The 72,089-nt window shown below is 42.2% G+C and overlaps 2 protein-coding genes and 1 long non-coding RNA gene across 8 annotated transcripts in view; 2 read left to right on the top strand and 1 right to left on the bottom strand.

Moving 5' to 3' along the window:
- Positions 1–14,763: 14,763 nt before the first annotated feature.
- LOC112235927 (peroxiredoxin-like 2A) lies at positions 14,764–29,107 on the top strand. Of its 5 annotated transcripts, none has more exons than XM_024404478.2 (7): positions 14,767–14,916; positions 22,497–22,715; positions 23,025–23,204; positions 23,692–23,783; positions 23,977–24,117; positions 26,982–27,146; positions 27,981–29,107. In XM_024404478.2, exons 2-7 carry the CDS (start codon positions 22,502–22,504, stop codon positions 28,074–28,076), a joined length of 888 nt encoding a protein of 295 aa, XP_024260246.1. In that variant the 5' UTR covers positions 14,767–14,916; positions 22,497–22,501; the 3' UTR covers positions 28,077–29,107. The 5 variants fall into 5 exon arrangements, with proteins under 5 accessions (XP_024260249.1, XP_024260246.1, XP_024260247.1 ...); XM_024404479.2 differs by lacking the exon at positions 27,981–29,107 and adding an exon at positions 27,654–27,974 and having other exon boundaries at positions 14,775–14,916; positions 22,442–22,715; XM_024404480.2 differs by lacking the exon at positions 27,981–29,107 and adding an exon at positions 27,657–27,974 and having other exon boundaries at positions 14,776–14,916; positions 22,442–22,715.
- Positions 29,108–29,362: 255 nt separating this feature from the next.
- Positions 29,363–41,768, bottom strand: LOC112235926 (sideroflexin-1). 2 transcript variants are annotated; one of them, XM_024404475.2, is made up of 11 exons: positions 41,618–41,768; positions 37,997–38,183; positions 37,401–37,571; positions 36,007–36,105; positions 34,783–34,858; positions 34,490–34,575; positions 34,152–34,279; positions 33,804–33,853; positions 33,363–33,412; positions 33,094–33,141; positions 29,363–32,961 (listed from the first exon to the last, which is right to left on the bottom strand). In XM_024404475.2, exons 2-11 carry the CDS (start codon positions 38,158–38,160, stop codon positions 32,865–32,867), a joined length of 969 nt encoding a protein of 322 aa, XP_024260243.1. In that variant the 5' UTR covers positions 38,161–38,183; positions 41,618–41,768; the 3' UTR covers positions 29,363–32,864. The 2 variants fall into 2 exon arrangements, with proteins under 2 accessions (XP_024260243.1, XP_024260244.1); XM_024404476.2 differs by lacking the exons at positions 37,997–38,183; positions 41,618–41,768 and adding an exon at positions 37,887–37,969.
- A 28,097-nt stretch (positions 41,769–69,865) lies between these two features.
- LOC112235929 overlaps positions 69,866–72,089 on the top strand; it is an 18,849-nt gene continuing 16,625 nt past the window's right edge. Inside the window, exons 1-2 of the long non-coding RNA XR_006079052.1 lie at positions 69,866–71,452; positions 71,801–71,894. This is a non-coding gene — a long non-coding RNA (uncharacterized LOC112235929). The remainder of the gene's footprint in view (positions 71,453–71,800; positions 71,895–72,089) is intronic.

Below are 72,089 nucleotides of genomic sequence, written 5' to 3'. Positions count from 1 at the left end.
TACACTGCTGTTTTATTACATAAGCTATAAATGTTATTTGACTGTTTTAAGGCTGATGTGTGTATGTGGGACTTTTGTTTACAACTGAGCTCTGTTGGTGTATAAAGGAAAGCCTTCAATGTTAACTGTAGGTTAACTCTAAATTTGGATTCATTTAACAAATACTGTACATTATCTGTGAACAGGGTCTATTTGAGCCATTTAAACCAGCCTGAGCAGCACTTGTGGTGTTCACAACTTGGCAATTGTCCCACTTACATTCTCCCTCTTCACACCAGGTCCTCTGATTAGCTAGATTTTCCAGAGAGGAGTGTGGAATGTGGACCAATGGCTGCTCAGGACCAGAGGTAACAGTAGGTGGGGTACGGTTCTAAACCTGTGATTGGTCAGAGGTCCCAAAAATGTCCCTAAAGTCACATTGGCTTACAATAGTGGTTCAGGGGTGGAGAGGGTTGTGTGTGTACAGTACGTCAGCATGTGTTTGTGTCTGTTGGTGTGTGCGTGTATGTGTGTGTGCGTGCATGTGTCTCATACTAAGGTGGTGGTCCTCTGTAGCTCAGTTGGTAGAGCATAGTGTTAGTAAAGCCAGGATAGTGGGCTCAATTCCCAGGACCACACTTACCTTAAAAAATATATATATATTTGTCACATACACATAGTTAGCAGATGTTAATGCGAGTGTAGCGAAATGCTTGTGCTTCTAGTTCCGACCATGCAGTAATATCTAACAAGTAATCTAACCTAACAATTTCACAACAACTACCTTATACACACAAGTGTAAAGGAATGAATAAGAATATGTACATAAAAATATATGAATGAGTGATGGCCGAACAGCATAGGCAAGATGCAGTAGATGGTATAGAGTACAGTATATACATATGAGATGAGTAATGTAGGGTATGTAAACATTATATAAAGTGGCATTGTTTAAAGTGGCTAGTGATACATTTATTACATACATTTTTACATTATTAAACTGGCTAGAGTTGAGTCAGTATGTTGGCAGCAGCCACTCAATGTTAGTGATGGCTGTCAAACAGTCTGATGGCCTTGAGATAGAAGCTGTTTTTCAGTCTCTCGGTCCCAGCTTTGATGCACCTGTACTGACCTCACCTTCTGGATGATAGCGGGATGAACAGGCAGTGGCTCGGGTGGTTGCTGTCCTTGATAATCTTTTAGGCCTTCCTGTGACATCGGGTGGTGTAGGTGTCCTGGAGGGCAGGTAGTTTGCCCTCGGTGATGCGTTGTGCAGACCTCACTACCCTCTGGAGAGCCTTACGGTTGTGGGCGGAGCAGTTGCTGTACTAGGCGGTGATACAGCCCGACAGGATGCTCTCGATTGTGCATCTGTAAAAGTTTGTGAGTGTTTTTATGCACACGAGGCTGTAAATCGCTTAGCCTACTGATACTGCCCTAACAGAAAACACATGTTTTCACATGTGGAAAATCATGTTAAAACGTGTTTTTGTTATCACATGTTGCTTTACATATTGCCACATTTTATCACATTAACTTCACATAAGATCACATGATCACACGAAAACATGTTTTTGGAACAATTCACGTGATTGCGTGAAATTCGTGTGGTTTTTCCATAAGGGTGTATATACTGCATTACATGGTGACAATGCTGATAATAAGGCCATTATCAATGCAATTTATTTTACTACTGATATCATTACATTACTGCAAAACATTTATATAGGAACACACACATTGATGAAATGCTGCTTCCAGCTATAAACTAGGTGCAAGGGAAGTGTTGCATATTTTTCTCAAAACTTCAAGGGTGAGAAGATGCACATGACACAGTGAGAGAGAGAGAAAGCACTTGAGTGAGAGAGAGAATGCAAGACAGAGAGTGCGAGAGAGAGAGTGCGATAGAGAGACAGAGGGCATAGACAGCCATTAGGAATGCAGCAGCTGTCTAGTGGGATGGGTGTAGCTGTGACACTCAGCACATTCCTCTAGTCTATGAGCCCACCACTGATGAACAAACGTAACCACACCACAGCGCTGCATTTCAATAGTTTGAAGCTGTCTCCTTGCCCTGTTTCCTCTCCTTCATCGCACTGATCTGAAAGCACAGGATAGGGCAAAGGAACACAGCAAATGCATAGAGTTGTTGTTGCCTGCCCTGTCTTTTCGGACAAGTGAAGGAAAGGAGTTAAGGAGACAGGAGAGGAAGCCACATTAGACTATTGAGATGCAGCCCAGAGTCTCTTCTTTCATTACCCAGTTCCCCTCAGACCCTGAAAATAACCCACTACCACCCCTTGTGTTTATCAATGCATACTGTTACACAACTGATGGCACTGTTGAGTGTGTAGTGCTACAATGGCTTAATTTGCAGCCATTTTTATTTCAATATCATATCCTTTCTGGGTAACAATTACGTACCTTACTGCGATTGTTAATTTTTGACCATTTTAATTGAAAACAAAGTCAGCTTTTTAGCTAAGAGCAATTTCTCAAGCAATAATTTTTATAGGACTGTCTAGGAGTTCGTGGGGGAAATGGGAAACTAGCTACTATTGGTAGAAAGCTTTGGAACTTTCTTTCTTATTCGTCTATTAACTTATTTACCACCTTGGGGTGTCATCAGGCAGACCAAAACTCCATCCCACCAACACAGGCTGTCTTTTCAAACAGCTCTTGCACTAAAAGGGCATTATAATAATTCTCTCAATTTCACAGGATCCTATCCATTGTCCTGGGTGGTGGACCAAACAGAGGATCTGCTTCGGGAAAGTCGTATTCCTGGTTGTAATGTTGGTGAGTTGACGTTGCTGTTATATCCAATATTTCCTCCCGTCTGTATGTAATAAAACTTAAGATTTCCTGGGGTAACGATGTAAGAAATAATACATAAAAAAATGAAATACCGCATAGTTTCCTAAGAAAGCGAAGCGAGGCGGCCATCTCTGTCGGCGCCGGAAGAGGCCCCAGCCGGCGACCCAAAACAATGGCGCCGCAGAAGGGGCAGATGGAGCGGTCTTCTGGTCAGGCTCCTCCGTAGACGGGCAAATCGCTTCCTGCTCCCGAGTATACTACTCGCCAATGTCCAGTCTCTTGACAACAAGGTAGACGAAATCCGAGCAAGTGTTGCCTTCCAGAGAGACATCAGAGATTGTAACGTTCTTTGTTTCACGGAAACATGGCTCACTCGGGATAAGTCATCAGAGTCGGTACAGCCACCTGGTTTCTTCACGCATCGCGCTGAAAGAAACAAACATCTCTCTGGTGAGAAGAAGAGCGGGGGTGTATGCCTTATGATTAATGAGACTTGGTGTGATCAAAACAACATACAGGATCTCAAGTCCTTTTGTTCACCTGACCTAGAATTCCTTACAATCAAATGCCGACCGCATTATCTACCAAGAGACTTCTCTTCTATCATAATCACAGTCGTGTACATCCCCCCAAGCAGGCACATCGACGGCCCTGAAAGAACTGCATTGGACTCTATGTAAACTGGAAACCAAGTCCATTCTGAAAACAAGGCTCCCTAAATTTTATCAGCATATCGAATGCGCGACCAGGCTGGCAAAACCCTGGATCATTGTTATTCTAACTTCCGCGATGCATACAAAGCCCTCCTCCTCCCTCCTTTCGGAAAATCTGACCACAACTCCATTTTGTTGCTCCCAGCCTATAGACAGAAACTAAAACAGAAAACGCCCGTGCTCAGGTCTGTTCAACACTGGTCTGACCAATCGGTTCCACGCTTCAAGATTGCTTCGATCACGTCGACTGTGATATGTTCCGCATAGCGTCGGACAATAACATTGATGACTACGCTGATTCGGTGAGCGAGTTTATTAGCAAGTGCATCTGTGATGTTGTACCCACGGCAACTATTAAAACCAGAAACCGTGGATTGATGGCAGCATTCGCGCAAAACTGAAATGGCGAACCACTGCTTTTAATCAGGGCAAGGCGACCGGAAACATGACCGAATACAAACAGAGTAGCTATTCTCTCCGCAAGGCAATCAAACAAGCTAAGCGTCAGTATAGAGACAAAGTAGAATCGCAATTCAACGGCTCAGACACAAGAGGTATGTGGCAGGGTCTACAGTCAATCACAGACTACAAAAGGACAACCAGCCCCGTCGCGGACCACGATGTCTTGCTCCCAGACAAATTAAACAAATTCTTTGCTCGCTTTGAAAACAATACAGTGCTACCGACACGGCCCTATACCTAAACCTGTAGGCTCTCCTTCACTGCAGCCAACCTGAATAAAAGTTTTAAACGTGTTAACCCTCGCAAGGCTGCCGGCCCAGATGGAATCCCCAGCCGCGTCCTCAGAGCATGCGCAGTGTGTTGGTGTGTTTACGGACATATTCAATCAACCCTTATCCCAGTCTGCTGTTCCCACATGTTTTAAGAAGGCCACCATTGTTCTTGTTCCCAAGAAAGCTAAGGTAACTGAGCTAAATGACTATCGCCCCATAGCACTCACTTCCGTCATCATGAAGTGCTTTGAGAGACTAGTCAAGGACCATATCATCTCCACCATACCTGACACCCTAGACTCACTCCAATTTCCTTACCGCCCCAATAGGTCCACAGACGACGCAATCGCAATCACACTGCACACTGCCCTAACCCATCTGGACAAGAGGAATACCTATGTAAGAATGCTGTCCTTCGACTACAGCTCAGCATTTAACACCGTAGGATCCTCCAAACTCGTAATTACATGGGTCCTGGACTTCCTGACGGGCCGCCCCCAGGTGGTGTGGGTAGCAAACAACATCTCCACCCCGCTGATCCTCAATACTGGGGCCCCACAAGGGTGCGTTCTCAACCCTCTCCTGTACTCTCAGTTCACCCATGACTGTGTTGCCATGCACACCTCCAACTCAATCATCAAGTTTGCAGACGACACTACAGTAGTAGGCTTGATTACCAACAACGACGAGACAGCCTACAGGGAGGAGGTGAGGGCCCTCGGAGTGTGGTGTCAGGAAAATAACTTAACACTCAATGTCAACAAGACAATGGAGATGATCGTGGACTTCAGGAAACACCAGAGGAAGCAGCCTCCTATTTACATCGACGGGACAGTCGTGGAGAAGGTGGAAAGGTTTAAGTTCCTCAGCGTACACATCAAGGACATACTGAAATGGTCCACCCACACACAGCGTGATGAAGAAGGCGCAGCAACGCCTCTTCAACCTCAGGAGCCAGAAGAAATGCGGCAAAATTTACAGATACACAATAGAGAGCGTCCCGTCGGGCTGTATCACTGCCTGGTACGGTAACTGCTCCGTCCACAACAGTAAGGCTCTCCAGAGGGTAGTGAGGTCTGCACCTGTGTTTCATGTCCAGGACACCTACACCACCCGATGTCACAGGAAGGCCAAAAAGATCATCAAGGACAACAACCACCCGAGCCACTGCCTGTTAACCTTGCTATCACCCAGAAGGCGAGGTCAGTACAGGTGCATCAAAGCTGGGACCAAGACACTGAAAAACAGCTTATATCTCAAGGCCATCAGACTGTTAAACAGCCATTACTAACATTGAGTGGCTACTGCCAACATACTGACCTATCTCAAGCCACTTTAATAATTAAAAATTGGATGTAATAAATGTATCACTAGCCACTAAACAATGCCACTTTATATAGTGTTTACATACCCTACATTACTCATCTCATATGTACAGTTGAAGTCAGAAGTTTACAAACACCTTAGCCAAATACATTTCAACTCAGTTTTTCACAATTCCTGACATTTATTCCAAGTCAATATTCCCTGTCTTAGGTCAGTTTGGATCACCACTTTATTTTAAGAATGTGAAATGTCAGAATAATAGTAAAGAGAATGATTTATTTCAGCTTTTATTTATTTCATCACATTCCCAGTGGGTTAGAAGTTTACATACACTCAATTAGTATTTGTTAGCATTGCCTTTAAATTGTATAACTTGGGTCAAACGTTTCAGGTAGCCTTCCACAAGATTCCCACAATAAGTTGGGGGAATTTTGGCCCATTTCTCCTGACAGAGCTGGTGTAATTGAATCAGGTTTGAAGGCCTCCTTGCTCGCACACGCTTTTTCAGTTTTCTATAGGATTGGGGTCAGGGCTTTGTGATGGCCACTCCAATACCTTGACTTTGTTGTCCTTAAGCCATTTTGCCACAACTTTGGAAGTATGCTTGGGGTCATTGTCCATTTGGAAGACCCATTTGCGACCATGCGTCAACTTCCTGACTGATGTCTTGAGATGTTGCTTCAATATAGCCACATAATTTTCTATCCTCATGATGCCATCTATTTTGTGAAGTGCACCAGTCACTCCTGCAGCAAAGCACCCTCACAACATGATACTGCCAACCCTGTGCTTCACGGTTGGGATGGTGTTCTTCAGCTTGCAAGCCTCCCCCTTTTTCCTCCAGACATAACGACGGTCATTATGGCCAAACAGTTCAATTTTTTTTTTCATCAGACCAGAGGACAATTCTCCAAAAAGTACGATCTTTGTCCCCATGTGCAGTTTCAAACCGTAGTCTGGTTTTTCATGGCGGTTTTGGAGCAGTGACTTCTTCCTTGCTGAGCAGCCTTTCAGGTTTTGTCGATATAGGACTCGTTTTACTGTGGATATTGTTACTTTTGTACCGGTTTCCTTCAGCATCTTCACAAGGTCCTTTGCTGTTGTTCTGGGATTGATTTGCACTTTTTGCACCAAAGTACATTCATCTCTAGGAGACAGAACGGATATCCTTTCTGTGCGGTATGACGGCTGTGTGGTCCCATGGTGTTTATACTTGCGTACTATTTTTTGTACAGATGAACGTGGTACCTTCAGGCGTTTGGAAATTGCTCCCAAGGATGAACCAGACTTGTCTACAATTTTTTTCTTGCGGTCTTGGCTGATTTCTTTTGATTTTCCCATGATGTCAGGCAAAGAGGCACTGAGTTTGAAGGTAGGCCTTGAAATACATCCACAGGTACACCTCCAATTGACTGAAATGATGTCAATTAGCCTATCAGAAGCTTGTAAAGCCATGACATCATTTTCTGGAATTTTCCAAGCTATTTAAAGGCACAGTCAACTTCGTGTATGCAAACTTCTGACCCACTGGAATTGTGATACAGTGAATGATAAGTGTAATAATCTGTCTGTAAACAATTGTTGGAAAATTACTTGTGTCACGCACAAAGTAGATGTCCTAACCGACTTGCCAAAACTATAGTTTGTTGTCATCAAGGCAAAGGGTGGCTACTTTGAAGAATCTAAATTCTAAAATATATTTTGATTTGTTGAACACTTTTTTGGTTACTACTTGATTCCATATGTGCTATTTCATCGTTTTGATGTCTTCGCTATTATTCTACAATGTCGAAAATAGTAAAAATAAAGAAAAACCCTTGAATGAGTAGGTGTGTCCAAAATTGACAGGTACTGCATATAAAACACAACAAAATTACATTTTTGACTGCACTGGGCCTTTAATAAATTAATTGGTTGTGTTTTCACTTCATCCTTTTGATGAGAGTTATGTCTAATTCTATGGGCCATGATCTAGTTCTCCAGAGGGTATATATACAAAAACACTGCTTGAAAACCAAAGGGCACTGGGCAGACAAAACACCTTAGAATCAACATGGGTAGTAGAAAAGTTAGTCTACACCAGAACCATAGACACACAATGTTCTAGAGAGGGACAATATTCCACTTGTTGCAACAAATTCATATCGACTGAAGCTGATAGGAAAAGGCCTACCACAGCCGAGAGAGTGTTTGTTTTTAAACCAGCACTAGAGCCAGAACGGTCTAGTTTGGTCATTGGGTTCAATGTTCACCTGAGGCGATGGGCTGTGTGGTGAGGAAGGTTAGTAGGCTAAATTCTAGAAATGTCGAATTATCAAGCTTTCTACCAATAACAGATTTTTTTTTTTTACATGTATTTTAAAACTATAGTGGACATTATGTTCCATGTCTCAAATATAATAAAAACGTACTATTTATTCACTGGCCACGTTTTAGGGCTTAGGATAATGGTGTAACATTGTTTCTATGGAGATGGATGACGAGGCCACATTCAGTCATTTTTGACAAATTATTTTGTAAACTCCATGCATGGATTCAGATTTTTTTTTTAAGTCCGTGAGAGGGAATGCTGTCGGTCGAGCAACCTGTTAACCTCACCGATTACTTAGCCCAACGGAGAAATTAACTCACGAGAAAAGTAGCACATTTTTTGCTAGCTAGATAAGTTAATAACGTCGTTAGCTGTTGTTGGAACGTTATTGACATGGGCTGTTGATATGGTTAGCAACACATTTTGTGATAGCTTGCCTATCAGTATAAGCAATTTTTCTCGTTTTACACAGTAATTATACGTTTGTAAAAGCTATGGCAGTGTATTTGTCTAACTAGGGAGATTCCCAGATACAGACTAAGGAGAACGCTTTTTCATTCCTCTGGAGTCTTGAAGGCTGGAGAGAGTTGAAAACGTCTTTAAACTGCACAATGGTCGATTGCCTCTAGGAGTCCGTGTCTTCTTGCCAATAAATAGGGCTTTATGACTAATCAGTGGCCAAGCAAGCAGACCCCCTCAAGACATTGAGCGGATTGAGGATTTTTGAATTTGCTGTATATTCTCTATAAATGGGATATGCTGCAATTAGTTTAGCTACATTAGCTACATCCTCTCAGGAGGAGTCAAAGGTGAGGTTAGAGTTGTGTGTGTACAGTTAGAGTAACAACTATCACCATATTTAGGGGGGTGCCCATGTCAAAACACAACATACAGCACATACAGGGGTGACCCAAATCTCTATAGGAATGCCCAGCTCCCTCTGAGAACTCCTGTGACTTGACCCCTGACCTCTGTCCTATTCGAAAAGCCTGCCGAGCCAGTCACAGCAGTTAAGACCCTGACATAAATGTTATTAATTTGCTTTTCAGGAAGAATATTTCTGAATATTCCAAATAAAGGCAGTTCAATTGACAATCTCTACACCCATGCAACACCACTATAATGTCAGTGTCTATCCAAAGGCAATAGAAAACAGCACATCCTAATGTAATGTCATTGAATAGAAGATAATTTCAGATCCTCACATAAAAACAGAGAGGAATTAGCCTGGGCCCTGATCTGTTGTCTTGGTGTGACAATGGCCATAGGAGTTGGCAAGACAGCACAAACTGGGACCAGGCTAGCGAGGAATGGGATGAGTCAACAACAATGGCGGCATCCTGATTGGCATTTAGGCAACTGTGGGCGTTAAAGCATGTAAGTGTCCAATATTTTAGTCTCTGGGTCGTACTCAGTTGTCATCAAACTGAAGAAACGGATTGAAATACCTGTAGGGTGGTACTATCTGAACTTGTCCTATAAGAAATGCTCAATTTCATTTTCCGTAGCACAACATTTTGAAAAAGGTTGCTACAGTGTACCCTAATGAATACAACCCTGTAGTACCCCATAACAAGGGGTCAAATCAAATCACATGTTATGTGTCACATGCGCCGAAACAACAGGTGTCGTTAACCTTATCGTGAAATGCCTACTTACAAGCCCTTAACCAACAATGCAGTTAAGAAAAATAAGAGTTAAGAAAATATTTACTAAATGAAGTAAAGTTTTTTTTTTTAAGTAACACAATAAAATAACAATAACTAGGCTATATTCAGGGGGTACCGGTACTGAGTCAATGTGCGGGGGTGTCGGATCCTGATCATTCACCTGTCTTGTGCTTGTCTCTACACCCCACCAGGTGTCTCCCATTTGTCCCAATTATCTCCTGGTTTGTTTATACCTGCGTTATCTGTTTGTCTTGTCCCACCGGCTTGGTTTTCTCATTTTCAAGTTTCTATAGTTGCTGTTTTCTAGTCCTCCCGGTTTTGACCATTTTGCATGACCTGACCCTGACTGTCGTTCTTTACCTTTCTGACACTGCCCTGGATTACTGACCTCTGCCTGCCATGACCCTGAGCCTGCCTGCCCTTCTTTACCTTACTGACACTGCCCTGGATTACTGACCTCTGCCTGCCCTTGACTTGTCGTTTTCTTTTCCCCTATTTTGTACATAGACATCTGGGATTCAAAATGTCTGCATCTGGGTCTTATCCTGAGTCCTGATAGCGGGTACACGTTAGTCTAGGTAATTGAGGTAATATGTACATGTAGGTAGGGGTAAAGTGACTATGCATATATAATAAACAGTGAGTATCAGTAGCTTTAAAGAAGGGGGGGGGGGTTCAATGCAAATAGTCCAGGTAGCCATTTGATTAACTGTTCAGTAGTCTTATGGCTTGGGGGTAGAAGCTGTTTAGAAGCCTCTTGGACCTAGACGTGGCGCTCCGGTACAGCTTGCCATGCGGTAGCAGAGAGTACAGTCTATGACTAGGGTGGCACGAGTCTTTGACAATTTTTAGGGCCTTCCTCTGACACCGCCTGGTATAGAGGTCCTGGATGGCAGGAAGCTTGATCCCAGTGATGTACTGAGCCGTACGCACTACCATCTGTAGTGCCTTGCGGTCGGATGCCGAGCAGTTGTCATACCAGGCGGTGATGCAACCAGTCAGGATGCTCTCGATGGTGCAGCTGTAGAACTTTTTGAGGATCTGAAGACCCATGCCAAATCTTTTCAGTCTCCTGAGGGGGAATAGATGTTGTCGTGCCCTCTTCACGACTGTCTTGGTGTGTTTGGACCATGATAGTTTGTTGGTGATGTGGACAGCCCTGTTGATGTAAATGGGGGCATGCTCTGCCCTCCTTTTCCTGTAGTAAACAATCAGCTCCTTTGTCTTGATCACATTGAGAGAGAGGTTGTTGTCCTGGCACCAGACTGCCAGGTCTCTGACCTCCTCCATATAGGCTCTCATTGTTGTCTGTGATCAGGCCTACCACCGTTGTGTTGTTGGCAAACTTAATAATGGTGTTGGAGTCGTGCTTGACCACGCAGTCGTGGGTAAACAGGAACTAGGTACGCACACCTGAGGGACCCCCGTGTAGAGGATCAGCGTGTCAGACGTGTTGTTCGCTACCCTTACCACCTGGGGGCAGCCCATCAGGAAGTCCAGGATCAAGTTGCAGAGGGAGGTGTTTAGTCCCAGGGTCCTTAGCTTAGTGATGAGCTTTGAGGGCACTATGGTGTTGAACGCTGAGCTGTAGTTAAGGGTGTGAAAGGAAGCCCCGGAAAATTGTTAAAGACTCCAGCCACCCAAACCATAGACTGTTCGCTCTGCTTCCGCACGACAAGCTGCACATGTGCATCAAGTCTGACATCAACAGGCTCCTGAACAGCTTCTATCCCCAAGTCACAAGACTGCTAAATAGCTAACAAAATGTCCACAGGGACTATCTGAGTTGACCCTTGAATTTTTATTTTTGCACTGTCTCTATGCACACTCACAGGGCCCTACTTCATCCCCATATTGCGTGGCCATCCCCGACTGCGTGGCCATGCACGCCTCCAACTCAATCATCAAGTTTGCGGACGACACAACAGTGGTAGGCTTGATTACCAACAACGACGAGACGGCCTACAGGGAGGAGGTGAGGGCCCTCGGAGTGTGGTGTCAGGAAAATAACCTCACACTCAACGTCAACAAAACTAAGGAGATGATTGTGGACTTCAGGAAACAGCAGAGGGAACACCCCCCCATCCACATCGATGGAACAGTAGTGGAGAGGGTAGCAAGTTTTAAGTTCCTCGGCATACACATCACAAACAAACTGAATTGGTCCACTCACACAGACAGCATCGTGAGGAAGGCGCAGCAGCGCCTCTTCAACCTCAGGAGGCTGAAGAAATTCGGCTTGTCACCAAAAGCACTCACAAACTTCTACAGATGCACAATCGAGAGCATCCTGGCGGGCTGTATCACCGCCTGGTATGGCAACTGCACCGCCCTCAACCGTAAGGCTCTCCAGAGGGTAGTGAGGTCTGCACAACGCATCACCGGGGCAAACTACCTGCCCTCCAGGACACCTACACCACCCGATGCTACAGGAAGGCCATAAAGATCATCAAGGACATCAACCACCCGAGCCACTGCCTGTTCACCCCGCTGTCATCCAGAAGGCGAGGTCAGTACAGGTGCATCAAAGCTGGGACCGAGAGACTGAAAAACAGCTTCTATCTCAAGGCCATCAGACTGTTAAACAGCCACCACTAACATTGAGTGGCTACTGCCAACACACTGTCAATGACACTGACTCTACTCCAGCCACTTTAATAATGGGAATTGATGGGAAATGATGTAAATATATCACTAGCCACTTTAAACAATGCTACCTTATATAATGTTACTTACCCTACATTATTCATCTCATATGCATACGTAGATACTGTACTCTATATCATCGACTGCATCCTTATGTAATACATGTATCACTAGCCACTTTAACTATGCCACTTGGTTTACACTCATCTCATATGTATATACTGTACTCGATATCATCTACCGTATCTTGCCTATGCTGCTCTGTACCATCACTCATTCATATATCCTTATGTACATATTCTTTATCCCCTTACACTGTGTATAAGACAGTAGTTTTTTTTTTTTGGAATTGTTAGTTAGATTACTTGTTCGTTATTACTGCATTGTCGGAACTAGAAGCACAAGCATTTCGCTACACTCGCATTAACATCTGCTAACCATGTGTATGTGACAAATAAAATTTGATTTGATTTGATTTGACTTACCCTTTTGTTCTTTTCACCCCAGTATCTCTACTTGCACATCATCATCTGCACATCTATCACTCCAGTATTAATGCTAAATTGTAATTATTTTCACCTCTAGGGCCTATTTATTGCCTTACCTCCCTACTCTTCTACATTTGCACACACTGTACATGGATCTTTATTTTTTTATTTTCTTTTGTGTTATTGACTGTACGTTTGTTTATGTGTGACTCTGTGTTGTTGTTTTTGTCGCACTGCTTTACTTTATCTTGGCCAGGTCGCAGTTGTAAATGAGAACTTGTTCTCTCAACTGGCCTACCTGGTTAAATAAAGGTGAAATAAAAATAAATAAAACTCACAGGGCCCTACGCACACGGACACTCCAATACCAGAGTATGTGACCTGAGCGGAGCTGGCGCGGAGCGCGCCCAATTTGACTGGAGCTCTGAGCAAGATTCCCAAAGGCTGGAGTGTTGGCAAGTGTGTTGATGTAGTGTCCACAACTAAAGAATCATTGTGGAATCTGAAAAGACACATCCCGAAAGCATGATGGTGTACTTACTAGATGGAATTGCTAAAAGAAAGGAACGAGGTGGGTAGATAACTAAGTGTGTCCTTGTAGCAAAGTATTTATAAACAAAAAATCTGATCTCTTAAAAAAGTTTTGTTCATTTTTGTTCTATTTATACAATAGGCCATAATTGATTTTGGCTCAATAGGCCTGGCATATTCCCACTTTCTGGGAGCTTTCCATTTTGATTGGGTTATCTTGCCTATAAACCTTTAAACCTACTGGGAAAGTTTCCACTAGATGTTGGAACATTGCTGCGTGGACTTGCTTCCATTCAGCCACAAGAGCATTAGTGAGGTCGGCACCGATATTGGGCGATTAGACCTGGCTCGCAGTCTGAGTTCCAATTCATCCCAGTACATCACTGGGGCCAGTCAATCTCTCTTCTGAGCCTAATTATCTACTCCCATCACTAGAGTAACTCATCAACACCAAAAATAACATTACAATGTAACCAAGCTCAGGTGTAGGCCTACCCTGGTAGTAAGACTTATTGAGAAGTGTGTGTCTGTGTTAGGCTATGTGCGTGTATGGGCCATGTGGTGTGTATGCAGGGGGCACAGGGTTGGGTGTTTATCTGTCACTCTAGGCCTAATCGGTTAGTCTACTGAACACATAACTGTGATATATTGTTAGGGTTGCGTCAATTCGAATCTGGTATTAGGATAAATATGACATTGAGTCACCGATTGTATACTATGTATTTTTTATTAGCTAAGCAATAACTGGCAAATACAATTTTCGTATATACGGGCTCTCTGTCCCACCTCGCAGGGCAAAACAGAGAACTAACTTGTTCCTGACAAAGATATTATAATATACTCTTGACAGAATTAGTTCCTGCTTCCGAGCCGGCCTGTCAGAGTAGAGACTGGGCGTGGTTTAGACTCACCCAGCCTATCGTTGATTGTTGGCGCAGAGCTGGTCCCAGCCCCCGGGCGCTCCAGTTGTCTGTCGTTGTAGTTGTGTAGAACATACAGTTATCAGGCACCTGGCTCCTGTTATCTAACAAAATACCATTGGTTCTCGCAACACTACGTTCTGAATGTGCCCCCCCAACTCATTGCACAGTTCCTGTCTTCATGTTATTCTGTATTTTTCCATCATGAGAAAGGCCCATGGCCCTGAAACTATTAACAATGTCTCAAGTCAGCTATGTTGCATAACACAAACATCCACACAAGCCAACAGCAGATAATATTCAATCACATATATGGTAATGGGCTATAGTGCATAACACAGAATCCTCACAATATACAGCCAAACTGTTACTAATTGGTAAATAGTAACCCTGCTTTTTGTCCATGAACATGTCATTCTAATTACTCTGTTACCAGAATTGACCACCTCTGGTGTGTGTGTGTGTGTGTGTGTGTGTGTGTGTGTGTGTGTGTGTGTGTGTGTGTGTGTGTGTGTGTGTGTGTGTGTGTGTGTGTGTGTGGACACACATTCTCGGTACATTACTCCTCGGTGTATAATTTTTTTCTCAACAATTAATCTGTCAATCTGTTTTTATTGTGCAAAAATAAACTTCATTTGTGTCCAAGGTCCGCGTTATCTTGTGCGATTAGTTTCCCTGCAATGACTAATCCATTTATCTTGATCAACTGATACACCTACGCCAAATTTAGATATTTTGAACGGAGACGTCAACTGCACTCTTCTCCTTCAACACAATATTTGTGAGTATCATTCCTTTATACATTATTTGAAATATTGTTAAACATTTTGTTGCGAGCATTATTTCAATCAGCAAGCTAACGTCATCACGCAGTTAGCTACCGTTAACCTAGATAGCCAGCTAGCCCAAATGTGAAGTCTACAAAGTGAACAAGCTAACGTTGTGTCATTGTTACTACTAATTTATACTTGGCCTATTTAATGCATTAATCAAAGAATGCCAACATAGATTTAGCTAGCTAGTAAAGTTAATTTTATAATGCCACTTACCAGTCAACATGATTGTCTGTCTTTTAGTGGGTCTTAAGGTTAAGGTTACTTATCAAATTGGTGTAGCTAGCTAGTTAGCGGGGTGCGCGTCACTCGCTCTGAGTAGTTGTTCCCCTTGCTCTGGCGCGATGGGTAACGATGCTTCGTGGGTGTCAGTTGTCGATGTGTGCTGAGGTTTCCTGGTTTGAGCCCAGGTAGGGGCGAGGAGAGGGACGGAAGCTATACTGTTACATAGGCAAGCTATCTATGTCAAATGGCATGGCAGTTGAACGCTGCAAAATTGTCTTGGATAGGGTTTGCATGGGAAGCCACATTTAATAATTTGTGTCACTCAATTTGAAATAAGCGCTCTAAGATAAGGAATAAGAAGTTGCAGAATTCAGTTAATATTCAGATCTGTAACTAGCATACTTTCCATTTAATCTTTGTCACGATAATCGATCCTATGTTCTCACATTTTCGTTGTCAATAATAACAGTCCGTTTCTCAACCCATTGTCAATGTGGAAATCAGTATAGCTAAGCTTACAATGTAAACATTCCTTTCCACTATCTATCTATATGGAATCTAGTCAATCAGTTCATGTGCGGCTGCCAGGTAGTCTATTGGTTGTTGTTCTCATTAGGGTTCAGGCCTTTGTCCTCCCTCTGGGAAGGGAAAGTCACACTGCAGTAGTTAGTCAAGACTGTCAAGTCACCGTGAAGTGCAGAACAGAGTATTTGGGACTGAATGAGCTGAACTTGAGGGAAATGAGTGCACACCTTCAGTGGGTGATTGTTTGATAAATGAATCTATGTTTGAAAATTGAATTAGAGTATTTTTTAGAATGACCATACGTGTAGGTTTGTGTTCAGTTTGGTTTCACATATATTTCATGCATGTAGGCCTAAGCATTTGGTGGACCATTCAGACTGTCTTGTTCAGAGAAAATGGAAAATATCCGAATGATTCATATCTTGAAAAATCCACATCTAAGTAAGCCCTGACAATACAGTAACAGTATTTTGTTCATGTTCATATAGACTAATAATAATTATCCTCAATTGACTATACTGATGATTCACTGTGTACTGTCTAACATTGTATGTTAAGGCCCCTCTTGCTTATACAAGGGGAAGAAGGATTAGCCATGTAAGCTATCGTCTGAGACATTAGGGTGTGTGCGCTCAAGCTTGTGTGTGCTCAAGTGTGTGTCACACCTGTAACTTTATAACCACAGTACAGTTTGATGGTCGAAAGATAAGTCACAACAAACGGAGCAGTTCATATGTTTGTTACTTAGTCACGCCCATCAGTTTCCTGAGGAAATGTAATGTAGACAAACAGGTTTGCTGTCATTCATTAAACAATGCCTAAGGTCATTTCCAGAAGGACCCATGAGCACCAACATGTGAAGTTCATAGGAGAATGTTAAATCTGGTGACAAATGAAAGCTAACAGATTATATATTTGACAAATAAAACATTTCAACCATTTTCTAAGGAATAAGCAACGGCTTTGATTTCTGGCCAAACAGATAGAAAATAAGTCTTAGAAAACATCTATCAGAAAAAGTCTTAAAATGTTTTGGAAATAGACAGGTTGGTTGTTTAGCAACAAAACCCAACACGTGCGCAACTATGGGGCAAAACAGACTGGGTTGGTTAGATTTTTTGCAACATGTAAATTATATTTACAAATACATTTGCATAATGAGCCACTTGTTGTCGCTCAAATACATTGTTAGTTGTTGGTAGCTAGATTATTTTGTTGTTGCCATATTAGCATTGACAAAATCATTCAAAACACCTAAAAACAAGACATGGTATCAAGAACAAGATTAAACAAGCTGAAAGGAGTTACTATTCCCCACATGTGGGAATAGTAATGTAAGTAAACAACAGCTTAAATGACAGGCATGGCATTTTGTCATTGTTGCTAGCTGTCTGACCGTCCAGAACCACAACAACGCACAGACTTCTGCCCCATTGAAGCGTCATGTTGTCAGCTTACCCATCTCTGTACATCAATATGTTGAAGTAAAGACCCCTGCCAACTAATATCAACACTTATATTTCGTTTGGATAAATTATTTGCATTGTGTAAGTTTAAGAAACATTGCCCTGTGCCTTGAAATTCCGTTACCAAAAACCCACTCATATTTGATATTTTCTAATTTCTCTCCCTCATGAGGGACAATAATGAAAGTTAACAGAAATAACAAGTGAAGGTAGACCTATCAATTAGTGTTTTTACTGATATCTATTTGGTTTAACCAAATTGGTAACGGAATTTAAAAAAAACAACTAATGGAATTACTGCAATTGAATTGCTACAATGAGAAATCATAGTTGTCACAAACCATAATTGGGTCACCTGCTACAGCCCTTCCTTCCACTGGCATACTGTTACAGTGTGGCAAAAAAGTATTTAGTCAGCCACAAATTGTGCAAGTTCTCCCACTTAAAAAGATGAGAGGCCTGTAATTGTCATCATAGGTACACTTCAACTATGACAGACAAAATGAGAGAAAAAATCCAGAAGATCACATTGTAGGATTTTTAATGAATTTATTTGCAAATTATGGTGGAAAATAAGTATTTGGTCACCTACAAGCAAGCAAGATTTCTGGCTCTCACAGACCTGTAACTTCTTCTTTAAGAGGCTCCTCTGTCCTCCACTCATTACCTGTATTAATGGCACCTGTTTGAACTTGTTATCAGTATAAAAGACACCTGTCCACAACCTCAAACAGTCACACTCCAAACTCCACTATGGCCAAGACCAAAGAGCTGTCAAAGGACACCAGAAACAAAATTGTAGACCTGCACCAGGCTGGGAAGACTGAATCTACAATAGGTAAGCAGCTTGGTTTGAAGAAATCAACTGTGGGAGCAATTATTAGGAAATGGAAGACATACAAGACCACTGATAATCTCCCTCGATCTGGGGCTCCACACAAGATCTCACCCGTGGGGTCAAAATGATCACAAGAACGGTGAGCAAAAATCCCAGAACCACACGGGGGGACCTAGTAAATGACCTGCAGAGAGCTGGGACCAAAGTAACAAAGCCTACCATCAGTAGTAACACACTACACCGCCAGGGACTCAAATCCTGCAGTGCCAGACGTGTCCCCCTGCTTAAGCCAGTACATGTCCAGGCCCGTCTGAAGTTTGCTAGAGAGCAGATTGGATGATCCAGAAGAAGATTGGGAGAATGTCATATGGTTTCCAGATCTCAACCCCATAGAAAATCTTTGGAGGGAGTTGAAAGTACGTGTTGCCCAGCAACATCCCCAAAACATCACTGCTCTAGAGGAGATCTGCATGGAGGAATGGGCCAAAATACCAGCAACAGTGTGTGAAAACCTTGTGAAGACTTACAGAAAACGTTTGACCTCTGTCATTGCCAACAAAGGGTATATAACAAAGTATTGAGAGAAACTTTTGTTATTGACCAAATACTTATTTTCCACCATAATTTGCAAATACATTCATTAAAAATCCTACAATGTGATTTTCTGGATTTTTTCCCCTCATTTTGTCTGTCATAGTTGAAGTGTACCTATGATGAAAATTACAGGCCTCTCTCGTCTTTTTAAGTGGGAGAACTTGCACAATTGGTGGCTTACTAAATACTTTTTTGCCCCACTGTATATTCAACTTATAACTGTGTGTTTTTTTTCTCTCATTCTTTCTGTTGTGTGGTGGTCAAAGTAAGATTGAAAACAGACTGGACAACCCATCCCTCTCTCTCTGCCCCTCTAGTTAATGTCACCTCTCTCGTCTCTTACTGACATCTACCCAAGAGCCCCCTCTCTTTCCATTTACTGTAACCAGCATCCGTACCGACCGACACCGGACATCCATGGACGTTGAAATATGGTCAGTCTGCCCTGGCCTTGGTTTCAACGTCCACATAAGTTGTTTTTGGTTCAGACCGGACCAAATTTGAAGCAATCATAGACGTCTATGTTTCACAAGTGTGGATGGCACAGTACAGTAAAAAAAAGTTGAGTACAGTCCTGAACTGTGCAGAAGAATAGAGTAGAGTTTAGTACAATACACAGTACAGCACACTAGAGTTGAGTAACATATAATGTACTGAACTATAATATACTTTACTCTCCTGAACTGACCCACCCAGACAATACTGACCAGAGTGAAAGTTTTACACACAGTTCTTCCTTTTCTTAGTCAACAGCCCACTGTACACATTTAAACTACATGCCCCAGGCTTAAGACTGTGACAGTCATTGAATTTTGGATGACGGTAAAAGATGAGGTAAAGAGGTTAATGGAACTCGACCAGAACATTGGAAATGCCATGGAAACGCGTGTGGGAAAGATCCCGAGACTCCTCATTTAAGCTATTGTTTATATGTGTATTTCACACTATATTGAGGTAAAAATCAGAGTATAATGCTTGTATGGATGTCAACTAGAGGTCGACCGATTAATCGGAATGGCCGATTTAATTAGGGCTGATTTCAAGTTTTCATAACAATCGGAAATCGGTATTTTTGGACACCGATTTGGCAGATTAAATGTTTTTATTTTTTTGTTATTTATTATATTTTACACCTTTATTTACCTAGGCAAGTCAGTTAATTAAGAACACATTCTCATTTTCAATGACTGCCTAGGAACGGTGGGTTAACTGCCTTGTTCAGGGGCAGAACGACAGATTTTTACCTTGTCAGCTCGGGGATTCAATCTTGCAACCTTACAGTGAACTAGTCCAACGCTCTAACCACCTGCCTCTCATTGCACTCCACGAGGAGCCTGCCTGTTACACGAATGCAGTAAGAAGCCAAGGTAAGTTGCTAGCTAGCAATAAACTTATCTTATAAAAAAAAACAATCAATCATAATCACTAGTTAACTACACATGGTCTGTCGTTACTCCAACGTGTACCTAACCATAAACATCAATGCCTTTCTTAAAATCAATACACAGAAGTATATATTTTTAAACCTGCATATTTAGCTAAAAGAAATCCAGGTTAGCAGGCAATATTAACCAAGTGAAATTGTGTCACGTCTCTTGCGTTCATTGCACGCAGAGTCAGGGTATATGCAGCAGTTTGGGCCGCCTGGCTCGTTGCGAACTAATTTGCCAGAATTTTACGTAATTATGACATAACATTGAAGGTTGTACAATGTAACAGCAATATTTAGACTTAGGGATGCCACCCGTTAGATAAAATACAGAACGGTTCCGTATTTCACTGAAAGAATAAACATTTGTTTTCAAAATAATAGTTTCCGGATTCGACCATATTAATGACAAATGGCTCATATTTCTGTGTGTTATTATGTTATAATTAAGTCTATGTGCTTCAAGCATTGCCCTGTTTAAGCCTATCAACTCCTGAGATTAGGCTGGTGTAATGAATGTGAAATGGATAGCTAGTTAGCGGGGTGCGCGCTAATAGCATTTCAAACGTCACTCGCTCTGAGACTTGGAGTAGTTGTTCCCCTTGCTCTGCAAGGGCTGCGGCTTTTGTGGAGCGATGGGTAACGATGCTTTGAGGGTGTATGTTGTCGATGTGTTCCTGGTTCGAGCCCAGGTAGGGGCGAGGAGAGGGACGGAAGCTATACTGTTACACTGGCAATACTAAAGTGCCTATAAGAACATCCAATAGTCAAAGGTTAATGAAATACAAATGGTATAGAGAGAAATAGTCCTATAAATACTACAACCTAAAACCTCTTACCTTGAAATATTAAAGTCTCGTGTTAAAAGGAACCACCAGCTTTCATATGTTCTCATGTTCTGAGCAAGGAACTTAAACATTAGCTTTTTTACATGGCACATATTGCACTTTTACCTTCTTCTCCAACACTTTCTTTTTGCATTATTTAAACCATGAACATGTTTCATTATTTATTTGAGGCTAAATTGATTTTATTGATGTATTAAATTAAAATAAGTGTTCATTCAGTATTGTTGTAATTGTCATTATTACAAATACATTTGTTAAATTATTTTTAAATCGTCCGATTTAATCGGTATCGGCTTTTTTTTGGTCCTCCAATAATCGGTCGATCTCTAATGTCAACCCCAATACACGTTCATGTCACCAATTACCTGCATTACAGTAAAAAAAAAAAAACGAATATCCACTTTGTTAGATCAGAATTGTTGAATGTGCGCCAATCTCGCATCCTTCTATCCCCGAGGCCTGCGGTCCATTGACCTCTTTACAGCATCGATGACCTTGGTTACCGTAATAACCGTTCAATTAGCCAAATAAAAAAGGATGCATGTTTTTCTCCTCTGCTCCTGTCTGCACGTGCAGCCATAGGAATATAATGGGCAACCCCATTCAAGTCGTTGGCTGTGTTGGAGAGGATCAAAATCAGAATGTATCATGGTTAAATTGTGACTGACTGACTGATCTCCAAATAATAATGAGTAGTTCATTATGATGCAAGATTCTTTGTAGATCCGTAAGGCGGCAGTTATCTGTACCTTCGGCTGCAATGTTGAACAAGCCAAATGATGGCATAATGGGTGGACTGGTGGCCATTGCGAGGCGCAAAGCAGGAAGTAGAAGTTGGAATTTGTGCTGTGATTTGTTGATTCAACTTAACTGACATTACCATAAATAAATTCCATTGCACGAGCCACATCAGTTAAAGGTGAACTCAGCAATATGACGTAGACCCAGAAAGTAAACAGCATAGTGGGTCAATTTCCGCTACAACTAAGAGGGTTGAAGCGCGAGGCTCAACTTCTCCCCCGTTTTGGTCCCCTGGCTTCCACGCTGGGACAGCGTGACGCGAACATGTGCACATGCGCAGATACTGTGTGTGACTGTGAGAGCGAAGTCTTGCATCTCGCTCATCTCAATATCTGCAGTGCTGCTCATGGCAATATCATTTCGCTGAGTCAACCTTTAACATTCTATATTAACATGTCAATTATTGCATCACAATACCACGCAGCCATTAAGTGTACCCATCAGTTTACCATTCAACATGTCACACTTTTCAGTCAGCTGTTTGTAATTTTATAGATTTTTGGGGGGGTTAGGAAGGTTAATTTATTTTCACGATGGTCTTCATCCATAACTCACGGTTATATGGTAATTGTGCCAGCCCTACCTAGGCTGTCTCTGAAAAGATAAACAAAAACATTGTTTTTAGCCTACTGTTTGAACTTCGGTCACTACTTCCTAACAGTAGTTGCATGTGCCCATGCCATCTTTCAAACGCCAGTGATTTCACGCTCACGATAAAGGCTTTTGTTTTTCTTGTTGTCTCTTCAGAGAACGTCTGTTTTATAAGAGTCAGAGAAAGTTCTGATGGGTTGTGTTTATACAGTCACCATGGCCCTGGTCCAGTCCCTTTCAAGACACTCCGCTAAAGCCCTAAGGGCCAGATGGAGGCTATCTCAGACTCTGCACATCTCTTACCTGCCTCTGGGGGGTGCCATTCACAACAGCCAGCCCTCTACCAACCCTACAGCCAGACTTCCTTGTCTAAAAGCCTTTCACCTCAGCACAGCGTCATCCAGCCCTGACCCTAACAAGCCCAAATCAGGCAAGGAGCATTACATTATCTCGCTCTAGTGACACGTTGCATGGAGTTTGTTATAGGCTAGTTCCCTTTACTTATCTTATGGCCTATATCAGTGACCCTGACCTTCCTAACCCATGCCTAAGAATGTTGCCTCTCGCTAACAGTAAGGTTCCGTTATCTAACAGTACCAGAAATCATTAGACATGTACGTGTGGCATGACCGAGTAAGAAGATCGGCCCTCTTCTCTAGGCTCTGGTTCCTCTTAAAGTTTCTCCTTCCCTAAGAACAATAAATCTGATAATCATGTTTGTCTATTTTTTTGGATGCAGTGTTGTCCTCCAGCCTCGAGGTGGAGCTGTTTGAGATGGGGATGTGGTCTCTGGGTCTGGGGACCTTAGGAGTTGCCATCGTTGGAATCTTCCTGGCCAACACTGACTTGTGTCTGACCAAGGCTGCCCAGGCCTCGCTGGAGTACCTGGAGGACGCAGACCTCCGCTCCACTGGAGACGGTACGAGGGCCCTGGTTCACCTACTGGGCATGGCCGGAAAGCGCAGAAAACTGTCGATCATATTGGCACCAAACGTTCTACAGTATGACAATGACATTCTGTTTTACATTCATACTAGAATGTAGCAAGGTTAGAGCCTTTGGTGCCAACATGGCAGCTGTTAAGATTTGAAATCTCAAACAGAGTTTACAGAACTCTGAATATCTTTTGCATAGCTCTGAGCAAGGCATTTTGTGGTCCATAATATGCTAACGAATATCCGCTCGCTTTTTTTCTGCGACACTCTGAAACAACGGTAGAACGAAGCCTAATTATTACAATTATTATCTGGGTGATTAAAAAAAATGGTCTAGGCACACTGGTGCTCCAAGAATAGTTTTTATCCAGGTTGAACAGCAAAATATTTAGGCGCATATGTGACCAAATTTGTCACACTGCAGAGCCCAGGTACCAATGCATGACCTGTGTATATGTGTGTGTCCTGCAGATGAGAACACCATAAAGGCCAAAGCTCTGTGGGAGAAGACGGGAGCAGTAGTCATGGCTGTACGACGGCCCGGATGATTTTTGTGCAGAGAGGTGAAGTGATGTCACTGATACTATATAGTATAGTCAGCTTTTTTACTTACGGGGAAAGTTAATCCGAAATGGTCTTAATTCAAGTCTATATTCCACACCATATATTGTTGTCGTGCAGATTCCGCTGTATGCATCAGGAGAATAAACAAGACCCCATCCTATTAATGAAATTGGACTAATTGTGTGTGTGTAGGAAGCTTCCGAGCTGTCCTCTCTGAAGACCCAGCTTGAGGATCTCGGGGTCCCTCTAGTTGCCGTGGTGAAGGAGAACATCGGCACGGAGATCCAGGACTTCCGACCACACTTCGCTGGGGACATCTATGTAGACGAGAAGGTGAGGCCCTGGGTGTTTCTCAGTATGCATACTACCGTGCTCCACACTATCATGATACAAGTGCACCATGTTCTCTTGAGTATGTTCTTGTGAGGATGAGAATGTGGAGAATGCATAAAACAATACATTTGAGAAGCACTGGTACATTCCTACTGTATTATCTCACGCTGAATCTCCTCATTCACTGAACCTTCTTCCAGGTGAGGACAATGGCAACAATAGGCAAAACAATCCACACAAAGAAAATGTTTTACTTCACAACTATCAGCTAGGTATAAGTGAATCTGAATAATCTAGCTATCCAGCTAGTTAAACAGACAAAAATGACCGAAAACGAATGTTATGCAAGGTAGATGTACATTTTTTGTGGGTAGCTACCAATTATTTGTGGCTAGCTAGCCAGTTAGCCCTATGGACTTACCCATTCAATGAACCATCTTCCAGCCAGGACAACAATGGCAAAAGTGACAAAATAAGATATACACAAAGCAACCGTTTACCTCATAAATATCAGCTATCTATATGTGCTTCGTAATAATGTAGCTAACCAGATAATGACCTAAAACAAATATTATGTTAATTCTTCGTGATTAGCTTGCCAGTTAGCCCTATGACTTATTATGGGCTTGTGATCTCTGGTACGTAGGCAGGTAAACATGCCAAAATGTAACACCGCATGTATTTATTAACGTATTAAGATAAAGTATCTTGCCTGACTACAATACTTTATGAGATGTGAATAGGCAACATTTCATGTCGAAGTGTATTTTCTCTCGCTTCAGCTCAAATAATGGCCACCATTGATTTCAACAAATGTTGCGTAATTTTGTTGTTGTTGCGTCATATTTCTTTGCATACTTTCCGTTGAAGCTTGCATCGATGCACACTTTAAAATATGTACAGTTGAAGTCGGAAGTTTACATACACTTAGGTTGGAGTCATTAAATCTCATTTTTCAACCACTCCACAAATTTCTTGTTAACAAACTGTAGTTTTGGCAAGTCGGTTAGGACATCTACTTTGTGCATGACACAATTAATTTTTCCAACAATTGTTTCCAGACAGATTATTTCACTTATAATTCACTGTATCACAGTTCCAGTTGTGCCTTGGAAAATTCCAGAAAATGATGTCATGGCTTTAGAATCCTCTGATAGGCTAATTGACATCATTTGAGTCAATTGGAAGTGTACCTGTGGATGAATTTCAAGGCCTACCTTCAAATTCAGTGCCTCTTTGCTTGACATCATTGGAAAATCAAAAGAAATCAGCCAAAATTGTGGAACTCCACAAGTCTGGGTCATCCTTGGGAGCCATTTCCAAATGCCTGAAGGTACCACGTTCATCTGTACAAACAATAGTACGCAAGTATAAACACCATGGGACCACGCAGCCGTCATACCGCTCAGGAAGGAGACGTGTTCTGTCTCGTAGAGATGAACGTACTTTGGTGTGAAAAGTGCAAATCGATCCCAGAACAACAGCAAAGGACCTTGTGAAGATGCTGAAGGAAACGGGTACAAAAGTATCTATATCCACAGTAAAACGAGTCCTATTTTGACATAACCTGAAAGGCCTTCTTCAGCAAGGAAGAAGCCACTGTTCCAAACGCCATAAAAAAGCCAGACTACGAGTTGCAACTGCACATGGAGAAATGTCCTCTGGATTGATGAAACAAACAGAACTGTTTGGCCATAATGACCATCGTTATGTTTGGAGGAAAAAGGTGTGGGCTTGCAAGCCAAAGAACACCACCCCAACCATGAAGCACAGGGGTGGCAGCATCATGTTGTGGGGGTGCTTTGCTGCAGGAGGGATTGGTGCACTAAACAAAATAAATGGCATCATGAGGAAGGGACATTATGTGAATATATTGAAGCAACATGTCAAGACATCAGTCAGGAAGTTAAAGCTTGGTCACAAATGGGTCTTCCAAATGGACAATAACCCCAAGCATACTTCCAAAGTTGTGGCAAAATGGCTTAAGGACAACAAAGTCAAGGTATTGGAGTGGCCATCACAAAGCCCTGACCTCAATCCTGTTGAAATTTTCTGGGAAGAACTGAAAAAGTGTGTGTGAGCAAGGAGGCCCACAAACCTGACTGTTACACCAACTCTGTCAGGAGGAATGGGCCAAAATTCACCCAACTTATTGTGGGAAGCTTGTGGAAGGCTACCCAAAATATTTGACCCAAGTTAAACAATTTAAAGGCAATGTTACCAAATACTAATTAAGTGTATGTAAACTTTTGACCCACTGGGAATGTGATGAAAGAAATAAAAGCTGAAATAAATCATTCTCTGTACTATTATTTTGACATTTCATATTCTTAAAATAAAGTGGTGATCCTAACTGACCTACGACAGGGAATCTTTACTAGGATTAAATGTCAGGAATTGTGAAACTGAGACATTTAAATGTATTTGGCTAATGTGTATGTAAACATCCGACATCAACTGCACAAATGGAGTACGCATTAGAGAAGTGTCCGCCGTGTTCCGTTTCGCATACTTTGATTTTGACTCCGACCTTCCATACTCCTATATGCGTGCTCGGAGCATGGTAGTATGCATTTTGAGAAACACCCCCTGACTCTATGGGTACATCTCAATAGTCTATAGAAGGTGAGACGGACTTGACTATGGGTACATCTCAATAGTCTAACAAAGGCTTCCTCTCCTTGTTTCCATTCCTTCATCTGCACTGGCTTAAATTAACTGTGAACATGTTTGAATCGATTTCTACACAGGCCTGCTATGAAGGAGAGGAGCTGAACCATGTGTAGATATAGTATGCCTGTTGTCTGCCTGAGTTTTGAGTTTTCTTTTCTCTTGATTGATTGGTTTACTTGTGTTCTTTGCAGCACCACTTCTATGGCCCACTCCAGAGGAAGATGGGGGGGCTGGGCTTCATCCGTCTGGGGGTGTGGCAGAACTTTATGCGGGCCTGGAAGGCCGGTTACCATGGCAACATGTTGGGGGAGGGCTTCGTCCTGGGAGGCGTGTTTGTCATCGGAGCGGGGAACCAGGTACCCCACACACAGGGCTGTGCATCAATGGATTACGCTCAGCCACAGCTGGGAATCATTAACTGGAGCTGTTAAGGTGTCCGCATGCTTCTCAGCCGAAATAGTAACAGTTTGTGCATATACTGTGACGCTTTTGTTCATTTTTGACTTCAGTAAGGGTTTTTTCGGCTGTTCGGGCACACAATTTTTTGAGGCAAGCCAAAGTCTACTCCCCTTCGTCTGTGATTGGTCAACAGTAGGGATTCTTCAATAAAGTCTTTGTCATTCAACGAGAGACGGCTCGTTTTCATTCATTTTTTAAAATTGAAATACTGCACCCAAGATGTTAGGTGCGCAATTTTACATTTAAATAAGATCTCTGCAATTAAAAAAAAAAAAAGAATGACAACTCAAGAAATCTCTTAGATTAATTCGGACTATTTTGAGGAACTGTAATGTATACTGGCTACGGTGTCTCAAAATTGATAAACAGTACTATTGCTGCTTTTTTTTCTCTCGTTTTTCAAGCAGAGGTCTATTAAGGGAGTATGCGAGCACTCTGCTGGGTGCCAGCCAAACTGAAGCATGCTGACACCTTTAGACTCCAACTGCCGACACATGTATGAGGGGAGAGACGGATGATGATGGATCCAGTGCTGCAGAGAGACACACTATCTGTTATCAACTCAGTAATCAGTGGCCATGAGCAGAGACAAGGGAAGGAAGTCCTCTAGGACAATATTGATACAAACACGGTTTAACCGAAATGTATAGACCAAGAGCAGCAACATTGTTGTTACATTGTGTTGTTTGGTATTACGTAGGTCCCTTTTTTAAATTGTATTTTTTCCTCAGGGAATTCTTCTGGAGCACAGGGAGGAGGAGTTTGGCAACAAAGTGGAGAATGAAGATGTTTTGCAGGCTGTCAAGAGAATTGTTCCAGTGCAATAATGGTTAGTTTTGTGTTCACGAACTTAGTAGCATTCGACCAATGCTGATAGAGGCCTCTGTTTCATTCACAACATAACTTTATCCCAACAACAAGTGTTTTTGAGTTGTGTATGACATTTAAACTTGAAACAGGCATTTTTCATATCTGTAGTTCTCCTGCACCAACCTTATGATTTCTATTATTGCTAGCTCCGCTCATCAGAACGTGTCTCTTCCTCAATAACAATTATTTTTACCTTTTTTATTTTACTAGGCAAGTCAGTTAAGAACAAATTATTATTTTCAATGACGGCCTAGGAACAGTGGGTTAACTGCCTGTTCAGGGGCAGAATGACAGATTTGTACCTTGTCAGCTCTGGGATTTGAACTTGCAACCTTTCGGTTACTAGTCCAACGCTCTAACCACTAGGCTACCCTGCCGCCCCAATGTGAATGCTCAGGTGAATGATGAGCTCCACTGCTTATAATATCCTGACCTCATAAGCCCATTGGAAGACGAGGTGGACCATATTCCCATCTATTTTCTCTAGATGTGGAAACTCCAAGTTGTACCAACTAGACAGTGTTCTATAGGCGTAAGGTCTTGGTCAGGTTGTTATTGTAAAAGATGTGTTCTCATGACTTACCTGGTTAAATTAAGGTATTGTCAACCAGGGACCTTACTGCTTGCACTTGAACTGAGAACACTTGAACATTACTCATCTCTTGGGAGAGCGGTATATCTACAACTAGTGTGTTTACACTTTTATTGAAGTCAAACTCAACTTGAGGAATGCATGGTTCTCTGCATCTGGATTTTGTACGTAAAGTCAGTCTTGTAACTTTGCTATGTGTTTCATGTTATACCTGTGAATGAGTGTGTGTGGTCAATGTGTGTTTATTAATGAAGACCTGACTGTAAACTCGGTGACGAGGGGAGCAGGTTTGATATCCAAACACACACTGCCTCAACATACTCACCATGGCCAGGTTGGCAGGAAGCAGGTGTGTGAGAGACAGGGTGCAAAGCACAATAAACCCATCACACCATCCTCCTCTCTTTTCTCTGGACCGACATTCTAGAATACATTCGAACCCTTTCATAAGATGTTTGTTTCCATTACATAGTCACAGCTTCAGCTACGTAGCTGTGCACCGCAATCTGCTACTTATTGTATTTGTAAACATTGAGCAATGCAGCATGAGTGACACACCCTCAAATGGGTACGTTCAGCAGGGCACAATGGTGTGGAACGTTCACTTTGTTCCTGAACAGTACAGTAGGTCTGTGGCCTGAGAAAGAAAACTCACATTCCAATCACTTTATTCTATACCTTAGTAAATGTCTTACATAGTCCAGGTGTGACAGAACATATTCCAACTCAAAATGGAGGGGAAAAACAAGTAGTGAGCACCAATACTGACAACTACATGGGTACTGGACATGGACACACATTAACATGAAAACATTCATGGAGTGTAGCGACAGATTGTCTTCAGTGTTGTGCCTTTAATGTGCTGCCAAGACCAAATTCCATGACATGCCTAAGCTAACCTAGAGATATTTAATATATAAACACAATGACATGCCTAAGCTAACCTAGATATTTCATATGAAAGTTATTGCATGAAAATATCTTGATAGCGGATCGTCAAAGCTGAAGCCGATGACAAACGCTAAAGACCACTGCCTTTTCTACTTCAATTCCAAGCCTTGCATGTTTCTGTCAGCACATAAAGGCTGGGCTATAGGTTCATTTGTTCTAGTCACATTTCCTTGCCCTCCCCACCAAAAGGATCAGAAAACAACTAAATGGGGAAAAGCTAAATGGCGATGATAAAATAAAGCTAGCTACTGCTGGATAACTTACTCTAAGCTCATAGTAAATTGTGACTTGGTTTATATCATGCACATTATAGAAACAGTACAAACATTTCCAATACATTTTTTTTTTAAAGAAAGGTGGTACCCCCACCCAATTCCAGGCCAGACTCCAAGATGCAATGAAGAGGGTACCTCCTTTTATAGCGAGAGTTTACAATGGTGCCAACTTGCTCATGAAATATGGTATTTTATTCAATTATGGACACACAAATATCGTGACTAGTGGAATAACCATTTACTATGTGTGCGTAGGTACAGTACAGATGAACCAGTATCTACTGGAATTGGGGTTAAGTCCATTTCAATTCAGTCGATTGAGAAGGAACTGACTCCAACCCTGGTATTTACAGTTGAAAGCCATGGCATAATGTAGTAGTGTTTACTGTATGGCCATAACACTGTGCTGCAGTGCATCTGATCGTCTATAGACATACATTTGCAATAAAATGTATGAGGAGCCTAGCCCGGTTCCATATCTGTGTGTTATCCAAATCCTATGGCCAGTCACCCTAAACAAGACCGCACAAACAGAGCTGGGACCAGGCTATGCGGATACATTACAAAAAAAAGCATTTAAAAAAAATATTAAAAAAACAAGTTTCATATCAGTCTGAGGAGGAGATTCATGTCTTCATTGCATAAATATCCACTGATTTCATTCAGAGGGAACTACCAACTAGAGTGGTTTGGTAGACATGCAATACTGACTGAGGAAAAGGTGACCAAGCTACATGGCGAAGCCATATTAAAGTCAGCCGGGACAATATTGATGGGTGGTTTTGACAACTATATTCAAACTCTGACACAAACACACTGAAAATGTGTAATAGTTGTTCTAACTTCTAGCTGAATAAATGTTGCCACCCGGTGGAGAAATGGAACAGTGCACCCTGAAGTTTTAAATCTAATACCTCGCCACCATTTATTTGTTAATTCTGTTACGTCATCTTAATCCCGCAAAAATATACCCGTTGAACATACTATATTTCCACCACAAAGTTACTTAGTTGATACGGTACTATGAAATTGTCTAGACTACTAAACAACCATATTACTACACTTGACATCTAGCTGGATATTCAACAACATTAATATACTGTATTATAGCCCAGGTTTGATCAGGAATGCTCTAACTAAACCCAGATTCTCCACACAGGAACTAAAGATCCAAGCATTTCTTCCAACTGTCCTACAATCTAATCAATGATTTCCTTTTACACAAGGGTAAAGGGACACTGACAGATTCTAGCAATTAAGCGTATGCTAGCGTACATGTAGACTACCAATCATTGTGCTAACACTAATTAGCCTTGGCCCGCAGAAATATCTAACTTCCTTCACACTGCATGTAGAGACATACACCTGGTATCCATGAGTTAATCAGAATCTGGGTAAGTGGAAAATGCCAGAATCTCACTGTATCCCTTCATGACCATGGGCTGCATTAGCTAAAGACAACCACGGGCCACATTATAATAGCTTGGGAGACACATTTGGTCAGCGGGCCTGTAGTTTAAGACCCCTGGTTCTCACAACTTTGTTTTATGACAACAAAACGATATTTGGTACACATCACCACAACACAATTAATCTAAAGCTAACAGACTGGGATTCATATTTACTCCCTTGCCTCTTATTGCATAAGTTGGCCCCACCACACATCTAGGTCACCACTGCAAGTTAACTCTTCTTCTCTGTAACAGACGAATGACTAAAGAGACAATAAGCGTCACAAACTGACAGGAGGACTATGGCAGGGTGGTTAGGACAAAACATAGATACAATTCCTTTAACATTTAGACAATACAGTACATTCCCCTTCAATGGCAATAGTGACACACAGCACAAATTTCACCAACAATCATTCATGAGTTCCGTTGAAACTGCACAGACACGATCCAAATTCATCCATAGTGTTTCCAAATCAAGAGAGGCCTTGATATGAGGCTGAAACATTAAGCCTTTGATCCGGTCCTATAGAAACCTTTATTCTGCCTTATCATTGTCATCAGTGCTATTGGGGATGTGCTTACTGAAATCTAATTTAGGAATGCTCATGCAGTGTCATTGCACCTCTAAAGTTTTCTTGATAACAAACACACAGGGTTCCCAGTGCACTAGGCTGAGAGCGGTTGAGGTGGGACAGCGTGTGTGCAAGTACACTTCCAAGGGAGATAGAAACTGTGCTCGTCCTGTTCATTGGGGCACACTCACTGAAGCAAAACATTTTGCAACAAAAGACAAAACCCTGGTAGACCCAAAAAGTAATTCCATAACAGGTCAGTCTAATGTGCTCATACCAACTGCTAATCCTTCACTACCTGTACTAGACTACAGTTAAGGCAATTTGAGGGAGTGGATATCTAGCAGATTACATTTGACTATTTTCTCATTTTAAGTCATGAATGGGTTTCAGTGCACACAGCTCAAAGGGGTACAATCTCAAACACAAGGGCAATAAATAACAACACACTTTGGGGAGGAAAAAAAACTAAAAAACTCTGGGGTCAAATACAAGAGGTGACATGTATGTAGTTAGTGGTGATGGAAGTAGATTGTCATTCTGTGTGTGACATTCACCGTAGTCAGTAACTAAACAGCCACAACCCCAGGAAGGAAAAATACACCAGACTAAACCCAAATTAAACCATAGTCTGTCTGTCACGCTACTCTCACCTCAGGTGCATCCTCGTCTCCTTTCCTTCATCTACAATGATGACAAAAACCTGACGGGTAGGCTCCCCCTTAATCAATCATTCAGACACACCCCTCACCATAACCAAATCCTAAAGCCTATAACAAACATTACAGTAAACAAACAGGTAAATACAAAAATAAGCATAAATATAATATTCTCTTTGCCCGCTGAGCTGTACTAGCAGGGTCCAGCCAGCAGAGGGGGCTGGTCTGTGGTGTGTGTGGTCCTACAGGCCTTTGTTGAAGAAGACGGTAGTAGTGTGGGGACTGTTCTGTCGTATTCTCTCCTGCAGATCTGGCTCCAGGCTGCTCACAGTCATAGAACTATATAGGGAGGGAGAGAGGGAAAGAGGGGATGAGAGAGTGAAAGGGAGAAAATTATTGATTAGACAGTTGTGTAGGAAAAGCAGGTCCACGGTCTACATCTAAGGTATGTACCAGATGGCCATAACGTACCTCTTCTGTGGGAACAGGGCGCAGCACAGAGGAGTAGCAAACACCAGGCTGAAAGAGAGACGGGAGGTTTTGTCAAACCAGAGTTTAAGTAAACCGTGCAATACACATGGTTTACGACGTTCAGTATTCAGAGCTCCAGTCCATTTAAAATGTTATGGTTAGTTTGCTTACAGTGCATGCCATTGCGAGAGGACTTTAACTGATAACATGGATGAAACGTGTACCAAACAAACAGTTTACAGTAACATTAACTATAGATAGATACGTACCACAGACCCACCAGTCCCACCTGTACTGGAGCATTTAGGACTGGGAACCGCTGAGGAGAGAACACAGTGAGAGAGAAAGTGAGAGACTCCAACCAGAAGCAGTTTTTCATAAAATCAAAAACAAACAGTATACAGACATTACACTGACAGTATTGTAGAGATTTACAGGCGTGGTCCAGATCTGTTTGTGCCATCTTGCTTATTCATATGGTCATTGGCAAAACAGCACAAACAGATCTGGGACCAGGCTAGAGTTTTACTGGATATCAGACAGACAGAGCACAGATTTCCAACAAAAATTGCATTGCATGTTTAACACGGCTAACCATCCAGATTGGTTTGAACTCCAAATAGAGGGTAGACCTAGTGCAACAGTGGCTACATGCCACACTCTCCCTACTGACTGTAGAACCAGCATGCCCATGGCTGTTGTAACATTACCTTCATAAAGGCTTTCTTCTCCAGGGCGTTCATGATCACAGGGGGGATAGCTGTAGACAGACAACAATGAGTATTTTCAAGAGCAACATTTCTGTTATTTCACAACACGTTGCTGATTCTGATAGTCATCTACAGTTTTAAGGGGGCTTTGCTAAATCATCTTTCCCAGAAGTACTGGTGTGAGGACAGTGAGTTTCAGACCAAATTACACATGACCAATTGATCTGGATTGATGTTAAATCCTTACCCAGTGGTTCCCAAACTGTTTTGCGTTGTGAAATATTGTGTCCCACCAGATTAAAAAACAAAACAATGTTCAATCCATCATGTGTGAAACACAGTGCTTACCCATAGCTGGCACGGCCATGCCAATCCTGGACACCACCACCTGAATGATGCCCGACTTGGCAGCGGTGACTGACTCCCCTAACCGGTTTCCATTTTCATCGGTCACTGGGATGCCGTACTTCAGCTCCCTAAGGAGAGGGACATAAGGAGAGGATGGAATTCAACCAAACCTGTCATGTTAATCAATTTGTATAACTTTATTATTTTATTTTTTTACAAATACATTTGAAACAAAGTGTTTGACAACAACCCAGTCCTAACCCCTCACAGAGCTGACCAAAAAGACCGCGCTTAACCTTTGTCCCTAGTTAGGAGGTGTGGTCTAAACTCTAGCTCACCTCTGCCTCATGAAGGGGATGTTGATACAGTTGGCAGCAGCTACAGCAAAGAAGGGGACGAACCGGCTCATGACGGCTGGAAGGCGCTGGGGAGGGAGTTTGTTTCAATGTAGAGTTTTCACAGCGCTCAAAAAAAAATGCAAAGCAAATGTGCAAATCCACTAGAACTAAGATGATCCAGAGACAGTACAAAGACATTTACTGAGCCTCAATACGGTTCCTGTTCCATTTACCAGAGTCTGATACACAGACAGAATGATCCTAAATACAGAGGTCTCAGGTCACAAAAGTACCTTGGCTAGAGACTTGAGTCCCAGGGCTGTGACTACGGCTCCGGTGGTCGCACTGACGTACGCTGCAGCCAGCTGACTGAGAGAACATCACACAAAGACATTTACACCTCTCACAAAGACATTTACTGAGCCTCAATACGGTTCCTGTTCCATTTACCAGAGTCTGATACACAGACAGAATGATCCTAAATACAGAGGTCTCAGGTCACAACACATACGGAATGTAGTTAAGGCGGTCAAGTCAAAAGCCACATTCATTGAACACCGAAACATGACAAGCCAGGCAAAGACAAGATGCACCAATAATGATTGAAATGGCCCCCCAGTCTACATGCTCGTTCCATGCTAGTTTCAATCTGCATATGAACTGAGGAGCACCAGCATTGCTGGCTCCTATTCCTCGTGTGTCCTGGTTAGAGTGGGTGCATCGCAATAGTCTAAAGTGGAATCCTTTCCTTATATCCTTCCCTTCATCTGCACTGATTTGAAGGAACTGGACAGGTGACATCTGATAGCAACAGTGTAAACCTTTCACCGGTCATGCGTTTTCAATTTGGTACAGATGTAAGAGGACGCCCCTTTAAACTTTTGAGATACATCCCTGGTTTGTACAGCCTCTCCACCAGGAGCTGTATGTATCAAAAACCTCAGAGTAGGAGTGCTAATCTACGATCAGTTCTCCCTTTTAGATCACGATGCATGGGATTACATGCAATGGGGGGGGTGACATTATCCTAGATCAGCACTCTTACTCTGAAACACATGGTCCCAGACCAGAAAGATATACACAAATGCCTTGCTTCCTCTACCAGCTGCAGACATGGAGGAAGGGGTAAAGCTACAACCGTTCAGTTGGAATGGAGGAGCATGCTGGACTAAACAGTGGGGTGTAATACCGCTGTAAGGGGAGGAGTGTAGTGGACTGGGGTTCCACTGGCTAGCCTCCATACAGAGCTAGGGGTGCATCGCAATAGTCTACTATGGTCTTCTCTGCTTGCCTCTTCCTTTGTCTACACCGATAGGAAAAGAGAAGACAGGTGAAAGCAACATAGGAGAAGTGTTATGGGGATTTGCTCCCACCTATCCATGTCCTTTCAGATCAGTACTGATGAAGGAAAGCAAATGAGGAGAGGAAGCTAGCTAAGGCTATGAGATGCACCCTAGTACAGGTACAGCAGGGCTGGTTTAGTATGTGGCTGTGGTATTAGTGTTCCCAGTCCCTACTTGGTGGTGAGGGCAGCGTCTCCACTGCGGTTGGTGTAGTTGACCACAGCGTTGAAGGACTGGTTCACCCACTGCCAGAACACCACCGCTGGAGTCGTCCTGGAGGAGAGATGATGAAAACGAGGGAGAGAAGGGTGGGGAAAGGATAGAAAGGGAGACAAAAGAAAGTGTGAACATGCATTAATAATTTCAGATATTTAATTCAGAGGCAGAATGCTTGAATTAATCATTCAAACAAAGGCCAATCATGACTTGTAAAAAGGTACAAATGTCACTTTCCACATTTGTGCAGTTTACATGACTTAGTGTTTTTATTTAATTTAACTAGGCAAGTCAGTTAAGAATTCTTATTTAGAATGACGGCCTACCCCAGGCCAAACCCTAACCTGGACAACGCTGGGCCAATTGCCCTATGGGAATCCCAGTCATGGGTGGTTGTGATAAAGCCTGAATTCGAACCAGGGTCTGTAGTGAAGCCTCTAGCACTGAGATGCAGTGCCTCAGACCGCTGCACCACTCTGGAGCCCAGTGTGACTATGATTGTATGCCCTTTACTCTTCAGACACACAACAATAGCTGCAGTGTGCTACTCTGGTCTTGCCCTCTGAGCAGCAATGTAAAAGGCACAGTGGAAGGTATGCAGAGAGAACATGAAAACAATCCAAGGCATCCACACGCTGCAAGGCCAATAGCGGTGTCCTGACCCTCATTAAACGGCTTAGGAATCTTCCTTTTCGATGCCCACAAGATAAAACATTTGGTTAAGTTTTACATTTTAGCAGACACTCTTATACAGAGCATTTAGGTATAAGTGCCTTGCTCAAGGGCCCAGCAGATTATTCACATAGTTGGCTTTGAGATTCTAAACAGCAACCTTTCGATTACTGGCCCAACGCTCTTAGCCACTATGCTACCTGCTTCCCGAATACACAGAACACTGCCATCGAACCCAGTCTTCAGTTGAAAGAGAAGAGACTACACCGATTGGGAAAGACAACTGCACAGGTTGTTTATGCTTAGGTGAGAAGTTCTAACATGCTACATTTATTCTACACAATTCTGTGCACTTTTTGTCCTGGCCTAACTAACTAATAAGCAAGAGAGAAGAGCATGAGCGGCCCATATGGTGTATGTGTTAAGCCAGCCAGCACCAGCCACAGCATTCACAGCGTGGGTGGAGATTTAGTCCTCGTGAAGAATGTTGAAATATCCCTGCTGTGCGGTAAGTTGCCGCATCTGACATGTGCCTCTACATTTCAATCTGCAACATTCACCTCATCAGATCTTCCTCTTCCAGTACGCAGCCCTGTGTGTTTTTAATGTAGGTGTTTTATGCCACACACAAATTGCATTTAACATGTATTGAATTGAAAAGTCATCCACCCCAGTGGTACCTGTAGAATGTGAGCATACAGCCGGTGATGGTCATGTTCATGGGGACCTGGGCAGACATGCGTCCCACCACCACCATCTTCTCTCCCGTGTCAGGGTGGAAGGCAGAGTCATAGATGTACTTGGCTCTCCACAGCTCATCTTCTGTCAGACCTGGCCTCACCACTCCTAACCTGGACACAAGCACATCCTCTAAACAATGAATCAAACATCAATTCTTAGCATCGGGGCAACTTATTGCAATGTTTGATTCACAGAAACACAGGCTAAAATAAATAGACTAAAGCTTCACCTACTTTCAATGTTTTAACAAATCAAATTGTATATCGGACATGTTTTCCTACCCAGGGGCCAGGGTAACTTCCAAATTACCATTCACATTTTAGGCCACAGTAAACCACCCCTCTAACATAACCCAATGTCAACTCCACTACCACCCCTACATTCCTCTTATCCCATTAATCTCTCACTCTACCCCCTTTCAATACCTGTAGATCTCTACAGAGGCCGGTGTGTTCTCCAGCATCTCAGAGGACTTTAGGATGTTCCTGGGATCACCCACCCTCCTCCTTCCCTAGGTGTCCTCCCCCCTCCGTACCTGTAGTTCTCCACAGTGACCCGTGCATCCTCCAGTGTCTTAGAGGACTTGAGGATGTTCCTGGGGTCGGTGACGAAAAAGAAGTGCTGGGCGCGGCCCATGAATGTGCTCTGGTCCCATCGCGGCTCCTTGATGTTAATGTCCAGGGACAGATCTCCAGACATCCTTGAGTTTACTATGAGTCCACCTGACAACAGAAACAAGTTAGTTAGAAATGTGATTATTCTCTGCACATTTGACAAAGACTTTTTTGTTGCTGCCCTGTAACGTTAGAAAGACAAAAATTGGCCTTGTGGATGAATTCAACCAGCTCATGGAGTTCAGTGACTCGAGCAGAACTCAAAAGGCAAATGATAAAAGATTACTCCTCCTTCCTAGCTAGGACTAAGCCCCCCCACCTCTCTGATCCATGTATAACTCCCTCCCTCTACATAGCTTACCTCAACAGCCAAAACACACCTCCTGATTGGAGGGGCCCTTGCCACCTCTAGTATCCTCCCCAAATCATAATAAAAAGGACAAGGAGGCTATCATCGGGGCTGTTTCTATTTGAGCCAACTGGTCATTGTAGGAAGGTAACAGTGTTGTTAAATACAGAAAGTCTGGTCTTAACCAAATTCTCTGACTATGGAGCTTGCGCCAAACTGCATCAGCATTATTGAAGTGAATTACATTGACATCCTGAATCTTCTTCCAACATTTTACGCCCAAATTCAACCTGAATGACGAGCAGTCCAGCACTCAGTTTGAGAATAGGCCTACTGGCTGTCTTTTACATGCATATCTAGGCTATGAATCATCTGACCAAAGCTATATCAGAGCCTGGCAGTACAACAATAAACAAACTGAGGCATGAAAAGTCTAGCTTCCAACCACTGGAGTTATCATGATGTTTGGTTTCCTAGGTAATGAGGTGATAAACAGTTCTTTCAAGCTGAAGGTTACCAAAGTAAGTTCATTGCATTGTGGTTCAAAACGTGATTACCGCTACTTCAAATTAATGTAGTTTCTAGCTGCCTGAAACATATCAAGGAACATGTTTAGGCTACGTGCAATGAGAGGATCAGTGGTGACACGTCATTTTAGCAAAAAACTATGTCACATCAGTTTGCAATCAATGTAAAAAATATATATAATCGAGTTAAGAAAGCCGCACACAAACACTGTCTCTTTTTTTGTTTTCTTGAGTAAGGCAGCTCCAAAATGCAGGTTAGCTCAGTGCTTTCTCTAAAATGCAGCCTAGCTCAGTGCTTTCTGTGGTCGTAGGGCAAGCCAGCAGAAAATACGTAGCACCGTTATTGGCTAAGTGTTTGGTCACTCATGGGGACACTACATCACAGCTAAGTCTAAAGGCAGAGCTAGAAAATTCAAGCCCCTTGGGTGCTGCCATAGAGTTACATTAGAAGTGCCCATCTAAGAATGCTCAAGGTCATTGGCCACAGATAAAATGACATCAAACCACACTAGATCTACAGTAGTTTTCAAAATCTTAGCTAGTAGTCATTGTCATGAATCAAGTCAACAATGTACTGGCAAATCCTTTAATCCTTGTCATTCTCGGGAAAAACAAGCTGTGGCTGGGAAAATACATTTTGAAACTTTTATCCAACTCGGAATTGTAAATCGGGAATCTTTCTAGAGCTACAACCTCATGATTCAACCTTTTTGTTTTGTTCCCAGTTGTCTTGAAAATAACCATAAATCAAGAGAACAACAGACCTTGAAGACAAACTTTGCCCACAAAGGACAGCCGTGCTACCTTCCTGTTCAAGTGAGCACAGCACAACAAGGTAAGTCCAAAAATGTATTGTATGCTGCTGCATAAATTATGTAATATGCCAGGGAGATATGTATACTGTAGCTAAGAAAGTAATACTAAGAGTATGTTGTGTAGTAAGCTGTTAGTAGGCCATGTGCTTCACCCTAATAATTTGGTCCGTTCCCCCCTCATATATCTTAGCCTACTGTTCTAACTTGGTGGTGCACATGTAACCTATAACCTGTTTTTGAGAAATGTAATTGAATATTGTAAGAGCTTTAATTGTCTGCATATATGCCCCCTTTATCCTACGGTTCTGACTTAGTGTACATGGAGAACACTAAGAACGGCCCATGATTAAAGGATTTGCATATATATATATATATATATATATATATATATATATATATATATATATATATATATATATATACACGTTATTTTTACTGCTGCTCTTTAATTACTTGTTACTTTTATCTTTTATTTCTAATCCTTTTTTTAACTGTACTGTTGGTTAGGGGCTCGTAAGTAATCGTTTCACTGTTGTATTTGGCGCATGTGAGAAATACAATTTGATTGTCTGAATTCGGTTGCTGGAAATTTCAAAAGTGCTGAACAAATAGTTATATTGACTACATCCATCCTAGCTCACTCATTAATGTCTTAATCAAAATTACAGATTGCCTCTTATCCACTTGTCTTCCCCTTATGCCTTAGCTTGTACATCTCAATTGTCAGAAGAATCCACATTTGTTTAAGTCAGCCAGCCATGTAAATGAGGCTGAATGAAGTGCTTCGCTGCCAGACAAGGCACTGCTGATAGCCACGTGTAGCAGTGTTATAGTGCAATTACTGTATTGTTTAGTGTTGTGGCATGCATCCCATCCCCAATTATTATTTTTTTGCCCCACCAAGATTTACATGCTAAAATCGCCACTGGAGAGGATAGTGGATATGCATTGACCTATATTTTGTTATGCAAATCAAGGTGAAAGCCTAAACACATCCAAAATAATTTGCAGTTGTTTTCACATAATAGTAAACCAATTGCTATGTCTATACAATAACCACTTGTGTAGACGTCATTGCGACATGGTATGAATTTACTAATTCTGTACTTAAACCACCTGGACAACAAAGCTGACCATCAAATACATTGTAACATCTTTCTTCTATTTGTCAACATATTGCAGTAAGACAACGTGGGAAAAGAGGTAATGTTAGCTATTGTAATCAACAAAGTGAACCTTAATGAACCCAAGCTTTATTGCAATAAGGTACGTGACCGGTGCAGAAGATGACAGATGGGCCTTCACACGACATTTCTGGCATTACTATAGGCAGTATCGCTCAATGCGTGACACTCACGAAAAGTAAAGGAGAAAACAAGACCAAAACAGAAATGTGCCTAGGTACAAATTGTTAATATTACTTGAATATAACGTTAGGTGACTAGAAATCAACCTGCACTTTGCATCACGCTATTGACAAGTCATTGATTCAGCGATGTGACATTTAGTGAGTGCAGTTGACATTAGCTAGCTAGCTAACGTTACTTAGCTAGCTAAAGTTAGCATGCTCACTTTTAGTTTAACCAGCTACTTTTCTCAGTTTGCTTGTCAAATATTGAAGCAGTAGAATGAGAGTCTGACAGACCCGGTCTTGGTATGAATTACTATATTGTGAACGAACATGGTAACTTTTTAGTTAGCTAGTTATATGGCTAACCTATAGCTAGTACGTCACCACGTTGTAAAAAAGGAGGAAACGGCCGAATGTGAGCATCTTCGTGTTAGCTCGCGCTAGCTATACATTTACTAAATGCACAAACCCTGCCAACAACAGCACCAAAACATACATACCTTGGTTCAATGTCCACCAGCTGTGTTCACTATATAATTGCAGAGAGCTGTAAAACTGTGACCTCTCAGTGATATCACCGAATGGCTTGATGTACACGGTGCCAGTCTCTCTACCTTGAAAGCTGAGGCGAAAAGACGGGTTCGTCCTTTGTTACCACAACCACAAAGTCATAACTATGACTAAACCCCGCCTATTTCTACAATTGATATTCTTAAAATCTTAAACCTTAACCTTAAACTTGACAACTTAGCTAACCGTATGCATAGCCCTAGCATTAAATTAAGACCAAAAAGCAAATGTTTGTTTTCATGAATGTTTATGATATAGCCCATATTGACTTTGTGGCTGTGATTACTAGCTAGTGACAACCGGAAAAGGGCGGTGTAGAACTACAGCATGTTTGTAATTTGTTCCATAGCGATGGGAAGTTGGCTAGAATCACTGGGCGTTGGTGGCAAACGGAAAATGATTGGTTTATTGTATCTGCCCAGCTAAATACTTTCAAAAACAAACTTCTAAAATAGTAAAATATATGTATTTCAATAAGATTGACCTGGATAAATCAAGATTATATAAGAGATACATCGTTTTTTCCCCCGGACATAAATACATATTTTAAATCATGTTTTTCTATTTCTCAGTCTATCAACGTTGCTACATTTTGGTGCAAGACCTTCCTCAAGCCTTCAAATGTTCCTGTGTCCCTCAACTGAAGGTGAACAAAACAGTGTTTTCCAATCCCACCAACTATGCATGCACATCCCAGTGGAAACTAACTGTGTGACTCACCACAGTGATCCCGTGACTCACCAGAGGTTCTTTCCCACCCACCATTTGAGAAACAGCTTGAACTGAGCAAAGTCTTGAGAGAGGGAAGTATAAGAAGTATGTTTTGCATCACAATGTGTGTGTGTGTATGCAGCAACATATGATTCATCATATGATTAATGATTGATTCACTGACAATCTATATTTAATAATAAACTGAAGATACTTTCAGTCATAACTGAGTTTATAAACTACAGTAGACTACTGGCCTACATTTCCTTCATTATCTGGGATTTTATACTACTACCATGATATGGCATTACTCAGACAGAAGATTGTAGCATAACATCTCTCACTGTCACCCAGGAACACTAGCCATGTATTCTTGTCAATTACAATAAGTACTAGCTTTAATACCTCAAATATTTGTAATTGTGCTCCTAAATTTCCCAACTTTGGCGCTCTGCCCTTTGCCTACTTTGTGAACCTTGTAATGTAATTATAGAGGGATAGACACAAGCTATAGTATGGGAGTAGTTAAGACACTAGCTATAGTATGGGAGTAGTTAAGACACTTGCTATAGTATGGGAGTAGTTAAGACACTCGCTATAGTATGGGAGTAGTTAAGACACTTGCTATAGTATGGGAGTAGTTAAGACACTCGCTATATTATGGGAGTAGTTAAGTAGTATTCTTATACCTCCCAAGACAATTGTCACTGTCCAGAGCAAATGAGATGGTGCTAATGTGTCCTAAGCCATCCACAGGTGTCCAATGGTAGGGCAGATGGGCGTGCTGTGTATCTCTGTGGGTGGAGTTGATTATGCTGAGCAGTGGGGCACCGGTCTATGGCCTGTAACATGAACGGGCAAAGCGGTGAGGGAGGAGCACTCTTCCCAAATGGAACAGTAATCTGCACCGTTTGGTGATGTTGTCAACAAGGCAGCATGGTGCATTGTCCAGAAACATACAAGATCTCTTTTCCATAAAATATGCACTACCGTTCAAAAGTTTGAGGTCACTTAGAAATGTCCTTGCCTAGAAGGCCAGCATCCCGGAGTCACCTCTTCACGCTGATGTTGAGACTGGTGTTTTGTGGGTACTACTAATGAAGCTGCCAGTTGAGGACTTGTGAGGCATCTGTTTCTCAAACTAGACACACTAATGTACTTTTCCCCTTGCTCAGTTGTGCACCGGGGCCTCCCACTCATCTTTCTATTCTGGTTAGAGCCAGTTTGCGCTGTTCTGTGAAAGGAGTAGTACACAGCCTTGTACGAGATCTTCAGTTTCTTGGCAATTTCTCGCATGGAATAGCCTTCATTTCTCAGAACAAGAATAGATTGACGAGTTTCAGAAGAAAGTTATTTGATTTTGAGCCTGTAATCGAACCTACAAATGCTGACGTTCCAGATACTCAACTAGTCTAAATAAGGCCAGTTTTATTGCTTCTTTAATCAGAACTACAGTTTTCAGCTGTGTTATCATAATTGCAAAAGGGTTTTCTAATGATCAATTATCTTTTTAAATTTATAAACTTGGATTAGCTAACACAACGTGCCATTGGAACACAGAAGTTATGGTTGCCGATAATGGGCCTCTGTACGCCTATGTAGATATTCCATAAAAAATCAGACGTTTCCAGCTACAATAGTCATTTACAACATTAACAATGTCTACACTGTGTATTTCTGACCGATTTGATGTTATTTTAATGGACAAAAAACATGCTTTTTTAAAAAAAAAGGACAAAACAAGGACATTTCTAAGTGACCCCAAACATTTGAACGGTAGTGTATGTTTTCATTGAGAAAGCAGATAAAGCATTTTAATCATTTTTGCATGTGAATATGCAGAATCCCAGTCATTACTCCTCATGCTTAATTACGCCATTTTTGTTTTGAGCTCACTTCGCCGTGGGCAGCCCAGTTCCAAAACGAATGCAAAATGCCTTCATGGGCGCCCAGGCCAGATTAATCAAATCTCCTCAGTGTTAGTCACAGGTGAGGTCACTGAGCATAACATGGATACAGGTTATGTAATTTAACTTAGCTTAATAGTGTGCATGAATGGAGGCTGGTGAGAGGAGCTATATGAGGCTGGGATCATTGTAATGGCAGGAATGGATTTAATGGAACTTTATCAAACAGATCAAACATATGGAAACCACGTTTGACTCCGTTCCATTAATTCCATTCCAGCCATTACAATGAGCCCGTCCTCCTATGAGCCTCCACTGGTGTGCATGCATGTGTGGATGGGGAAGGTGTGTGTGTGTTTTAAACTTTAGCCGACTTAAACTTTAGCTTACACCGAAGCTCCGCCCCGTGCTTTCTTTTCGAAGAAACTCAGCCCGGAGGAGCAAAACTATGATGTGGGGGGGACCGGGAGCTATTAGCTGTCGTAAAAGCCTTGAAGGCGTGGAGGCATTGGCTTGAGGGTGCTAAACACCCTTTTCTCATCTAGTCTGACCCTCGCAATCTGGAGTACATCCGGGAAGCGAGGAGACTGAATCCTCGTCAGGCAAGGTGGACCATGTTTTTCACTCGTTTTGTGTTTACTCTTTCTTACAGACCAGGCTCCCAGAACATTAAGGCAGACGCATTGTCCCGGCTGTATGACACAGAGGAGCGGTCCATGGATCCCACTCCCATACTTCCAGCTTCGTGTTTGGTGGCGCCAGTAGTGTGGGAGCTGGACGCGGACATTGAGCGGGCATCACGTGCAGAGCCCTCTCCCCCTGAGTGTCCAGCTGGTCGTCTGTACATTCCGTCTGCCGTCCGCGACCGATTGATCTATTGGGCCCACACCTCACCCTCCTCTGGTCATCCTGGGATAGGTCGGACGATGCGCCGTCTTGATGGGAGGTACTGGTGGCCCACTTTAGCTAAGGATGTGAAGATTTATGTTTCCTCCTGCTCGGTGTGTGCCCAGTGCAAGGCTCCTAGACACCTGCCCAGAGGTAAGCTACAACCTTTACCCGTTCCTCAACGGCCGTGGTCGCACCTGTCGGTGGATTTTTTGACTGATCTTCCACTTTCACAGGGTAACACCACGATCCTGGTTGTTGTGGATCGGTTTTCTAAGTCCTGTTGTCTCCTCCCTTTGCCCGGTCTCCCTACGACCTTACAAACTGCGGAAGCTGGGTCCGCGGTTTGTGGGGCCGTTTAAAGTCCTGAGGAGAGTGAACAAGGTATGTTATAGGTTACAACTGCCCACTAATTACCGTATTAACCCCTGGTTCCATGTGTCTCTCCTCAGGCCGCTGGTGGCTGGCCCGCTCCAGAAGGCTGAAGTGCGTGATGTTCCTCCGCCTCCTTTAGACATCAAGGGGGGGTCCCGGCGTACTCTGTTCGATCCATATTCAGTACCTTCAGTACCTCGTGGACTGGGAGGGGTACGGGCCAGAGGAGAGATGCTGGGTTCCGGTGGAGGACGTGTTAGATCCTTCCATGTTAAAAGAATTCCACAGTCTCCATCCGGATCGCCCTGCACCTCGCCCTCCGGGTCGTCCCAGAGGCCGGTGTCGACGCGCCCGGGGTGGGGGGTACTGTCAAGACTTTTGCCGAAGACGTTGCCTCTCCTTGTTCGGGCGGTGCTCGGCGGTCGACGTCACCGGTCTTCTAGCCACCATTTTTCATTTTCCATTGGTTTTGTCTTGTCTTCCTACACACCTGGTTTCAATCCCATTCATTACCTGTTGTGTATTTAAACCTCGGTTTCCCCTCATGTCTTTGTCAGAGATTGTTTTATGTCAGTGTTGTTTATGTTTGTATAGGGGCGCGACGGGTCCTCGTACCCATGTTTATTATGTATGTACATTTAGTGTTTGGAGCATGTTTAGTGGACATATATTAAAAGGACTCCATCACACTCGTTTTACACTCCTGCGCCTGACTTCCTTGCCACCGATACACACGACTGACACATTTACTTTTTCCAGATTTTGTTGTGCTACAAAGTGGGATAAAAATGTATTGAATTGTCATTTTTTTTGTCAATGATCTACACAAACTCCTCTATTTTTATAAATTAAACACTAATATATCTTCATTAGATAAACCCCATGAGTCAATACATGTTAGATTCACCTTTGGCAGCGATTACAGCTGTGAGTCTTTCTGGGTAAGTCTTTAAGAGCTTTCCACACCTGGATTGTGCAACATTTTCCTATTCTTTTCAAAATTCTTCAAGCTCTGTCAAATTGGCTGTTTATCATTGCTAGACAACCATTTTCGGGTCTTGCTATAGATTTTCAAACAGATTTAAGTCAAAACTGTAACTCGGCCACTGACTTCTTGGTCAGAAACTAAAACCGTAAACGACCGTGCTCAGGTCTATTCAACGCTGGTCTGACAAATCGGATTCCACACTTCAAGATTGCTTCGATCACGTGGACTGGGATATGTTCCGGATAGCCTCAGACAACAACATTGATGTATATGCTGATTCAGTGTGCGAGTTTATTAGCAAGTGTATCGGTGATGTTGTACCCACGGTGACTAAAACCTTCCCCAACCAGAAACTGTGGATTGATGGCAGCATTCGTGCAAAACTGAAAGTGCGAACCACTGCTTTTAATCAGGGCAAGGTGACCGGAAACATGACCGACTACAGTGTAGCTATTCCCTCCGTGAGGGAATCAAACAAGCTAAGCATCAATATAGATACAAAGTAAAGTCTCAATTCAACGGCTCAGACACAAGACGTATGTGGCAGAGTCTACAGACAATCACGGATTACAAAAGGAAAACCAGCCCCGTCGCGGACACCGACGTCTTGCTCCCAGACAAATTAAATAACTTCTTTGCTTTGCTTTGAGAACAATACAGTGCCACTGACACAGCCCACTACCAAAACCTGCAGGCTCTCACCGCGGCCAACGTGAGTAAAACATTTAAATGTGTTAACCCTCGCAAGGCTGCCTGCCCAGACAGCGTCCTCAGATCATGCGCAGACCAGCTGGCTGGTGTGTTTACAGAGATATTCAATCAATCCCTATCCCAGTCTGCTGTTCCCACATGCTTCAAGACGGCCACCATTGTTCCCTTTCCCAAGAAAGCTAAGGTAACTGAACTAAATGACTATCGCCCCGTAGCCCTCACTTCAGTCATCATGAAGTGCTTTGAGAGACTAGTCAAAGATCATATCAACTCCACCCTACCTGACACCCTAGACCCACTCCAATTTGCATACCTCCCCAATAGGTCCACAGACCATGCAATCGCTATCACACTGCCCTAACCCATCTGGACAAGAGGAATATCTATGTAAGAATTCTGTTCATCGATTAAAGCTCAGCATTTAATACCATAGTACCCTTCAAACTCGTCATTAAGCTCGAGACCCCGCCCTGGTCCTGGACTTTCTGACGGGCTGCCCCCAGGTGGTGAGGGTAGAAAACATCTCCACCCCGCTGATCCTCAACATTGGGGCCCCACAAGGGTGCGTTCTCAGCCCTGTTCACCCACGACTGCGTGGCCATGCATGCCTCCATTTCAATCATCAAGTTTGAAAACGACACTACAGTGGTAGGCTTGATTACCAACAACGACGAGACGGCCTACAGGGAGGAGGTGAGGGCCCTCAGAGTGTGGTGTCAGGAAAATAACCTCACACTCAATGTCAACAAAACAAAGGAGATGATCGTGGACTTCAGGAAACAGCAGAGGGAGCAGCCCCCTATCCACATCGACGGGACAGTAGTGGAGAAGGTGGAAAGTTTTAAGTTCCTCGACGTACACATCACGGACAAACTGAAATGGTCCACCCACACAGACAGCGTGATGAAGAAGGCGCAGCAGCGCCTCTTCAACCTCAGGAGCCTGAATAAATGCGGCTTATCACCGAAAACACTCACAAACTTTTACAGATGCACAATCGAGAGCATCCTGTTGGGGTGAATCACGCCTGGTACGGCAACTGCTCCACCCACAACTGTAAGGCTGTCCAGAGGGTAGTGAGGACTGCACAACGCATCACCGGGAGCGAACTACCTGCCCTCCAGTACACCAACACCACCCGATGTCACAGGAAGGCCAAAAAGATCATCAAGGACAACATCCACCCGAGCCACCGCCTGTTCACCCCACTATCATCCAGAAGGCGAGGTCAGTACAGGTGCATCAAAGCGGGGACAGAAAGACTGAAAAACAGCTTCTATCTCAAGGCCATCAGACTGTTAAACAGCCACCACTAACATTGAGTGGCTGCTGCCAACATACTGACTTAACTCTCTCGCCACAATAATAGTAAAAAATGGGACTAATCAATGCCACTTTATATCATGTTTACTTACCCTACATTACTCATCTCATATGTATATACTCTATTCTATACCATCTACTCTTCTTGCATATGCGGGACGACCATCGCTCATCCATATATTTATATGTACATATTCTTATTCATTCCTTTACACTTGTGTGTATAAGGTAGTTGTTGTGAAATTGTTAGATTACTTGTTAGATATTACTGCATTGTTGGAACTAGAAGCACAAGCATTTCGCTACACTCGCATTAACATCTGCTAACCATGTGTATTTGACCAATAAAATTTGATTTGATTTGACGTTATTTGAAGCAACTCCAGTGTTGTTTTTTAGGTTATTGTTCTGCTAAAACGCGAATTAATCCTCCAGTGTTTGGTGGGAAGCAGACTGAACCAGGTTTTTCTCTAGGATTTTGCCTGTGCTTGGCTCCATTCCTTTTCTTTTTTATCCTGAAAACCTCTCCATTCCTTAACGATTACAAGCAGACCCATAACATGATGCAGCCACCACTATGCTTTAAAATATATAAATACTCAGTAATGTGTTGTATTGGATTTGCCCCAAACATAACACACGTTTAAGGTAACGTGCCGGCCACATCACAACAACTAAATCCTCTGCTGTGTTCATCACAGTCCCCAGATCTTATCCTCTGCTTTTTGCTTAATATGAGTGGGTCTGGAAATAGCCCCAGAGTAGTGCTGTGTGCCCAGATACAGAGAAGCAGTCTGGGTCACGGCTTGTTACGGCAGATGGGTGGCTGGATGGGTCTGAGTCCCAAATGGCATCATATTCCCTACTCAGGGCACTTTTGACCAGGGTCCATAGGGCTCTGGTCAAAAGTAGTGCACTATATAGGGAATAGGGTGCCATTTGGGATATAGTGTGGGTGTATTTAGGTTACTGGGATCTGAGAATACTGAGCCATTTATGGGATTTATATGATTGTTCCTGATGATTCATGTAGTTGAATTGATCCTCTGTCCCTGTAGTTAAAGCCAGTGGGATAAGCTGAGACTGAGTTCAGCCAGATGTCTGTCTGTACCAACTACCAAGACTAATGTGAGAAATGTGATGAGTGTTATGTATACTGAATGAAAATATAAACGCAACATGTAAAATGTTGGTCCCATGCTTCATGAGTTGAAATAAAAGATCCCATAAGTTTTCCATACACACAAAATGCTTATTTATCTCAAATTTCGTTTACAAATTTGATTACGTCCCTGTTAGTGAGCATTTCCCCTTTGCCAAGATAATCCATCCACCTGACAGTTGTGGCATATCAAGAAGCTGATTAATCAGCATGATCATAACAAAGATGCACCTTGTGCTGGGGACAATAAAAGGCCACTCTAAAATGTGCAGTTTTGTCACAAAACATAACAAAACCTCAAGGCTGGTTGCAACAGAAACCAGCTGGTAATTAAAGTCCACAGCCTCTGATCTGTAAGGAATCCATAGGCATAAGAGAACAGAGGCCACAAAGCTACAGATTTCAAAGTATCAGAAATGGGAAATGCATCCCTCCCTCCTGTTTTTTGATACATTAATTAATTTCTATATCTAATCCTAACCCAGAGCGGCTATCCCCTTCACCACACTAGAGTTTACTCAGAGTTCAGTTTAGTGCCTCTGGCTGTGGGTGCCTCTGGATAACGAGATATGCCCTCAGAGCTTTAGGGAGATCCCCTGAGCTGTAGTCTGTTGATCTGCACACGACCCCACTGGTCCTCCCTCTCACTAAGAAATCAACAAAAACAACAACACTTTACTGTTTTGTTTGAAGGTGCAGCTCAATAGTTTTCACCCGCTTCCTCTCCATCATCTGCACTGAACTGAAAATAAAGAATAGGTGAAAACAATATGGTGGGGATACCTGAAGTTACAGGTATTTGATTTAACTCGATTGCAGTTTTCACAGATTAGGTGTAAGGAGACCAAGAAAGACACTTCAGACTATTGAGATGCACCCCATGAGTCACACTTTATTTATGTTAGTCAGAGGACTGAGGCAGATCTCTCAATACACCAGAGAATGTAACCATCTGTCTACAACACATCAATATTAGCGCGTTGTCTAGTAATGATTACTGGAGAGAACAGAGAATGTGACTGGATGAGGGATGACCAGTCTTTAACCGTGTAGTGAAGAATGAGTTTCATCCACTTCTATTGGCCAGCATGAGCATGGAACCAAATTAACTATGTGTGGTATCCCAGTAGGCCTACCCTGGGGGATGGTAATAGAGGGGAGGGACCTGATGAGACGTTGGCTCCCTCTGCTGGGAATACGTGAGCTGGGCACCCCGACCCAGATAGCTCCAGGTGGAGGTAATTAGGGGAAAGTGCCAACCAGCCGTGGAGGCCAAATAAAAGGAGCACTGTGGCACACCGCGATGGAGAATGGGGAGAGACCGACACAGAGCAAAAGCAGAGAAGAAGGACCGCGTGAAACCTATGTGATTGTCTTTGTTATGTTTATTTTCTGTCCTTGTAAAGTTGTTTTTGTGGACTAAACCCTCCTTGTCTCTGTGTTGATCTCTGCATGCTCAACCCCACAGTTTACCACATATGCTTTGAAATAACACACACATACAATTATTTTTGTCATTTCTCTCTGTAAACCTCAATCTGGCAAAGCTACATACACAAGCAAGGCATTTCTAACAAAGACCCGAAAGTTACAAATCAAATTCAAATGACTTGTTATTCATCACGTAAGGATAGAAAAACAGTAGCAGCAGCTTATGTGATTAATCAAAGTTTGTGCAAAAAGGATCAACGCAGATAGTCTGGGTAGCTATTTGGTGAACTATTTAGCAGTATTCAGGTTCTTGTTGGTTCCAGACATGGTACTGCTTGCCGTGCGGCAGCAGAGAGAACAGTCTATGACTTGGGTGGCTGGAGACAATTTTTAGGGCCTTCCTCTGACACTGCCTGGTATAGAGGTCATGGATGGCAGGGAGCTCTATCCTCTGTAGTGCCTTGCGGTTTAATGCAAAGCCCTTCAATACCAAGCAGTTATACAGCCAGTAAAGATGTTCTCAATTGTGCAGCTGTATAACTTTTTGAGGCTCTGAGGACCCATGCCAAATCTTTTCAGCCTCCTGAGGGGGAAGAGGTGTTGTGCCCTTTTCACAACTGTAGATGTGTGTGGACCATGACAGTTCCTTAGTAATGTGGACACCGAGGAACTTGAAGCTCTCGACCTGCTCTACAAGAGCCCTGTTGATGTGGAAGGTGGCGAGCTCGGCCCTCCATTTCTTGTAGTCCACAACCAGCTCCTTTGTCTTGTTGACATTGAGGAAGAGGTTGTTGCCCTGGCACCGCACTGCCAGGTCTCTGATCTCCTCCCTGTTGGCCGTCTCATTGGCATCGGTGATCAGGCATACCACCGTTGTGTCATCAGCAAACGTAATGATGATATTGGAGTTGTGCAATACCACACAGTCATGGGTGAACAGGGAGTACAAGATGGGACTAAGCCTGCACCCGATGGGCCCCTGTGTTGATGGTCAGTGTGGCGGATGTGTTGTTGCTTACCCTTACCCTCTGGTCCAGGATCCAGTTGCAGAGGGAGGTGTTCAGTCCCAGGGTCCTTATCTTAGAGACGAGCTTGGAGGGCACTATGGTGTTGAACTCTGAGCTTTTCAATGAACAGCATTCTGACATAGATGGTCCTCTTGTCCAGGTGGGAGAAGGCAGTGTGGCCTGCAGTAGAGATTGCTGTCATGCAGAGCAGTGGAATGACTCTTCGGCTGTGAAAAGCTGCCTTGTCTCATTAAGGCTCTCTGCTCCCTCTGAAAGCTGTTGACACTCACCTGCACATCTTTGGAGTTCCATTCATGAAGTGTTTAGTGTCTTTGGCGGATTAAGTGATATGACATGCTATTCTATAAATTCCTTTCTCTGAAATTAATATGAACTGATTGAGCTAATCATGTAAATGTAATTAACTAGAAAGTCGGGTCACCACGAAATAATATTTATAGAGCAGTTATCTTCCGAATGAACTAGTAATATTTTCCATCAACAGCAGTCAATATTAATCGTCACCTTATTTCAGTCTCATCTGAAAGTTGTAAATTCTTGGTTATCTTCACGAACTCTGGCTAACAAATTGAATCAGCAATACAAAATTGGGTTTAATTATTTATTTACTAAATGCCTAACTAATCACACAGAATTACATATACACAGAATGAATCATACCTTGATTACAAATTATATCATAAAGGAAAACGTCCCTAGCGGACGGAATAGATATGACAGCTGGTTACACAAAGAAAAGGGGGCAGGGTTTGAGTGAAAGAGCGGGAAGACTGAAGAAAAAAAGGGAGAAGCGATGTCTCTATCGGGCCGTAGGCAGCTACTCTGTCGTAAATACAGAATCTTATCCATTCTAAATTACCGGCCATTTGGAAAAGGAAAATGCAATAAATATTTACTCTGAGCTGCGCTTCGGTAGGTTGGTGGTAGATGGAAGGCCGTATTGCCCAACAGAGTCCTTCGTCCTTTGAAGAATGTCTGCTGGTAAATTGGATGCGTTGTAGTAACTTCTTTGTGTGGCAGACGGGATACTCTGTCTGTTCTTTCCTATCCCACATTTGCAGCTGCTGTTGCTAACTCAACGGCTAGGACGTATCACTTCTGTAGTGAATAAGAGTTCAAAGTTCATACCATTTGCAACCAAAGCTCACGCTGAGGTTGGCTTCGTTCTGTAGTTATTATCTGAACCATTCTGACATGTCTCAGATGACAACCGAACTGACATCATATTCATTAAGTACCACTGCATATGTTCAACTGGTCGGATTCCCAGAATATGGTTCATTTCCCCCTACCTTTTGATTTTCCCAGAATCTCTATGTTAACGAAAGGATTTTCAAATGTCACATCAGTAGGGTAGAGAGAGGAAAAAGGGGGAGAGGTATTTATGACTGTCATAAACCTACCCCCAGGCCAACGTCATGACAAGTGCTTTGCAGTTGAACCTGCAGGATCAGGGAAATTTTTCACAAACATGCGAACCACTTGTTGAATTATATTTTCCATCCTCCCACCCTGTCTACGTAAACTCTTATCGGCTTGATCTGCTGCTTTGTTGAGCCTGATCCAGTAGTTGATTAGGTTCTTCTTTAGCTTGGGTCTGGGACTGTAGAAGTCTTCAAGCGGCAGACAGGATGACATGTCACTGAAGTACTGCAGGAGAATGTGATAGTATGACATCCACTGACTTGTCACTCCGCAAGCCAATCTTCACGACATCCCTTGCTTTTCCCATCAACCTGTTCATGATCTCTTCCGCCTAATCAGTCACATCACATCTTTCCAGATAAGCTTTTGTGATGTCGACCTACTCTTGAACTGTGGATCTGTCAGAGCTGTCACCTCTGAACGCTTTGGGTTCTCTCTCGGACTTGACATGGACTGTCACCTCTGGAACTTCCGGTCTCACTGAATCAGCGGCTGACTCTTGGCGGTGTACTGTGGTGCTCGCCACTCACATCAATGGCTCCAGCTGATATTAGTTACTATGGAGCAGTGGTGGAAAATCTACCCAATCGTCATACTTAAGTAAAGATACCTTAATAGAAAATGACTGAAGAAGAAGTAAGTCACCCAGTAAAATACTACTTGAGTGAAAGTCTGAAAGTATTTGGTTTAAAATATACTTAAGTATCAAAAGTAAATGGAATAGCTAAAATATATGTATGTATCAAACGTAAAAGTATAAATAATTTCAAATTCCTTATAATAAGCAAAGCAAACAACACCATTTTCTTGTTTAAAAAAATTACGGATAGCCAGGGGCACACTCCAACACTCAGACATTATTTACAAACAATGCATTTGTGTTTAGTGAGTCCACCAGACCATAGGCAGTAGGGATAACCATGTGTTCTGTTGATAAGTGTGTGAATTTCACAATTTTCCTGTCCTGCTAATGATTCAAAATGTAACGAGTACTTTAGGTTGTCAGGGAAAATGTATGGAGTAAAAAGTACAATATTTTCTTTAGGAATGTAGTGAAATAAAAGTAAAAGTTGTCAAAAATATAAATAGTAAAGTACAGATACCCCCCAAAACAACTTAAGTAGAACTTTAAAGTATGTTTACTTACAGTGGGAAGACAAAGTATGTGAACCCTTTAGAATGACCAGGATTTCTGCATAAATTGGTCAGAAAATTGTATCTGATCTTCATCTAAGTCACAACACTAGACAAACAGTCTGCTTAAACTAATAACACACAAACAATGATCATTTTTCATGTCTTTATTGAACACACTGTGTAAACGTTCACAGTGCAGGTTGGGAAAAGTATGTGAACCCTTGGATTTAATAACAAGTTGACCCTCCTTTGGCAGCAATAACCTCAACCAATATAGAATATTTTGCCAGTTGCGCTGTGGAACATCCAGGTGATCTTTTGCGAACTTCAGATGTGCAGCAATGTTTTTGTTGGACAGCAGTGGCTTCTTCCATGCTGTCCTCCCATGAACACCATTCTTGTTTAGTATTTTACAAATTGTAGACTCGTCAACAGAGATGTTAGCATCTTACAGAGATTTCTGTAAGTCTTTAGCTGAGGAAAAAGGAAACCGCACACTGCTCCTGATAGTATCACTGCTCTTGATAGTATCACCGATCTTTAATAAGCTTACGTATCGGCCACACGGCCTTCGTCAGAGCTTTTGGGATTTAAAAAAATGTGCACCCTTATGTAGACCTGGCCCCACCCACATCCGTTCTACACATCGAAGGGGGTTGGAGGCAAAATACAGAGACCCTTTTTCCTTCATCTTGTTCAATTGTTGCCATGCACCTGCAAATAAGATTGCTCAGATGTGCGAGTGCCTTTTGAATTTTGTATAACTATTTTTCAATCCGCACTCTGGAATCTTGTAAGTATACACAAAAGTAAAAGACGTACCAAGTATACAATGGATCCACTACGAGAGATAAACTCACTTACCACGCATTGTGCAAGTACCCTTTCATTCACACAAGAAGACGCCAATAAGATTATTTTTCCTACCTCCAACATAGACAACCCAGTTCCACGCTCGACTGTCGAACTCAAAATCCAACTACAGAGACTCAGAGAGAAAGAAACACGTTTGTTCCTGCATGGCACCACTCTTAGCGAGTATTGGCGCAACAAGCGCATTCCAAGAGGACTGAGAATACAGAAGGAGCCTACAATAGGGAAAAACGACAAAACTTTTGTTCAGCAATGGGGTGAAATACTCAACATTAGATTTAATGCTATTAATCGTTGAACATGTGTCGAAGGAAGTGAAAGAAGTTGAAGTTAAGATTAGCGAACATGAGGCTATAATGAAGGAGGTTCTAGGCCCTAATTTTACAGCCATAGACGACACGATCAAGCAGTCCATTGGGAAACACAGAGACTCTCTACAAGCAACAAAGATCAAGAAATACCAGCGAGACACAGAGGACTACCAGCTCAACCAGGTGTACGCATGGGAAGGCCCAAGGACAGGAGCACGGAGAGGCTGACGAAGGGGACGCACCGCTGATCGGAGGATACAGATACGCAGCAGCGGGAGGACATGGAAACAGAGGCATCCACCGAGAGCCAATTCCCTACAGACAGTGACTCCAGCTACCATCGCACACAGTCCGCTTTTTTAGCCCGGAAGCAACAGAGGGCTCCAGGAAAGAAAATAAACGATGCAGGAGAGGCAAGCAGTCGAAGAGGAGACCAGGAACACAGGCCGTGGACACGGAGCTACAGCGGGACGTGGTAATTAACCTCTCCAAAAAAGACCTTACTGACGCTCAAGTCTCAGTCTTATCTAAGGGCCTCTCTTTTGTACCTACATGTACAGATAAACCATTCGATACGAAAGTAGATCTGTTTAAATTATTTCGCAAGATTAAACTTAAGCATGTACTTTTGCAAAACACTGATTCGGGCCTAGTAACACATCAAAGAACTGGTACCCATTTTAAGGCCAAAAGCAAATTATATCCCATGGTTAACAACTCCTCGATTAATACCTATTGTAGGTTAGTCGAACAAGAAGCCATATCAGTATATACGAGACAAACAAACCACATTCAGAAGAATCTCCCTAGAACAGAAGAACTGGCACTCAATGAATTAATGAAAGATTCATCTCTGTTTATAAAACCTGCAGACAAGGGAGGTGCTGTGGTTGTTTTAGACTATGATAAATATAAAGAAGAAATTCAGAGACAAGTCTGTTGATCCCACACAGGTGTTCCAGAGGGAAATCTGCTCTAATCTGGAGCCCTATTAAACAACCTCATCTCAAAACCTGAATATGAATATATTTGCTGCAAATGTGCCATACGTCCATGCTTATACATTTTACCGAAATTACACAAACTTAAAACACAAGGCAACTATCCAGGCAGACCAGTGGTTGCAGGAATAGGCTCAATGCTAGAGCCATTGTCGAACTTTGTTGACTCTTTTATTAAATCTCATGTGCAATCATTGCTATCATATGTAAAATACTCTATAGACTTCATAAACAAGATATCACCAATAACGGGTTTAAAAGAAGACTGTATTTTGGTCACATTAGATGTCGAGAGTCAATATACCAGCATTCCCCATGTGGGGGGAGGGGGCTGGCAGCACTAGCACACTATTTGAGAGACAGAGATACTAACGAATAGCCACCAACAAACTTTATTCTAGAGCTGAATATGTTTTGACGTACAGCTATTTCAGGTTTGATGATGAATACCACCTACAAACGAATGGAACGTCGATGGGCTTCACATTCGCTCCGAGACATGCTAACCTTTATGTGGGTCTTTTTGAAGAACGTTTTGTTAATAATGAAAACAAAAATAAATTTTTGAATAAAGTCCTGAAGTGGTATCGATATATTGACAGCATGTTTTTGCATATGAGGAGGAACGGAAAAAGAGCTGTCAGACTTTCTGGCATTACTCAATGATATTGACCCCAATCTCAAATTCACGATTGAATGTGACACTAAACGTGTTCATTACCTCGATATGTGGATTGAGAAATGAAATGGAACCCTGTTTACCACCCTGTATAGAACAGAAACAGACAGAAATAATATATTACAGGGGGCCAGTTTCCAACCTGAGCCATTAAAAAGAGGACTTCCAAGAAGCCAGTTTTTCAGACTGTGCAGTAAATGCCTCCACAGAGGATTATCTAGAAAAAGCAGCGGAGATGCGTGATAGCCTCTTCTTAGAAACCTATTCTCCACAATGTGTGGATGAAGCTCTTCATTTGGCATTGGGGAAAACACGAGATGAACTGCTACAAAAAGACCCACTAGAGCTAAATAACTTTCTGGAATGTTCACCACCACATACACTTTGAACTTGCAAAAAATGGTTGATGCTGTCAAGAAATGTTTTATCATCGGACCCAGCTTTTCCAGCTGAATTTAAGAATCCACCACTTATTGTATATTGGAGAGGTCGCAATTTATGAGATAAATTGGTCCATGCCAACTACCAGCCACAAAAGAAAATCAGCCAGGCTCTTTACCGCCCTCTACCGAATGGTTGCTATAAATGCAGAGGTTGCGCACAGTGCAACAATATGTTGAAGTGTGAATATTTCTGCCACCACCATATAGAACTGAAGAACTGTCAGATTTTATGGCATTACTCAATGACATTGACCCTAATCTCAAATTCACTATTGAATTTGACACTCAAAGTGTTCATTATCTCGATATGTGGATTGAGAAATCAAATGGAACCCTGTTTACAACTCTGTATAGAAAAGAAACAAACAGTAATACTCTATTACAGGGTGACAGCTTCCACCCTGAGCCATTAAAAAGAGGACTTCCAAGAAGACATTTTTTTAGACTGCGCCGTATATGCCTCCACAGAGGATTATCTAGAAAAAGCAGCGGAGATGCGCATGAGTTTTCTAAGAAGAGGCTACTCGTCACAATGTGTGGATGAGGCTCTTAATTTGGCATTGGAAAAAACACGAGATGAACTGCTACAAAAAAGACTCGCTAAAGCCAAAGAACACTCCGTAATGTTCAAAAGTACATATACTTTGAATTCGCGAAAAGTGTGAGGTGTGGTCAAGAAACACTGGCATATTTTATCATCGGACCCAGTTTTGCCGGCTGAATTTAAATATCCACCACGTATTGTGTATAGGAGAGGTCGCAATTTACGCGATAAATTGGTTCATGCCAACTGCCAGCCACAAAAGAAAATTAGCCAAGCTCTTTTACGCCCTCTACCAAATAGTAGCTATGCAGAGGATGCGCACAGTGCAACAATATGATGAAGTGTGAATATTTCTGCCACCCACACACAGGAAAACGGGGGGGTAATTTAATTTGTGGGGGTTTTCAATTCCATGGGGTGGAAATGGGGGAAGGTGTCATGAGGGGATATGATGGAGGAAATATTACTATGATGGGTGATTCATCAATAAACACAGATGTTTATAATCTGAATAAAAATAAAACTCCTGGGAAGGAGGGGTCTAAACTGGCAACCCAGAGTAACCATACCTACAATCTAAGTCAGTCATGACAAAAAACGTAACTCTTGACAGACACTGATAGCCTTTGAGTATAGAGATAATGTCCGGTTTCAAAAGGAAACGCCTTACTGATGAGTAGGTACAATAGATATTTTGTAATTCTGAAGAACCTGTGTATGAGAGTGACAATGGTGCCCTGCCCAACATTGCAGGCAATGATCATCCCTCACCTTCCCAAGATGCTGGTGCTACTGCCAATCTTGTAGGCTGTAAGGGAGAAGAGGTTGAAGTTGAGGAGGTCGAAACCCTGCTGCTGGAGATCCTGTCACTTCAAACAATCAGAGATAGACTTCAATGACACCCTGTCTGGCATACAAAGCACCCTGCCTACCTCCTCAGAGGCAGAGTGTTTTAAACTGTTCCTTGAGGAATTGGTGGAGAGTGTGGTGCAGGAAACCAACAGGTATGCCCATAATCATATTACAGAAAACCCCAAGGCTCTTTTCAAATGTATCAACATTCATAATGTCTTTAGCCTACTAAATGTGCATAATTTGTTTGCAAGTATTCTCATGAACTGAAAGAAAAGACTGTCGCTGGCATAAAAAGAGCCTCACATGGCTTGGAAAGGGAGGCTTACATTCTGCCAATTACATCCCATCAAAGCGTCACAGATTTGGAGTCAAGTTCTCTGTTTACGTGGCTCTCTGACAGGATATGTACAGGACCTGATCATCTACACCGATGCCACCACAGGTATAAGGCATTTTGAGGGTCTTGGCATATCTGGGTCAGTGGTGATCACCGTACTGCAGCCTTATTTATTAAAAAAAATATATATATATATTTAACTAGGCAAGTCAGTTAAGAACAAATGTTTATTTACAATGACAGCCTAGGAACGTCCTTGTTCGGGAGAAGAACGACAGATTTTTACCTTGTCAGCTTGGGGATTCTATCTTGCAACCTTTCGGGCCCTAGTCACTATAGTATCTGGTCAATATAACGGATCATCTGTGAAATAGTCAAAACCGAATTGCACGACGGGAGAATAACGTCACGTTCGTCTGTAGCTGTACCCCAACTAGCCACAACCACCTGACGAGGTTGCTAAATTCCACTCCGTTGCATGCTGCTGTTAGCTAGCAGGCAGTTTTAAGAAATAACGCTGAACAGATCTGTGAAGTCATCTTTTTGTGTCTCGATTTTCTTTAAACACAATGCAGGCCAAGGGATTTGCTGTAGTCCACCACCAGTAAAGGTAACGTTACGTTATTTTAGGTAGGTAGCCTAGTAGCAAACTTAACGCTAGCTAGCTATGTTATGGACAACTAGCTAGCTTGCTAACGACTGGTTAGCAGTTGCTAACCGCATTAACCTAGTTAGCAAAACACAATAAAAAGTTACATCTAAATAGCTAACGTTAGATACATCGCTAAATACGATTTAGGCGTTTGTTGTCATTTAGCTAGCTAGCTAGCTCGTTAGCTAGCTATGAAGTTGGCTGGCTAGCTTGGTTTGAATGGTAATTTTTATATCCCATGTATGTATTGGAAAGACACGGGTAGTCGCAAATTGGTGAATTATATTTTTTTTAGCAGCGAGTCTGATGGGTGGGTTTGAAATAGAACTTACAGTATTTACAGTATTTATCAATATTAAATAAATGACTAATTGCTGCTGGTGACTGGTTGTACCGTAAAGTGACGTTGACTTTCCTTTTTTAAATAAGTTGTTCTGTCATATCTAACAATCGACTGTTTTCAGTTTAGAGATTGTCATCAGGGCTTTTTGAGTATGTTTTTGTAGTTTATTGGTGCAAAATGGATGTTAAGATAGAGGACGATGAAGCAGAGAGATCCCAAGTAACCATTTGGTCTGATTCAATTAATGCCTGTATAGATTACCCACATTCTCCAGTGTCAAGAAACACAGAAACAAGTTATCTGGAAACCAAAACCGATTCAACATATGAACATGACTATACAGTGATCCAAACTACCAACAATTTATCAGACAGTTATTTTCTTTCTGAGATTGATGTAAAGCTTGAGGAGAATGACATGGGAATATCCCCAACTGTCCCATGGTCTTCGTGTTCCTATGTGGGTTTACCAAAAGAGCATTCACATGTACCTTCTATCAGTTCCCAAACAACAAGTCAAGGGCAGATTTTACGTCTTTTCCCTGAAAAGACAGGCCCAAGTGATGGGGAGAATAATGCTGTCAAAGTGGTTTATTTCTGTAATGCCCAAGATCCCGTTAGCACATCTGAAGGGCATTTTCTCAAAGAGGAGTCATGGCATGGATCACCGTCCAGTGATATTCCCATAGCAAATGCATTCACCCTCTGTGGTTCATTTGAAGCTCAAATCAACCCATCTTCACAGGTGTTTAGCGTAAACCAAACCCAGACCAATAATGAATTGCCATTGCCTGCTGACAATGTTCATCTGGCAAGATATAGTACTGACACTCCTTCTGTGCTAACCTCGCCTGCTACAGAAAGCGGCTGCAATTTAGCTGTATCTACTAGATCGAGGCCTATTCTTTCCGATTGTGAGTCATTCAACTTTCCTTCTGATGAAGACGAAGACTACAATGGCGATGAAAGACGAAGACTGCAATGCCAAAAAACGATAGATGAGTATATACGGCAGTGTCGTGTCAGTTACTCAAGAAAAACCCCAAGACAGTTTGGAAGGTTTTTGAAAGTTCCATACCAGAAGTGCAAAGAACTGGGTGTAGATTTCAATGTTGGATCTGGAGCGAAACAGAAACTTGATCGTCATTTACTGACAAATGGTGTAATGGTTGAGGTGTCTCAATATGCTAGAGAGATTAGTAGAGCTCACCAGCATGTTATCTATGATATTCTAGAATACAACTTTGATCTTGGTGTTGGTAATGTACGATATGAATTTTCCTCCCGGACTTTGTTAAAACTAAAAGAAATGAAAAAGAATTACAGAAGGACACAACCTGGGTGGTTAGCAGAAGTGTTTGAACTTCCTGATCCAAAGACACTCAAAGCAAGCAACTCCTCTCTTAAACGGGCAAGATCCAATTTGCATAGCAGCGTCTCAGAAAATCGAACACCCTTTGACGTCTGTATAAAGGAGGAGTCTGTTGTGGACTTGATATCTCCTCCGCATGTGAAGACTGAAAGCCTCTTTACTGAGACAGTTTTAACACGGTGTGCGGATGAGGCTGCACTCCTTGGCCCTGAAAAGGGACCTAATGAAAAATGCACAAAGGATGAGGCTGATCTGGATGTGATCTATCCTCAACATGTCCAGACAGAAACCATCTTCACTCAGACAGACATAACAATGAAGCAATCCTTAATGATGCCCACACTAGAAGAAGCATTGGAGTACCTCTACCCTCTCTGTAAGGAAAAAGGACTTGACCTGGATGTAAAGTCTAAATGTGTGAAAATTGATAAACTTGACTTGCATCTATTGACCAGAGATGTCATGTTAGAATTGGCTGATTTTGCCTCAGATGTGTGTGGAACTTACAGGCAGGTTGTCTGTGATGTTCTAGAACAAAATTTTGATCTGGATTTACAAAGTGGGAAAACTGAGCTCGCTGAAGATATTATGTATAAGCTACACGCTTTGTTGAAAATGACAGATATACAAAAGCGAAGGAGATGTGGATATGACAAGGATACTTTCATGAAAAAACGACCCAAACATAAGAATCCCGCAGAGAATTTCCGTAGACTGAATTTCACTACAGCATCACTTGTGCCGAAATACCGAAGACTGAAAGAAGTAACAAAAAGGAGGAGGTTGGATTTAATGAGAAAAAAAAGAGAAATGGACATGTTAATAGCCAGGGTGTCGAAGGGAGGCAATTTGCTGGAAGTCAGACAAGTAGAACCTCATTGGGTCAAGCTAGAGAGCATCTCTGATAAGATTGACCTTGCACTTTGTGCTGATGAAACAAAGCAAAATGTTACCAACTTAGAACATTCAAATGTGACGTTTAACACTAAAGAACTGGTGAAAGATTGCTACCCACTCTGTCATGAAATAGGTCTGGGCCTTGATGTTGCATCCAAACCTGCATTCACTCACTGTGGTTCATTTGAAGCTCAAATCAACCCAACTTCACAGGTGTTTAGCGTAAACCAAACCCAGACTGATAATGAATTGCCATTGCCTGCTGACAATGTTCATCTAGCAAGATATAGTACTGACACTCCTTCTGTGCTAACCTCACCTGCTACAGAAAGCGGATGTAATTTAGCTGTATCTACTAGACCGAGGCCTATTCTTTCCGATTATTGTGAGCCATTCAACTTTCCTTCTGATGAAGACGAAGACTACAATGGCGATGAAAGACGAAGACTGCAATGCCAAAAAACGATAGAGGATGAGTATATAAGGCAGTGTCGTGACCATTACTCAAGAAAAACCCCAAGACAGTTTGGAAGGTTTTGGAAAGCTCCATACCCGAAGTGCAAAGAACTGGGTGTAGATTTCAATGTTGGATCTGGAGCGAAACAGAAACTTGATCGTCATTTACTGACAAATGGTGTAATGGTTGAGGTGTCTCAATATGCTAAAGAGATTAATAGAGCTCACCAGCATGTTATTGCTGATATTCTAGAATACAACTTTGATCTTGGTATTGGTGATGAAGTACGATATGAATTTTCCGCCCGGACTTTGTTAAAACTAAAAGACATGAAAAAAAATCACAGGAGGAAACAACCTGAGTGGTTAGCAGAAGTGTTTGAACTTCCTGATCCAAAGACAATCAAAGCAAGAGACTCCTCTCTTAAATGGGCAAGGTCCAATTTGCATAGCAGCGTCTCACAAAATCGAACACCCTTTGGCGTCTGTATAAAGGAGGAGTCTGTTGTGGACTTGATATCTCCTCCGCATGTGAAGACTGAAAGCCTCTTTACTGAGACAGTTTTAACACGGTGTGCGGATGAGGCTGCACTCCTTGGCCCTGAAAAGGGACCTAATGAAATATGCACAAAGAATGAGGCTGATCTGGATGTGATCTATCCTCAACATGTCCAGACAGAAACCACAATAGAAGAAGCATTGGAGTACCTCTACCCTCTCTGTAAAGAAAAAGGACTTGACCTGGATGTGAAATCTAAATTTGTGAAAAAGGATAAACTTGACTTGCATCTATTGACCAGAGATGTCATGTTAGAATTGGCTGATTTTGCCTCAGATGTGTGTGGAACTTACAGGCACGTTGTCTGTGATGTTCTAGAACAAAATTTTGATCTGGATTTACAAAGTGGGACAACTGAGCTGGCTCATGAGATTATGGATGTGTTAGGATCAGTTTTGAGGAGAAGGACACAGTTACAAGGTCAAAGGAGATGTGAATTTTACAAGGATACTTTCATGAAAAAACGTCGCAAACAAAGGAATTCTGCAGAGATTTCCAATAACCAGAAGGCCACTACAGCAACACTTGAGCCGAAATACCAAAGGCTGAAAGAAGTAACAAAAAGGAGGAGGTTGGCTTTAATGAAGAAAAAAAAAGAAATGGACATGTTAATAGCCAGGGCGTCGAAGGGAGGCAATTTGCTGGAAGTCAAGCTAGAGAGCATCTCTGATTAAGATTGACCTTGCACTTTGTGCTGATGAAACGAAGCAAAATGTCACCAACTTAGACCAATCATATGTGACGTTTAACACACACATGGGTGTAAGAGTGCTACCCGATCTCTCATGAAGTAGGTCTGGACATTGATGTTGCATCCAAACCTGCACAAACGAAACTGGAATTGAATTTACTGACTAACAGTGTTGTTATCGAGGTTCATACATACTTGCGTAAGAATCGTTGAGGTAAGATTGGATTGGAAAAGATGGGTGGGTATTTTGTTTGCTCTCTGATATTCTAGAATACAATTTTGATCACAGTTTGCAAAATCAGAGACGTTATCAATTTCTATTATGGATTTCGAGTAAAGTGACGGTTCGGAAACACAAACCTGAGCTCTTGCGAAAGGGTGAAATGTCGAAAGAAGTGTTCATAATACCAAGTGTGATTTCAAAGCCGTGCAACAAAAAACAAACCCAGTGCTTTCAGATCATTTTCCTAAAAGAATGTCAAAGAAATCTCAGGGGAGAAAAAAAATGGAACAAGATGCAAGACTGGTATATCCTAATCATGGCCAACACTATCGCCACGAAGAACATTTAATCAAAGATTGTTCATGGAATGGCTTAACGCCCATTGATATTCTGACAGGAAATGTATTCAGCCTCCCAGAATTGTCACTACGCATTGCAGAAAAGGGTTATTTTGAAAGTCAAGTCAACCCAACTTCAGATATTTAGCCAAACACCAACTGAATGACAACAGCAGGCCAACAATCTCCCAAAATATGGTACCTTTTGTGCTATCCTCATCTGCTACAGCAATTGGCTGTAATGTAGAACTACCTACTAGTCCTCCTCTTCCAGCCAATTGTAAATCATTTGAACTTTCCCTCTGAAGTCTACAATGTCAAAAATTCAGAGGATGAGTATGAACTCAGCAGAAAAAGAAACGTCCTCTCACTGTCAACTGCGTTTATTTTCAGCAAACTTAACGTGTAAATATTTGTATGAACATAAGATTCAACAACTGAGACATAAACTGAACAAGTTCCACAGACATCTGACTAACCGTAATGGAAGATTGTGTCCCTGAACAAGGGGGTCAAAAGTAAGTCAGTATCTGGTGTGGCCACCAGCTGCATTAAGTACTGCAGTAAATCTCCTCACCAGATTTGCCAGTTCTTGCTGTAAGATACCCCACTCTTCCACCAAGGCACCTGCAAGTTTACAGACATTTCTGAGGGGATTGGCCCTAACCCTTATCCTCTGATCCTTCAGGTCCCAGACGTGCTCAATGGGATTGAGATCCGGGCTCTTTGCTGGCCATGGCAAAACATTGACATTCATGTGTTGCAGGAAATCACGCACAGGACGAGCAGTATGGCTGGTGGCATTGTCATGCTGGAGGGTCATGTCAGGATGAGCCTGCAGGAAGGGTACCTTATGAGGGAGGAGGATGTCTTCCTTGTAACGCACAGCGTTGAGGTTGCCTGCAATGACAACAAACTCAGTCCGATGATGCTGTGACACACCGCCCCAGACCATGACGGACCCTCCACCTCCAAATCGATCCCGCACTAGGGTACAGGCCTCAGTGTAATGCTCATTCCTTCGACGATAGATGCGAATCTGGGGTTTGTGCCCAACATTGTTGCACAAACCCAAACCCAACAACTGGGTTTGTGCCCAACATTGTTGCTGGTGATGTCTGTTGAGGACCTGCCTTACAACAGGCCTACAAGCCCTCAGTCCAGTCTCTCTGTCTATTGCGGATAGTTTTAGCTCTGATGGAGGGATTGTGCGTTCCTGGTGTAACTCGGGCAGTTGTTGTTGCCATCCTGTACCTGTCCCGCAGGTGTAATGTTCGGCTGTACCGATCCTGTGCAGGTGTTGTTACACGTGGTCTGCCTCTGCGAGGACGATCAGCTGTCCGTCCTGTCTCCCTGTAGCGCTGTCTTAGGCGTCTCACAGTACGGACATTACAATTTATTGCCCTGGCCACATCTCCAGTCCTCATGCCTCCTTGCAGCATGCCTAAGGCACGTCCACGCAGGTGAGCAGGGACCATGGGCATTTTCTTTTGGTGATTTTCAGAGTCAGTAGAACGGTGTCTTTTAGTGTCCTAAGTTTTTATAACTGTGACCTTAATTGCCTACCGTCTGTACACTGTTAGTGTCTTAATTACCGTTCCACAGCTGCATGTTCGTTAATTGTTTATGGTTCATTGTGCAAGCATGGGAAACTGTGTTTAAACCCTTTACAATGAAGATCTGTGAAGTTATTTGGATTTTTACGATTTATCTTTGAAAGACAGGGTCCTGAAAAGGGGACATTTTCTTTTTTTTTTAGTTTATTTGTCAGTGTCGTCAGTTGCTCAACCTTTCCCAAAATGGTCTGGAAGATATTTGAAAGTGCCAAGAAATAGGCTTAGACTTAATTGAATGTCGGAACTGGAGCAAAATATAATCTTGATTTGCATTTTCACTGACTAATAATGGTAATGGTTGAGGTTTCGGATTTAAGTAAGTGGATTAGTAGAGCTTGCCAACATGTCTGAGATATTGTAGAGTACAACTTTGATCTTCTTTTGCAAAATGCGTAACGATATTACTTTAAAAATGGACAGAAGCAAGATGCATTACAAGAGAAGAACCTGGGTGGTTAACATAATTGTTTGAACTTCCTGATCCAAAGACAATGAAAGCAGGACAAAACACTCTTACATGGGCAAAAAGCTATTTGCATACAGTGCCTTCAGAAAGTTTTCAGACCCCTTGACTTTTTCCACATTTTGTTAAGTTACAGCCTTTTTGTCAAATTGATTAAATTAAATTGTCCTTAGCAATTGGCGTTCAAAAGTGCTACCCACGCTGCAAGGAAATGGGCCTGGACCTCGACGTTGCATCCAAACCTGCAAAAAACAAAACGCAAATTTCAGTTACTGGTAATGGTGTAAATATTTAATAATAGAATGTAAAAAGGCTAAAGGATATGCGTCTTTTCTCTATGATAGTCCAGAATACATTTTTGATCTTAAAGTGGAACTGATAGCGTTTTAGCAATATGCAATCTTAGATCTGTTCATATACATCCCAGGAAGATTATATATATGTGTATATATATATGCACAGTGCCTTGCGAAAGTATTCGGCCCCCTTGAACTTTGCGAACTTTTGCCACATTTCAGTCTTCAAACATAAAGATATAAAACTGTGTTTTTTTTGTGAAGAATCAACAAGTGGGACACAATCATGAAGTGGAACGACATTTATTGGATATTTCAAACTTTTTTAACAAATCAAAAACTGAAAAATTGGGCGTGCAAAATTATTCAGCCCCCTTAAGTTAATACTTTGTAGCGCCACCTTTTGCTGCGATTACAGCTGTAAGTCGCTTGGGGTATGTCTCTATCAGTTTTGCACATGGAGAGACTGACATTTTTCCCCATTCCTCCTTGCAAAACAGCTCGAGCTCAGTGAGGTTGGATGGAGAGCATTTGTGAACAGCAGTTCTCACTTCTTTCCACAGATTCTCGATTGGATTCAGGTCTGGACTTTGACTTGGCCATTCTAACACCTGGATATGTTTATTTTTGAACCATTCCATTGTAGATTTTGCTTTATGTTTTGGATCATTGTCTTGTTGGAAGACAAATCTCCGTCCCAGTCTCAGGTCTTTTGCAGACTCCATCAGGTTTTCTTCCAGAATGGTCCTGTATTTGGCTCCATCCATCTTCCCGTCAATTTTAACCATCTTCCCTGTCCCTGCTGAAGAAAAGCAGGCCCAAACCATGATGCTGCCACCACCATGTTTGACAGTGGGGATGGTGTGGTCAGGGTGATGAGCTGTGTTGCTTTTACGCCAAACAAAACGTTTTGCGTTGTTGCCAAAAAGTTAAATTTTGGTTTCATCTGACCAGAGCACCTTCTTCCACATGTTTGGTGTGTCTCCCAGGTGGCTTGTGGCAAACTTTAAACGACACTTTTTATGGATATCTTTAAGAAATGGCTTTCTTCTTGCCACTCTTCCATAAAGGCCAGATTTGTGCAATATACGACTGATTGTTGTCCTATGGACAGAGTCTCCCACCTCAGCTGTAGATCTCTGCAGTTCATCCAGAGTGATCATGGGCCTCTTGGCTGCATCTCTGATCAGTCCTCTCCTTGTATGAGCTGAAAGTTTAGAGGGACGGCCAGGTTTTGGTAGATTTGCAGTGGTCTGATACTCCTTCCATTTCAATATTATCGCTTGCACAGTGCTCCTTGGGATGTTTAAAGCTTGGGAAATCTTTTTGTATCCAAATCCGGCTTTAAACTTCTTCACAACAGTATCTCGGACCTGCCTGGTGTGTTACTTGTTCTTCATGATGCTCTCTGCGCTTTTAACGGACCTCTGAGACTATCACAGTGCAGGTGCATTTATACGGAGACTTGATTACACACAGGTGGATTGTATTTATCATCATTAGTCATTTAGGTCAACATTGGATCATTCAGAGATCCTCACTGAACTTCTGGAGAGAGTTTGCTGCACTGAAAGTAAAGGGGCTGAATAATTTTGCACGCCCAATTTTTCAGTTTTTGATTTGTTAAAAAAGTTTGAAATATCCAATAAATGTCGTTCCACTTCATGATTGTGTCCCACTTGTTGTTGATTCTTCACAAAAAAAATACAGTTTTATATCTTTGTTTGAAGCCTGAAATGTGGCAAAAGGTCGCAAAGTTCAAGGGGGTTGAATACTTTCGCAAGGCACTGTATATAAATATATAAAAATATGTTTTCTGACACGTGATCACTTTTAGATATGGTCATTTTTATAAATTCATTGAATGTTTGAGAATGAAGTATAGTAAGGCATTTGTGAAAATTCTATAAGAATATTGTCAGAGGACAGACTCAGTTTTTGAAATTATTTTTATTGACTGTTCAACTCAACCTGATCTTGGACAGTTTTTTTTTTAGTTTACCAGTGATTTTGTGTGGCCTACCACTTCGCGGCTGAGCCGTTGTTGCTCCTAGACGTTTCCACTTCAAAATACCACTTACAGTTGACCGGAGCAGAAATTTGACAAACTGACTTATTGGAAAGGTGTCATCCTATGACGGTGCCATGTTGAAAGTCACTGAGCTCTACAGTAAAGCCATTCTACTGCCAATGATTGTCTATGGAGATTTTATACACCTGTCCGCAACGGGTGTGACTGAAAGAGCCGAACCCACTTATTTGAAGGTGTCCAAATACTTTTGTGTTAACGGTTAAGTCTTTGGATAGTGGATTTTGCAGATTCCCTTGGCCTCCTGTTGGTTCACTTTTGTTCTTGCTGTGGTTTATTTCTAGCCTTTTTTCTTTCAACGACATGTTCATTGACGAGCCTAACTTTTCTACCTTTGAAAGCCTCTGTAGATTAACCTTCTGATCTTTCTTTTTTGATGTAAATAAGGCGAACAATGATCTTTTTTCTAATTTAAGAGTTGGCCTAGGCATTGGTAAAAAAACCTATGGATCATGTTTTTCTTTTTGTAAGTTTGTTTTTCAGCCATTTTTGGAGTGACTTATCTGTGGGCTAGTTTTTTCTTTTTTTGAGGAGAGATTAAGAAAACACTGCTTCAAGACTTGCTTTGCAGTTACCCATACTTTTCTCTTATAAGGTCAACTATGAAGTGAAAGTATTTTTAAGGACACTTTCATTGACATTCTTAGGTGTACCTCTGACACCTGTTGCATCACAAGGTATGCAAGTAAATGTGTGACAGATGCGCATTGCAGCTTTTTCTACTGTTTGCCATTCAAACTTTAAAACATGCAAACCGGTCTGGAATGGTGTGCTTGTATACAGTGTTTTGATACCAGTTATTCTAGAGCCTGACGGATATGGGATTTTTGTATCTAATTTTAGAGGGGAAATATTCACAGATAATTGATATTGGGCCTATATTTTTAGGATTTTAGCTGGAATGAAACATTTAAAAATGTTTTCTGTATGGATTGTGATTAAAAAGATACTCAAAGAACATTTAATGTAAGCACCACAGAAAAATTAGGAGCACCAGAAAGATGCAGGAAAGAAAGTAAATAAAAAATGTACTCTAGTGAAAGGAAGATATACCGCCCTGATTCCAGGAAACAACATGAGCCTCTGAAGACTGAGCGGCCCCATGCCAGAATGAGGCTAGCATTCCATTTGTAGGGCTGTAGCCACTGGTAGTTGTCACTTGCAAGATACAACATTTTACGCTGGCACTGTGCTGCCACTCGCCCCTAAGTGTTGCTTCAGTGAATGGTCCTTGCTATCCGGGATCCGTGAGACAACGCTACCGCATAGTTTTGAAACGCCATGTAAACACTGAGAATGTAAAGCAACTTTTTTTTGTCTACCTGGCATTTTCTTTGTTGGACTTTTTGTCACCTTTTTTAGACAAATGAGTGAATTGTCTTTATTTAAAAAAAAATTTTTTTTGTCATTTTGACTCTAATCCAAGTGCTTACAGTTTCGTGGATGTTTTTGTGATATTCATTTTTCTGAGCAGATGTTAGTTTCAGCCATTTTTGGAGGTTGATTTATTTAGTTTATTTTTGCTTTTTTATCCTGGGAGGATTAACACATTTTTTGAAGAAGTCTTCATACTTCTCCCATTTGTGGACTGCCTCAAAGGAGTTTCTTTCTGGCATACTTTGGAGTGTCTTTGGAACAAAGGGTATGTAGCTTTTATGCTTAATTTCTGTTAATGTTAACTGTTAATTAGCCTAACCAAGACTTTGCTATTTCAGGTTTCATCTTGTGTTATCATGTATTGTTGAAAATATATATTTCTTAATCTCCACTCTTGAATGTATTTTGTAATCACTTGGGCCCTCCCTTGAAGAGACCACTAGCCCCCAACCCCTAGAATTAGAAAGTATTTGACATGTGGTAATAGCTCCAGCATGCCTTCTGATGGACTTTCAGCATTTTAGCCATATTCTTTTCATATCTAAGTGTAAGGGTTAGTAGTGTTTGCTGGATCCTGCCCTGTTCTGGTAACTTCATACACATTTCTTCCCAGGTGCTGAGTCTCTGTGTCAACCGGCTGAGCATGCGCCCCAAAAGCAGGATGGTCTTTCTGTCCTCTCTGCCATGTTTGATGGAATTCTACAGAAGTGAGTAGCCTACTTCAAAGCCCTGAAGGGGTGTTAGTCAGAGATTCAACTGGCAGCTTTATTTTTTAAAGTATTTTATTTCACCTTTTATTTCACCAGGGAGGCCAGTTGAGAACACCTTTATTTAACCAGGGAGGCCAGTTGAGAACACCTTTATTTAACCAGGGAGGCCAGTTGAGAACACCTTTATTTAAC

The sequence above is a fragment of the Oncorhynchus tshawytscha genome, linkage group LG16, assembly GCF_018296145.1.
Source record: "Oncorhynchus tshawytscha isolate Ot180627B linkage group LG16, Otsh_v2.0, whole genome shotgun sequence".
Classification (NCBI taxonomy): Eukaryota; Metazoa; Chordata; class Actinopteri; order Salmoniformes; family Salmonidae; genus Oncorhynchus; species Oncorhynchus tshawytscha.
The sequence above is the reverse complement of the archived record's forward strand: the minus strand, read 5'-3'. Positions and strand labels throughout refer to the sequence as shown.

Coding starts and splice junctions, on each gene's coding strand:
- LOC112235926 (XM_024404475.2), bottom strand. CDS start 38,160: ATGTCTGGAGATCTGTCCCTGGACATTAACATCAAGGAGCCGCGATGG. Junction 37,572..37,996: donor GTCACTGTGGAGAACTACAG/GTACGGAGGGGG, acceptor GCTTGTGTCCAG/GTTAGGAGTGGTGAGGCCAG. Junction 34,859..36,006: donor GACGCTGCCCTCACCACCAA/GTAGGGACTGGG, acceptor ATGTTCTCTCAG/TCAGCTGGCTGCAGCGTACG.